Source organism: Erythranthe guttata, chromosome 14 (genome assembly GCF_056151865.1).
Source record: "Erythranthe guttata isolate IM_541 chromosome 14, IM_541, whole genome shotgun sequence".
In the NCBI taxonomy this organism is placed as follows: domain Eukaryota; kingdom Viridiplantae; phylum Streptophyta; class Magnoliopsida; order Lamiales; family Phrymaceae; genus Erythranthe; species Erythranthe guttata.
Genome location: NC_142546.1, coordinates 17,542,907 through 17,614,995, shown reverse-complemented (window position 1 = coordinate 17,614,995; position 72,089 = coordinate 17,542,907). Strand labels below are relative to the sequence as shown.

General features: G+C 35.0%; 5 protein-coding genes across 6 annotated transcripts; 2 read left to right on the top strand and 3 right to left on the bottom strand.

Annotated features, from left to right (window-relative positions):
• Nucleotides 1-3,349: 3,349 nt before the first annotated feature.
• AXR4 (alpha/beta-Hydrolases superfamily protein) lies at nucleotides 3,350-6,105 on the bottom strand. Of its 2 annotated transcripts, none has more exons than XR_016029495.1 (2): nucleotides 4,247-6,012; nucleotides 3,350-3,891 (listed from the first exon to the last, which is right to left on the bottom strand). XR_016029495.1 is itself a non-coding variant. In XM_012985001.2 (2 exons), the coding sequence occupies exons 1-2, from the start codon at nucleotides 5,889-5,891 to the stop codon at nucleotides 3,430-3,432; spliced, it is 1,488 nt and encodes a 495-aa protein (XP_012840455.2). In that variant the 5' UTR covers nucleotides 5,892-6,105; the 3' UTR covers nucleotides 3,350-3,429. The 2 variants fall into 2 exon arrangements, 1 of the variants encoding a protein (XP_012840455.2); XM_012985001.2 differs by having other exon boundaries at nucleotides 3,350-3,684; nucleotides 4,659-6,105.
• Nucleotides 6,106-12,029: 5,924 nt separating this feature from the next.
• On the top strand, nucleotides 12,030-21,114 carry LOC105960791 (Metallopeptidase M24 family protein). Its single transcript, XM_012985000.2, has 13 exons — nucleotides 12,030-12,564; nucleotides 13,129-13,254; nucleotides 13,367-13,486; nucleotides 15,285-15,560; nucleotides 16,838-17,010; nucleotides 17,347-17,601; nucleotides 17,906-18,057; nucleotides 18,947-19,137; nucleotides 19,262-19,370; nucleotides 19,479-19,633; nucleotides 20,029-20,121; nucleotides 20,332-20,412; nucleotides 20,752-21,114. The coding sequence occupies exons 1-13, from the start codon at nucleotides 12,241-12,243 to the stop codon at nucleotides 20,821-20,823; spliced, it is 2,127 nt and encodes a 708-aa protein (XP_012840454.2). The 5' UTR covers nucleotides 12,030-12,240; the 3' UTR covers nucleotides 20,824-21,114.
• A 14,792-nt stretch (nucleotides 21,115-35,906) lies between these two features.
• On the bottom strand, nucleotides 35,907-46,359 carry LOC105960790 (long chain acyl-CoA synthetase 6, peroxisomal). Its single transcript, XM_088812903.1, has 23 exons — nucleotides 45,789-46,359; nucleotides 42,638-42,698; nucleotides 42,472-42,549; nucleotides 42,187-42,258; nucleotides 42,013-42,094; nucleotides 41,610-41,715; nucleotides 41,454-41,530; nucleotides 41,307-41,351; nucleotides 41,121-41,207; nucleotides 40,183-40,272; nucleotides 40,004-40,083; nucleotides 39,832-39,925; nucleotides 39,108-39,196; nucleotides 38,927-39,015; nucleotides 38,208-38,337; nucleotides 38,009-38,127; nucleotides 37,749-37,872; nucleotides 37,584-37,670; nucleotides 37,240-37,343; nucleotides 37,080-37,165; nucleotides 36,807-36,893; nucleotides 36,618-36,704; nucleotides 35,907-36,310 (listed from the first exon to the last, which is right to left on the bottom strand). Exons 1-23 carry the CDS (start codon nucleotides 45,901-45,903, stop codon nucleotides 36,212-36,214), a joined length of 2,088 nt encoding a protein of 695 aa, XP_088669029.1. The 5' UTR covers nucleotides 45,904-46,359; the 3' UTR covers nucleotides 35,907-36,211.
• A 4,007-nt stretch (nucleotides 46,360-50,366) lies between these two features.
• Nucleotides 50,367-55,989, bottom strand: LOC148765331 (uncharacterized). The gene is made up of 2 exons (XM_088814203.1): nucleotides 53,162-55,989; nucleotides 50,367-52,588 (listed from the first exon to the last, which is right to left on the bottom strand). Exons 1-2 carry the CDS (start codon nucleotides 54,488-54,490, stop codon nucleotides 51,686-51,688), a joined length of 2,232 nt encoding a protein of 743 aa, XP_088670329.1. The 5' UTR covers nucleotides 54,491-55,989; the 3' UTR covers nucleotides 50,367-51,685.
• A 14,296-nt stretch (nucleotides 55,990-70,285) lies between these two features.
• On the top strand, nucleotides 70,286-71,851 carry LOC105961898 (PKS-NRPS hybrid synthetase cheA-like). Its single transcript, XM_088812756.1, has 3 exons — nucleotides 70,286-70,318; nucleotides 70,579-70,734; nucleotides 70,826-71,851. The coding sequence occupies exons 1-3, from the start codon at nucleotides 70,286-70,288 to the stop codon at nucleotides 71,849-71,851; spliced, it is 1,215 nt and encodes a 404-aa protein (XP_088668882.1).
• The last annotated feature ends 238 nt before the right edge of the window (nucleotides 71,852-72,089 follow it).

Genomic DNA, 72,089 nt, shown 5'->3' with positions numbered 1-72,089 from the left:
TGGCCACGTTTTAATGAAGGACCCATCGAAAACAAGTAGATAAATTTTGAGTAATCAAGCTGGCCAGGCTATATAGATTCCCATAATATATCTAAGTGTTTCTAGGGTTGTAATCGTGCTAACTTGAGCTTGCGATTTTATAGTGAATTTCGGGCGAGTTGTCTCCTCATGGGAGTTGTCTAGCAGCGAAGTTATAGGAGCATTGGACACGCGGCTGGGGAGCATGCGGATTCAGGTCGCTCTGAGCGAGTTGTCTCGTTGTTGGAGTTGTCTCACATCGAGTCTCATTACCGAGCGAGGTGCTTCCTCGTGGGAGTTGTCTTGCAACGGGTTCGTAGTGCCGAGCGATTTGGCTCCTCGTGGGAGTTGTCTTGCTGCGGGTTGGTAGTATCGAGCGAGTTGTCTCCTCGTGGGAGTTGTCTCGCTGCGGGTTGGTAGTACCAAGCGAGTTGTCTCCTCGTGGGAGTTGTCTCGCTGTGGGTTATAGGACCGAGCGAGTTGTCTCCTCGTGAGAGTTTTCTCGCTGCGGGTTGTAGTACCGAGCGAGTGGTCTCCTCGTGAGAGTTGTTACGCAACGGGTTGTAGGACGGAGCGAGTGGTCTCCTCGTGGGAGTTATCTCGCTGTGGTTTTGATACCCGAGGGAGTTGGCTCCTCGTGGGAGTTGTCCCGCAACGGGTTATAGGACGGAGTGAGTGGTCTCCTCGTGGGAAAAATCAAAATTAGTATTTTAATACTTTCAAAGAAATTATAATGTTTGTGAAAATGAATATTAATTGTGATCCAATCCATCCGCTTATATCCTAGTCCCGAACGAGACGAAATGACTTAAGAACATATTTCCCCCGAACCTATTTAACGTGTTGGTGGTGTTTTTTTTTTTTTTTTTTTCCTAAACTATATATTTATTTCATACCATATAAATTAAAATTAGATTCGAATAAGTTAAAAATAAGGGATTGTTTTAGAGACCCCTCTTATTTCAAAAATATATATAACTAACTACCATGTTGTTTACACCATAGTGCAAACCCCCTTCATTTGGATAATAATTTAACAGACCCCCCTAGCCCACCCAGAAATACCCAAAATACACTTTTAAATCAGTTTTAAACCCTAGCGCAACCCATATCGATGTTTATCTCCCTCTCTCAATTTCCAGATCCAAATCCCGCCCCCCAAGGTCTCTAACCGGCGATTTTGCTTCTCGGAGTCCTAACTCTCTCTTCAGTGGCTGGAATTCGATGGTTCAACTATCGTTGGATTCCTCTCGTCGAGCTCTTTTTTTTTTTGTGGTATTTCATTCAGTTCAGAGAGTTAGATATGTTTCTGCATTTTTTTTTAGTCAGCGTATTTCGACGACGGTGTACTTACAAGAGGTGTAATTTGTTTTTCGTGAGTCGGAATTTGAGGGGCTACTCACCGTTGGATACCTCTCATCGGGATCTATATTTTGATGTCAGTTTCATTCATTTTTATATTTTCAGATTTGTTTCTATATTTTTATATTTTATTTTATTTTTATATGTTCATTTTTATATTTTCATATGTATTTCTCTCGATCTCTTAGTGTTTGTTGTGTTTTTGAGGATGTTTCTTTATTTTTTGTTCATTTGCACTAAAATATTTTTTTTGTTTTGATTTTGCAATTGCAGCTTAATGAAGGCCATTGATCATTTTCTTGAAGGTGTCAAAATTTTTGTTTGAAGTTACATCTGCTTTGTTCAACAGACTGTATATTACTGTACATGATTATACATTACGATAGTAACATGTGCATATATTTGTGTATTTTTTATTTGTATTTTATTGGTTTTGAGGTGATTTAAAATATAAATATTGAAATTTATAAATTTTTGTTGTTGGGGTTTATGAATTTCTTTTGTATAAGCCAGTATTCGTATGTGTATATAACTGATCGACTAAAATATGGGCTAAAAAAAAAGAACATAACTACGCATAACTATAGTTACTACAATTACTTGTAATTATTTTTTCAGTACAGTAAACATATTGATTTGTGTATATAATTATTATCATTATTGTTTTAATAAACCTGTTTGTTATATATATATATATATATATATATATATATATATATATATATATATATATATATATATATATATAACAAACAGGTTTATTAAAAATAATAATAATAATAATAATAATAATAATAATAGAAAATAAATAAATCAGCGAAAACGATAAATGCATGACCAGAAATGCTGAATGCAGTTTGGCCGAAAATTGCACATAAAGGTAGTATAGTACTTTCGCTTCTCCAGGGGTATATGAAAGGATGATTTGGCCCGCATGGGTGTAGTTCAACTGGTTCCGGAGGTGGTAAGTTTGTGCAAGGTCCTATGATCGAATCCTGGCAGCCGCAGTGTGGAAATTTCAACTCCAATGAGGGTTGGTTCCTTGTGGGCTCCAGGTCCGGGTCCGCTACCTTAACGGGCCGTTGAGTTACCATGATTTACATTCCTCCATCAATCATTGTCGGGCCAATGGATGGGGGCCCTGGGGCGAGGGATTTCGCCTTTTGGTGCAAGGATGATTTGGGCTTGGATTTATCCCTAGTTTATTTGGTGGTTGAGGTATGTAAAATAACTAGGGGTGTGCACGGGTCGGTACGGCTCGGTTTTTCCAATAAACCAAACACGTACCGATAATATCGGTTTTTCATATTTTAAAAACCGAATATGTCGGTTTTTTTCGGTTCGGTGTTAATCGGTTTTTCGGTTTTCGGTTAACGGTATCGGTATAATTCGGTTTATTTTCGGTTTCAATTTCGTCTATTTGTTCGAATCGGTTCGGCATAAAACCGATATTTTTGGACTTTCATTATATTTATTAGAGAAAATTAACAAATAACAACCGAAAATTAACTAATAAAAAACATGTCACAATCCAAAATTAATTACTAGAAAAACATGTCACATGGAGGCGCTCGAAAGATAGAGGCACATTAGTGTAAGTATTTATACTATATATTAAAAAAGACCATTATTTTGTATAAATCGGTTCGGTTCGGGAAATCGGTTCGGTAATTTTTTTATTCTCCATACACAAACCGATATTTTCGGTTTTTTAAAAAACATTAACCGTATATGCGGTTTTAAGTCGGAACGGTATATATCGGCTCGATTTTTTCGGTTTTCAGTTCGGTTTTTCGGTTTCTCGGTTTTTTTGCTCACCCCTAAAAATAACCCCTAAAAATAAATAGGGATAATTACACTTCTAGTCATTGTACTATACATTGAAATTGATTTTAGTCACTATATTGCAATTTTGGTCCGCCGTTTGGATGTTAAAATTGACGACTCCCCAATTGTGTCAAACATTCCATTTTTGAGCAAATAATCCTTTACAACAATAAGAATCAAATAAGTCGATCGATTAAGTCATGTTTAAAAAAAAAAAAAAAATCACTGAGCCCAACCGTGGCCGAGACCGTATGCATCCATATATCCAGCATGAGCATGACCCTCATGGTGGTCGTGTCCATGGTGGTCGTGACTGTCGTGCCCGTGGTGGTGGTTGTGGGCCCCACTTGTAGCTTCATTAAACTTCATCTCTACATGTTCATGTACTATCGGTTCTTCCACCGCTTGTTTAGCGGGTTTCGGTAAAGACGAAACAAACTCGTATATGCTTTCACCTACTTCCTCCGCGTTAAGTTCCTAAATCACCGAAACAATTTCATAAATAACTACATAAGTGCTACAATTTAATATTGATCGAAGATTCCTAATAACGGGACGCAACACAAGGTTAAGGTTCATTCAGCAACTATAGCAATCAAGATCCACGCTTTTGATATATACAATAAATATACAGTTAAACCTCTATAAATTAATACAAACCTCTATAAATTAATCCAGTCGGAACTAGGGAAATTCTATTAATTTAGCGAATTATTAAATTATCGAGTTAATAATTTAACACGTTTTCACCGAGTCGGGACCGAGAGAAACTATTATTTAATCGAGGTTATTAATTTATCGAGGTTCTACAGTAGTAGTGCTTACCTAATTCTTGAACTTATCAGAAGATATATTGCTCCTATCGTCTTTCGATAGTATAAAATAAAAGCTATATTTTTCAAATAAACGTTTCCTCGTAAAAACTTGTCATTCAATTTTAGACTAATAATATGACACTACTAACATCCAACTACTAGTTATTTCAAACCAAGTTCGGTAAATTTTGGAAGCAGAAAACCCAAACAACAAAGGAACAAACTAAAAGACAGGATTTTATTTAACATATCGTAACATAAAAGAATGTCCGACGCAAATGTTGCATGACTACATCGAAATCATCCCTTTGCATCAAGGAGAATTAAATTCTCGAATTTGAGGAAAGCTGAAAGAATTTATATATAACCTCATGTTTTACATGTATGCTAAACAGTCTATAAACTCGTTGAGTTCCGGCTCCCTCGTAAGTATTTTTCCGGAAACTCAATTGCAAATCTAAATCCACGTAATTTTTAGCCGACATGTAATGAAAGTATCAAACTTTCTAGCCAATAGATAACGTACATGTACGAAGACGGACACGTTTTAGCTAATAGATGCACAAAGGAACACGAAATCAGCGAACATAGTTATTAACAAACATCAATTTTCAGAATTAATTAATCGTATCTAACCTGAGTCCATCGCCCACCGGAATGCGCGACAAGTGACGCCTGAGGAAGTGCGTCAGTAATCCGACGGCCCTCGTCGCTCCACTTATCCGACCAAACCACATGCACGGGCAGCCCCTTAACACCGTCCGAACCGCCCCATTCGGATAAATCGAAACTAGAATTCAAATTCTTCCCCATTCCAACAACCGCGCGTCTCCCATCCCTCCCCTTCAACAAAACCCTATGCGCATCCGCCTCGTATCCACTAACCGATTTCATACAACAACTCGCAACAACTCTTTCGAACGCAAACCTAAATCCCAACACGATTTCCCTCACAACGGGAATTTGTAGAACCCGAATCGGAAAAGCCGAACCATTCGGATCGCTGTCTAAAAGCACAACGCTTCGAACAAGAACGCGATTTTCAAGAATCCAATTCGCACTCAACGAAAACGCCGAATCGTGCAAGACTAAGTCGACGGGCGCTAATCCCATCGAATCCACCACTTGGGTCAACACTTTCCCCATTTCTTCACTACCCAACTCGATCGCCTTAACGACTTCTTTCGTCTTCGTCGGACGAACCTTATTTTCCTCGAAGTCGACGAACCCTTGTTCGACGAGCTGATCGAACCCCCAAAACAGGCCCTTCTCTTTGATTTCATCGTACACATCCAATAATCCTCCGAAAGGGCCGTTGTTTCCAAGATTTTCTTCGACGACGACGGTGGATTTGTCGGAGAATCCGGAACCCGGGAGATCGATTGCGACCGCGTGTACGTTTTTACTGCCTAGAGTGGTTACGACGTTCTTGAAAGCGAAGGAGCTGCAACCTACGCCGTGTACGATGAGAACGTGGCTGTCGGAGTTGGTGGGCCCTTGTTGAATTGAAAAGACTTCGACTTGGGGGTGGTTGGGGGCGGTTTGGACCTTGATTGTGCGGCCGGCGGCGTAGTGGTGGCGGAGAGTGGTGGGGAGGTTGAGGAACCATGTCCGGGGATCTTGTTCGGATAATGAGGAGAGGAGAATGAAGGAGATTGTGATGGATGAGACGATGAAGGTGAAGTAGAACCAGAATTGAAATGGGTTCGCGGTGGCGGCGGCGGCGGCGGCGGATTTGGTGGGAGCGGAGGTCGACGGTGTCTGCGGCGGCGGCGGCGGCGGTGAGGTGGGTTTATTGGGTTTGGGTTTGGGTTTTGATTTGCGGAGCTGTGGGTTTGGGGAATCGGGTCCTTCGGTTATGATTGCCATTCTTGAAGGTGGTTCGATTTAAGGGTTTGTTTGGCAAATTAGAAGTTTAACAGAGAAGATGTAGTGGGAGAGTAAAGTAAGCAGCTTCAGCCCTTTTTAGCCACGCGCGGCCGCGGCGAGTATGGATTATTGTCGGAGTTTGTTTTCAAATATTTTATAGGATATCTAAACTTAAAGTTTGTTGTAAAATTTTGAGAAATCTTCTCAACGATTTAGGTGGTGTTTGCAAATGCTTTTTTAAAGTGATTATTCGGTTTTTTTTCTTCTCATAATCTATTTTTAGGTGTTTGCAAAATCAACTTTTGTTTTTGCTTATCTTAAAATAATCTGCTTTAAACTATTTTTTTAAAAGCACCTCTAACCCTGCTTTTTCAATTTTAGTTCATTTTCCGAAATATTTGCAAACACCCCCAACTTTTAGAAATAAGCACTTAAAACTAACTTAAATCACAATCACTAACTTCTACTTTTAAATAAGCATTTGCAAACACCACCTTAGGCTTAATCCCATTTTGCACCGTTGAAATGAAGTTTTTTGTGCATTTTTTGCATTTTGCACCCTCGAAAAATAAGAATAACACTTTGCACCATCAAAACACAATAAATCATTCACAATGCATCGTTGATTGAATAATAAATCCAATTGCATTTTTTATTGGTCTTTTTTTTTCGAAATCCAAAAAACAAATTAAATTGTTATTTTCTTCAACATCCAACCTAATTTCAATCGCACAAAGTGCGAAAAAATAAAAATCACACCGGATTATTAAAAACAACTATATTTTCTTACAAAATAAAATAATATAAATTTTTATCACTAAATTATTAAATTGATGGAATCTTCTAGATTATGTGGAACGTTTTCCAGTTTTACGGCATTCGAGCTCCATATTTTGAAGCAAGATGACCGTAAGATGTGTAATGTTTCTTGGCTTGTAAGTGTCAGATTCTAGTGCATCAGAAACTGCATTTTTGCACAAAATGAGTACAAACTAGAGAATAATTCACGAAATGTAGAAGATTATGTTGAATTAGACACAATAAGGGTGGACATACAAGAAGATTTATAGTTGAGGCGATGATTGTTACCAAAAATATAAAGGGTTTTTTTTTTTCATAATTTGACATTACCTCGGTGGTGACCGTAATTTACTGGATATATTACGTTAACAACCTTCTTTAACTTTAGTAAAAAAAAAAAGAATTGACTGCAGTAATTTCAAAATATAAAATTATTAGCATCTTATAAAAATCATCATGCCATCCAAATCCTTTACAATTTATATTATGGAAAAAATATAATAAAAATATTCTATAAAATCTATTATTGATTATTGATGTAGGAATTCCAAACAATAATCATAGTCCTACCGTAAGTATGAATCTGGGATCCTAGTTCAAGAAAAAGTAAATGGAAATTGGACAATTCATAATGGCGGGAGCGTGCGGGGATCATCTGATAGTGATGATTGGAAAATGGAAAGAAGGTCTCAATGTAGGGAAAAAGATGGTACAAAAGTAATTAAAAAATATGGATGCTAAAAGGCTTTAACAATTGGCCCGAGATATCCCCATGGGATAAAGTGTGCACTTTTCTGGGATATCTTGGAAGGGGGGAGTGCGTTTAATTTGGAGAAGAAGAAACGAGAATATTGACGGAGAAGAAACGTACGTGTAATAGGCAGAAGTGGCATTTTTATAATTTATAGACTTGACCAAACGGCGTCATAGTCAAAATCGTGAAAATTAACGGACATGGTTACATTGGGACAATTGTACAAGTATGTGGGGGTGGGGGTTAAATGGATGCAATTGCGAGTATGAGAGGATAAAGTGATTTTAGATCAGAGTACGAAGGGGAAAATAAAATTTACCCTTATTATTATTAGTATTATTATTATTATTATTATTATTATTATTATTATTATAAATTGGTTCTCCCCAATTTAGAATAGGGTAAAGTACAATTTACACCCCTGAATTATAGGGGCTGTACCAGTTTGCCCCCTTGAATTACAAAACGTCTCAAATATCCCCTCTATTTAAATTTTATTTGTAAATGCTCATATGGCCCCTCTATTCAATTATATATATATATATATATATATATATATATATATATATATATATATATATATATATATATATATATATATTATATCTGTGTGTGTGTTTTAAAGCTTGTTCACTGATTTTTTTTGCTTATTTTGTCAAGTTTTTTTCCTCCATATTTTTGGGTTTCTTTCTCGTATTTCTGCTTTTCTTCTCCTTATTTAACCACTAAAAATGCTACTGTTTTTTCTTCTAAAATTTATTAAAATGTCGAGTAACAGCTCAAATACACAAAATTCTTGTACTTCGTGGTACAAGACATCTTATAATACACGAAAATTACCCCAAAAGTTATGCATTTAATTAAGGGCATAAACAAAAAATGCACAAAATTGAACAAAAGGACAATTAGCAAACATATTGATCCAAAAATTAAACACAATTAAGAAAATCATGTAAACCATAAATTCACCTCAATCGTAAATTCATAACAAAATCGACAAATACAACTAGGGGTGAACATAAACCCTCCCGAAACCCGCAATTTTTACTTACAAAATTCTGCCCAGCAGTTTGGCAAAATGAACACCCGAGTAGAACGGGTCGGGTAGCGGGTTTGACAATTGCAACCCGCAACCCACCCGACCCGCCCGCATACAACTCATACAATTATATATATAATATCAAATAATTGGAGAAATTTAGGGTTTTGCAATTTATTTGCGCCGCCTCTCCTGTTGACCGCCTCTTCTTTTCTCCTTTGTATCTATTTCATGGTTGCTTCTCTTACATGTTGATTTTCCAGCCAATATTTTTTTTTCTCAATTTAAATTACACCAACGTTATCGATCGCCATAAAGCAGTGTACGATATCGGTGGAGCGCGCTTCAAAACCATTGTCATTCTCATTTCGCAACTTTAAGTATAAAGTGATGCCAAATTCCGAGGAGAAGTTATCCGACAGTTTGTAGAGCAAAAGAAAAAGAAAAATAAAATGGACAATGGAGAGGAAAAAGGAGCAGATGAGAGACAGTGGGAGAACTATAAAAATAGAAGGGGGTTGACAATTCTTTCGTGAATGATGTCATTTTCTTTTGGAAGATTTTTTTTCTTTTGAAAGGAATTTCTTTGGAAGATAAATGAATTGGATTAAATTTTGTCAAAACTTTCTTTGGTATTGCATATTTGTTGAACCTGTCCGCCACCCGACCGCCACCCGCCAGACCCGACCGCCACCCGAACCCAGCAGTTTGTGTATAGAAATTAGCAGTTGCAGTTTGCTAATTTGTCAACCCGCGCAAGTCGGGTCGGGTTGATTTTTTATCGAAACCCGCCCAAACCCGCCCGTGTTCACCCCTAAATACAACACGTATTAATTATATAATTATTAAGTTTCTTACAACAAACCACCAAGGACAGAGAAGTAATTGCACATTTAAATTAAATGTATTAATAATTTAATGGTTGACCATAAACTCGATGGAGTATTTAAGACATTTTGTAGTTAGGGGAGCAAACTGGTACAACTTTTATAGTTCATGGGTGTAAACTGTATTTTTTCCTTTAGAATATGTTGAGCCAGACTAGTTAGGCCATCAATTCACGGTCGAACCGGCCAAATATATATATGCAGGATTGATATTTTTTTAGACAATTTTGCCCCATTATTTTTACAAATAGGACAAATTTTAGTTCTACAAATACGCGTTAGTTGAAGTTGCACTTCTCGGGAAGCTACCAGTACTTGTCGGCTGATTATTGCCTTTTGTTTTTCAAAGCTCGGCAAGAAGCAAAGGTGTTGAGTAATGGAACATCTTTTCTAATTGCATACTTCATTTTCTTCTTTAATTTATTGTTTTTAATATCAAAAAATAATTCAAAGTACTACTTAATTGTACAAAAAGAAAAAAAAATGTTTATTTTGTTTTCAACGACTAAAACCAATAAAAAATTTAATAATATTATTCTTTTCCCTCAAAAAAAAAATTAATAAATTAAGAAGCCTTTTCGTTTGCAAATCTTCTTTTATTTAATTTAGTTTGATTTGAAATAAAAAATAATAAAAAGTTTAGTTAAATATTTGTTTATAAGAAAAATTTAATTGATCATACAACATTATAATAAACACAATAATACAAATATCTACCAATTTGTTCATGCTCATATTTGACTCTCATCCTTCATAATTCTCATAGAGGTATAGTTAATTTTCTCGTGCATATGCTTTATTTGTTCCAAGTTCGATTTTTTTTCCAACACAATATAATTGGGCATGTTGCTTATACAATCAATCTATTCCCAAATGAGATCATAATCTATGATCGGAAGTTTATTTATTGTTATTTTTTATTTTTTGAGAAATTCAAATCCAGCTATAAACTGGTTAAGTAGGGGATGAGGCAGGATTCGAACCCTATACTATACCACAATTCTAATAGTAGATGTTAGGTATCAACTATCCCAACGAAGGTAGGTAATATATGACTGGAAGTTGTATAAGATAGACGAGGTATTCCTTACCTTCTAGCTCGATAGGACAAGCCTTACATACTATATTAGAAAGTATGCTGGAGCTCATGCACATCTCGAAATTATAAGGTAATTATTCACCTTTTAAAACTAAATCATTTACGTAATTGTTTACCATGTATTAAATAGTATAACACATATTCAAGGGGCATTACTGTTTCTCTAAATTTCTCTCACTGCTATTAATACATTATTGAAAGCTCTTCCTAGATTCTATATCTTTATAATATTTTGATAAAGGTGAGAAGGTTTTTGTTGGAAGTTAATTAACGGATACCCAATTCTAAAATTGTTGTTGGATGTTTTTTGTGAGACGAAAAATTGTTTGATGTTTAAATTGTGATAAAATTTAGCGTAGTGCAATTAGCATCTGGCGTTTTACATTTTAGCCTCTTCATCAACCAAAAGTACACAATTGCAGATGGCTCCAAAGTTTAAATCGTTGAAATTTATGCTACACCCGGTTATTACACTATAGATCTACACATAATTATGTGTGATTAGTAGATGATTATTTAACCTCATCTACAGTTAACAAATACCAGTTGTAGCATATCACTTCCATCACAATCGGCCCTCGTAATACACTCATCATTAATGAAAATAACCGGCTTAACTGTACACAATTTAATACGATTAATTCTCTGAATGGTGTGGTTTATTAGTATCAATTCTACAGAAAATGATAATAGGTACTTATATTACTGTAGGAAATTGTTGGTCTCCGATGATTTTTTTAAAACATGAAGAAGATGTAGTTGTGTTGCACCAACTCATGTTTAATCTCAGTCTATTTTTCTTAATGTCCATGCACATTTTTCCTCAAAATAACCATCGTCGTTTGACTCACTCGCACAATAATACCCGAACTTATAGTTTGGTAGGAAGAACACCTTTGCAACTCGAGTATTTGGGTACAATAGTTGGTTTGAATGATGTTACATGTCGTGATAATCTTAGAATGGACTTACAAACTTTCTACCGCATGTGTTACGTTTTAGAAAATGTTGGTGGTCTTAAAGAAAATAGAAATGTCTCTATACCCGAGCAAGTTGCAATGTTTCATCAAATTTTAGCCCACCACACAAAAAATGTTGTTCGGAGTCATTTCAACAGATCTGGGTACATTGTAAGCAAACATTTAACCGCGTCCTTCTGACTTTGCTAAAGTTACACAAAATGCTTTTGATTACACTAAAATCCGTTGGTGATAATTGTGAAAATGAAAACGTTACACACTTTAAGATAACCATAAATAATATATAATATCACCGTTGTCGTACGCAGCCGTAATTTGTTTAAATAACGCTGTACATTTGTTAGATGCTTAAACAATTCCATTTCACAATCCTAACAAATGTATCATCTAGTGCAATTCCGAATAAGTGGTGGTATTTTTCATTATTTAACCTAAGTTTAGGTATTTTTTGTAATTTACACAGTATATTATACATAATCACACACACGCATGCGTACATGTACTTAGGAAATAATTATTTAACCTTATTAACAAATAAATCACTGTAGCATATAACTTCCCACCAAATCGGGCGTCGTAATCTGTTTGTGGAGTAAATTACACTCTGTACCTTTCCAGCAAACCAAAACCACTCTTGCCCGTCTCTCTCTTCAAGTTGCGTGCATTGAAAACCCAAATTAACAGAAACAAATCACTTTATAGAGAGAGAGAGAGCAGAAGTGAACACGCCTTATCCTTTCTCTCTCCTCTGTTTCTCTCTCTACAAGCAGAATTCAAAATTGGAGTTCAATGGAATCAGCAGTATCTTTCAGAATGTTTTCCCTCTCCCCCTTTCATCTTCGCGCTCGCAGCAGCCGCTTCAACCTCTTGTCCATTTCTCGCCAATTTCCCCGCAATTTCAGCCATCTCCCCAATTTTCCCACCAAATTAAATCGTCACCGAATCCTCCGAATATCCGCCTCCATAACCGCCAAGCCTTCGTCGGAGCTCCGGCGGAAGCACAGTAAAAGCTCCGACCCCAACGACAACAAGCTCTTGGCCCTTCGCGAGCTTTTTTCTAGGCCCAACATCAACATCGATGCCTACATCATTCCCTCCCAGGACGCTCATCAGGTTTTTAAAATTCAATTTTGTGATAATCTTCATTGTTGCCACTTGATTTGTTCTGAATATTTTCCTGTTGCTGAATTTTGTGTGCTTAATTAGCTTCTGGAGTTGATTGTTAATGTCGATAATGAACTCGAGTTTTTTCAAGTGAGATTCATTCATTTTCCAGGCTCTTTCTGTAATGAGTTCTCAACTTTGGAATAGAGCCTTTTCATGGTTTCCATCTATGTGGAGAGATAATAAAAAAAAATGGTTGGAGAAAGAGCTGTACTGCTTATCTCATTCCCTTTTTGTTGAAGTTGCCAGCTTTGCAGTCGAATCATCTTATTGTTTCTTGTAAAAGATTCAATTTGCATCTGTTGGTGTTGATTAACATTGGGTTTTTATGCCAAAGATCTGAACATTTCGTGTGAAGATGCGCTCCTAGTCTTTAGCAAACATCTTAATCTTCTACGTAAAACGTTGAATTAGCAATTTTATGTGACTATTTTAGCAGATTTGTTTTCTCCGTTCGTGGTATATTATGGTTGCAGTCGCAAATTTTTTTAATACTATTACTCTTGATTTCAGAGCGAGTTTATTGCCGAGTGTTATACAAGGAGAGCATACATATCAGGTTTTACTGGCAGCGCAGGCACTGCTGTTGTCACAAAAGATAAAGCAGCTCTCTGGACAGATGGTCGATACTTCCTCCAGGTGTGATATATGGACGACCATTATCACTGTTTTTGACTTCTTATGAACTATGCTAGGATTTAACTTTTTTATTTTATTTTGTTAGTGATGATGTCATATTTGCTGCTAACAGGCTGAGCAGCAGTTGACTTCTGGCTGGAGTCTCATGAGGGCCGGAAATCTTGGAGTACCAACTAGAAGTGAGTGGCTAAATGGTGTCATGGCACCTGGTAGCAGAATTGGTATAGATCCTGTGAGTAAATATTCTAGTTCTCAGTTTCTCACCTTATGTTCCAAAGATGCTTATTTCGGTTCCAACTTTCTAAATTTTCAGACAGAGTAGTGGCCTTCTAAATTTGAATGAACTGTTTGAGTACATACCATTTAGTGATGTAATCTACGTAAAATGACATTTATCCATGATATCATTTACGATCGAATTAAAAAATCTACTGGTTTAGATGTGTTTGGTGTAAGTTGGGTCGCTTTTGCTAGTTTTTGGATTGCGCTAAAATTTATGGTTTGTAATTTAGAGTGTTCTTGGTGCACATTTGGTTACGTTTAGAGGGTGTTTTGGGTTTGAATCAATGCCCTCACATATATAGCGGATCGCATTCTATGGTCTGCTTAGGTTGGGGTAAGCTGGGCTCTTTTACAATTTGGGAGTTCTCATGATTAGGCTATTGAATTTCAAGGATGGGTTAAAAAACATTTCATACGAAGAAGAGCAGAATGGCGTACAGTGACTCTTTGTTTTCTTTTGTTTTAGAGCACTAAATCAGTAAATATGCACTTTCCTGTACAGTTATTGAACCGTATATGTCTGGATTAGGCCAATTTTATGGGTCACGCTGGAGTTGTAGGGTTTAGAATTCAGAGAGTTCTTGGTCCAGGTTGGATTTAGAGTGTGTTTGGTGTGGGTTCTAAGTCAATGCCCTCATTTATATAGCAGAAAGCATCATGTGCTCTGCTTTGATTGCGATAAGCTTTTTTTTTTGAGCTTCCTCGCGATTAGTCTATTAATTTTGAAAAATGGATTGAGAAACATTCATATGAAAGAAGACCAGAATGAGTTATATATCCACTCTTCTTTTTCCTTTGTTTTTAGAGCAATAAAATTTGTACTTTTCAGCACTACTATTGAACATTAGCCTGTAATAGTCATAAACTCTATATATTATGCGTATTTAGCGGTGTTGTACTAGAATTTGATTAATGTCTAATTGCAAAGGGATGTGGGAGAGTGCATTTTACCTTGTTTCCTCCTTTCTCCAAATTTAGTTGCCATACATTTTATACGAAGCCATTACCGTAAAACCCTCGAATTGGTATAACAGTTTGTTTGGCCAAATCATTTTTTGTTGTGTTGGTAATGTTTCATAATCTTAATGATGGTCAGCGAATTCTGCATTTTGGGGCAATGTATAAAATTTGGACTTTTCCTTTTCTAGTATTATAAATGAATTTTTTTTAGGAGGGCAAAAAGCCCTTTGCCTATGTCAATCGAGTCAAGTTGGCCTGGATCCTGCATGTACAGTCCACATATTTTTTTAGTTAGTCCAAATAGATTTGAAACAAAAATTTGAGTACCTACACCAAAGCTCATCAATTTGTGAGTTGAGATTGAGCCTATTAATACTCAACGGAATGGGCTTGCTTATGAGCCGCTCGAAGCCGGGCTCTTGTAGTGTGCTCATAAGAGTACACTATTCGCCTCGGGATATTTTTTACATAACAAGGCAATATTTTGTCTTTGTATTGGGGTTTACATTAGTTTTGCTAGGTCCACCCAAATACTGATCGACCTGTGCTTCCTAGAATAACTGTACGAGTATACCCCTTGCTCAAATATCTAATTATTGTTGTTTATTTTTATGCATCATTTATAATAATTTTTTTCTTTGAACCTGTTCTTGTTATGCTTCCTTTATATGTTTTCTCGACCTCTATCTGTGTGCATGTGCAATTTATGATTTCATTCTTTCTTCAGTTGCATGCATCTATCTGATCCTAGTATTCCACCTTCCTATTGGATTCTGTGAAGGGTTCAGTTCCTGTTTTCTTCCGATGCTGCAGAAGAACTGAAAGAAGCCATATCTCAAAAAAATCACGAGTTGGTGTACTTGTATGACATCAATCTTGTGGATGAGATATGGAAGGAGTCCAGACCAAAGCCTCCAAACAAACATGTTAGAGTGCATGACATGAAATATGCTGGCGTAGATGTCTCTTCCAAGCTGTCCTCGTTGAGGTCTGAACTAACTAATGCTGGTTCATCTGCGATTGTTATCTCTATGCTGGATGAGATTGCATGGCTGTTGAACTTGGTAATGTACTCATCTCTTTATTATTAATGCTCTTAGAAAAACCTGAATTCAATTGATTATGATATGAGTGAACCGCCTCCCAAACAAACTCACAAATACAAGGAAAACATCACCTAATAAGGTGCACCAAGGGAAAGCTTGCCTAAATTATTCTTACCCGATTCTGTTTGTTGTGGGAAAAGAAATTTTTGAAATATACACGAACACAGTAAGCCTAAAACAATATGAAGGTTGTTTCGTGACAGCTGTCATTGAGAAATATCGCAGGCATCCAAAATAACAGGTAGCGTTGTACCTAGTGATATGTGAAATCAATACTTGAATATTCAAATATTGTTCAGTTTAGGTAACAAAAGGTTCTTTTTGTGCCTTGTATTTTGCATTGCAAATAATTAAAGCTTTTTACATTATCTTTTATTACTCTCTTGTAGCTGAAATATTGATAGGAAACCAAAATGAAAAACAAATGTTCAATTTTTAGTTCCTACCATTTGCCTGAGGAGTCAAAATTTCTGATGGAAGATTGTTTCTCAAGTCCTTTCATCCTCTCCTTTTAAATTATTCTTACCATTATCATTTTTTAACTTATCCCAGAATATTGAGTTTTTATTTTATTTATCTTACTATTTACTAATGATTAGGGTAATCGAGAATCGCGACGAATTATTATATATATCATGCCAATAGTTGAACTTCTGAAATGGAAAAAATCCTATTGGGCCAAGAGTCAAGTTTAATTGATTTATGCCACTCCTTTAGGTCACCCTTTCTGCTCAACTCATAAGCATGTTTTACGAAAACACAATAGTAAATTTTCAAATCCGAGATCCTATTTCTATTAGACTATATTTTATTTCTTCTTTTTGTCTGGGATAAAATAAAAAACTGACTTGTTCCAATGATAATTGAATAGAAGCAGCAAATCATCTGATATGAGATGATTGCTTTTCAATTTGTAAATACTAATGCTTTTCTTACATTCAAAAGTTTAGGTTGGTTTTCGTTCCTTTCATTAGTTATCTCAGATCGTAAGCCTTCAAGCATCATTAAATGCCTTTCGGTTGATACATCAATTGGAATATTATATCTTTTAATTGTAAATGATTCAGGGATATTGAAAAGAATGCATCTCAATTGTGCTTTCACTCAATGTTAGATGCATTATGACTCTGCCTTGTCGTATGTTTTTTTGTAATACCAATAAGCCTGAAATTTTGCTGAACTTATTTCTCACTATTGTCTCCTTTTCACCGGTAAATGCGTTTTGTTTTTCACAGAGAGGTAGCGACATACCACATTCACCGGTCATGTACGCATATTTAATCGTAGAGATTGATGGAGCAAAATTATTTATAGATGAAGCCAAAATCAACTCTGATGTGATGCATTACTTGAAGAATGCTGGAATAGAGTTGAGACCATATGAATCCATTCTTTCCGAAATTGAAAGGTCAGTTTTGGAGTAGTGTTACCCTTTTGTTTGTGTCTGCTTAGTTCTACTTCACTAAATTGCTGTGTACTTTTACAAATGCACTAATAGTTTTATGAAATTAAAAGTTGCATGCTAATCTCAATGATTGAAGTGGATGGGAACATCAAAGCAGAAAATTATATGATTTGGAATTAGTTTGTACAAAACAAAGTCTTCCGAATAATGGAACAACCCTCTCCAAAAAAAGAAAAGAAAAAAACTCTATTTCTCCTGAGAGTTTAGCTAGTTATAAGGATCTTACTTGTAGACGTTCTCTGTGTAAAATGGTTATACTGAAGCATATTTCTATTGCAGTTTGGCTGAAAAAGGGGCGTGTCTTTGGTTGGATACATCATCTGTTAGTGCTGCTATTGTGAACACTTATAAATGTGCATGTGACAAGTATTTTGGCACCGCTGGAACTGTTAACAAAAAGAACACAGAAGCGCTAAATGGTACAGACGGTACATCTTGTGGACCCAGTTATGTGTATAGGAGCTCACCTATTTCTCTGGCTAAAGCTGTGAAAAATGAAGCTGAATTAGAAGGAATGCGTAATTCTCATCTAAGGTGATTACAGTTGCAAATTTTTGCTTATTTCAATTACTCATGGCACTCCACTTTTTCATGATGAATTTATTTTTTTATTATTAAAAAATTTATTGCCTTTATGGACTTTAATTTTCTCTCTCTGTCTTTGTTCGACTATCAACTGATCCACTTTCCCCAAGGAGTGAGTTAACACCTGACTTCACTTGAAGTTATGTTTATTGAGTTATAGATAGATACTATGGATTATCAGATTTTGATTAGCCCCGATGCTATTAATTTTACAGATGGTTTATAAAGATCAAGTGTGACCAATTTTCTGCAGGGATGCAGCCGCTCTAGCACAATTCTGGACATGGCTGGAGGAGGAAATCAGCAATGGTGTCATTTTGACAGAAGTAGATGTTGCGGACAAACTTCTTGAATTCCGTTCCAAGCAAAATGGCTTTGTTGATACAAGTTTTGATACAATAAGTGGTACATACTCTCCTAACTTGTTGACTTTTTAACATATCGTCTTTCAATTCTTGGGGTACTCTGGTTTGCTCAGTAACATAGCTATTCTAGAATGGAGCCTAAGTGTGTTATAACACTGGGTTTTATGGGGGAATAGATCCAAAACCAAATGTGTGATGGCCATCACCAAAGAGCTGTCATTAGCTATTGTTTGACATGCCAGCTAACTGGTATATAAGCTGGGCCTTGTGCCAAATTACGAGGCTAATTGTTGTCAATAACAAAAGCATCTCGTTTGTTAAATAGTTGGACATGAACAGTGGTCGAACTTACGTAGACCTGTTCAGTCTGGCAGTTCCTTGCTCAAATTAAAATTGTCAAAGCTGGTGTTTTGGTGTTTGCTATGGGTACTTCTACAGACAAATAGTTCAATGCTATTTTATTTGATTCTTTTTATGAATTGCTACTTCGAAATATCTGTACAAGAGAGGCATTTTCACTGTGCTTTTCTAATATAAAGAGAGATTGGTTCTAACCTACTACTTATGATAAAAGGTCACAAGTGGAGAATGCAAAAAATATTATGCATTATTAAATCCTATCAAATCATATTTTTCAATTATTCCCACTCGTGTTATTCCTGGAAAAAAATCTAAAGGGATCGGAGCAAAAATCCATACTGGACAGATGTAGAAATATAGTACTTCAGACTTGGAGATACTTTTTGTATGCCTTATTACGGAACATTTGACAGGGTTCTTTTGAATTGGATGAGTTGCATGCATTATAAGCTTCAGTAGTTTCATGCAGAATTATATATCAACTTATTTCTTTTAATTACAATGCAAAATTGGTTACTAACTTAATTTTCCTCAATCAAACTTACTATGCCCAAATGTTTTTTTTGCAGCTTCTGGTGCAAATGGTGCTATCATACATTACAAGCCAGAGCCTAACAGTTGTAGCATTGTAGATGCTGAGAAACTTTTTCTACTGGACAGTGGAGCTCAGTTTATTGATGGAACAACTGACATCACCCGAACAGTTCATTTTGGCGAACCTTCTTCTTGGCAAAAAGAATGTTTTACCAGAGTTCTTCAGGTATCGATCATTTATTGGTTATTCGTTCCACTTTATCTACATTATAAGTGTATTCTTTTTAGACGTGTATTCTCTTTGATCTGTATTAGAAAATAAACTAATAAATAATTCACACTTTCGGCAGGGTCATATTGCGCTTGATCAGGCTATTTTTCCCGAAAATTACCCTGGTTTTGTATTGGATGCCTTTGCAAGATCGTCACTGTGGAAGATTGGACTTGATTACCGTCATGGTATCTGTCACACTTTACTGTATACTTATTGCTACAATGTGTTTTGACTGTTTCTTTTGATTCAAGTAGATTTGCTAAATTATCGACTGTCTTTCATCCAAACTTTAGGTACTGGTCATGGTGTAGGAGCTGCGTTGAATGTTCACGAAGGCCCTCAAAGTATCAGCTTCCGATTTGGAAACATGACTCCGCTATTGAAAGGCATGGTTGTGAGCAACGAACCTGGATACTATGAAGACCATGCATTTGGCATTAGGATTGAAGTATGTTTTCATCTCTTTCTTGAACTATTGAATTATGAATAGATAGCAATAATATCAGAGGTATCTGATAACTCTGCTTTAACAACTGTAGATAACTTTTTTTTTTTTTTTTGAATTGGAAATCTGACTTGATAATCCAATAGATTTAAGAACATGAGAAAAAAATATGGAAATACAAACTTAAGCAACTTCGATCCTCTGATCGAAGACCAGAACTACTGGTTTTTGGCTTCTGCACGGTCGACATTGAAGTAGGATTGTTATATGTTTTAGGTTTAAACCTTTCAAGAGTTAATTTGGAACAGGGCCCAGCAAAACCGAATATATGCCAAGCAAATTTCAAATTCTTTCCTTAATATGTTTTGTTACGATTTTGTTTTCCATCGTTCTTTCAGAATCTCCTTTACGTGAAAGAAGTTAGCACACCAAATCGCTTCGGAGGACTGGATTATTTGGGATTTGAGAAGCTCACATATGTTCCTATTCAGGTATTTCGACTAGCTTATTGAAATCAAGTTCTAATAATGCATTAGAAATTTGTTGATGTACATAAATCATTATGCTTCATACTTGCTCAATGGTACAAGTACAACATGAATATATATTTTTTATGTTCAATATATTCGGCTGATACTGAATCTGATCTTAGACCGTATCAGTAGATCTTTGACCCGTAGTTCTTCCTTCACATTATGCAGACAAAATTGATCGACTTATCAATAGTTTCTGCCACGGAGATAGATTGGCTCAATGATTACCACAAACAAGTATGGGAGAAGGTAAGCAAATGTCTGAATTTTACTGCAGTTCAAAATGTCTCCTCGACGTTTGCTTGCTGGTTACATGTCAACTTAATTTATAGCTTTATTCAGCATTTGTTTTCCCTTTCCGAGTCTCATTTCATTAATATATAAACACTCTGCCGTACTATTTTCGATCAGTCTTTACGGGGTCACTGGCATCTTGTAGAATTTGTTTTTTTTTTGAACTTTTCGGTACTTCTTAGTGCACACCCAATTACGACCCATTTTCTCGCAAAAAATGTTTTTCAAGTATTCTCTAAAAAACTTAAACTTACACACGATCCATTTTTTAAAGTTGTCTCGTTTTATCTACAGGTTTCTCCATTATTGGACGGTCCGGCACAACAGTGGCTCTGGAATAATACGAGGCCACTCATAAAACACTAGTGCAACCAATTCACCGGATGTGTACAAGAAATAATTACGGTTTGCTGATGGAACGAAGATCGACCAATGGGAAGAGCTTTTTCCATATAGCCGAAACTGTATGGTAAGGTTTGTGTGAATAGATGGATCACGAGACTGGAAACTCTCTAGTAGGAATCGATAACTAGCTACGTATATAACTGTGTTATCTAAAGTTTCATTTAGTTGATCACCATGTATATTTATTGTACCCTAAAAAAATAAATAAATCATATTTATTGTCTATTGATGAAAATCTTGCATGCCATAAAATTGTGTTATGTAATTCGGCTTCTCATTGTTACTTGGAAATGCTTTGAAAACATGTTTTTGTTAGACTAGAAAGGTGCACGTTGCACGTGCAACTCGTCACGAGTGCATTTGGATTTGAGCACAGATTTTTTAAGAAAGATCATATAAAAGTGAAATGTATATAGAATCCACCACAACAACTAAAAAATAAATCAAAATTAGAGCTGAGAATATAAATTTCATTGTCAAACAAATCAATCTGAATAAGCTCGATTTATTGTTATTTAACTTCATAGAACCCTTTTCTTTAACGAAATTATGAAATTTTCTGACTCGGTTACAGTTAAATTATGCAACGAGCTAAAACTAGAAATAGAAAGTGAACTGGAATGGTACGAAAATGATATATATACTTCAACAAAACGAATTATAAGATAGATGAAGCAATCCGGGAAGCTCAAACACAGAAAAAGCTTTGAGAATTATAGCTTCAAGTACTGATCAGAAGAATAAACCCTAAAGCCAAATCAGATAAACGGCTCTAACGTCTACTTGCCTTATTTATACTTGGTTATAAATAGAAAATGCTAATCCAGCTAAAAACGTAATAACGCTTAACGAGAGAGGGGAGCTGAAAGGCGCTTTCAGCCTCTCTACCACGTGTCGTCATCTCTTATTGGATGAATTTAAATAACGATTAACTAAAAGAAGCGTGAACGCGTTTTAATGTCTTTGCATTTTAAAACATAAAATTGATAATCACAGAGTCTTCTTCCTCCCTTGCAGAGTCTTTTTCTCCCCCCTCAGCTTTCTTCTACTACTCTCCTCTTCTCCTACTTAAATCCAGGAAGCTCAATTTTGCACGTAACAATTGCCCCTCCTGAAAATGTCTCTGTCCTCAAGGACATAGAGCTGGAAAACGCTTGTGCATGTCTTCTTAGTCCTCCCACGTACAGTCTTCTTCTGTTGTATTCAACCACTTGATCAACACCTGTGTAACAACAACAACAGTCTTGTTGTTCCTTAGTACCAACCTGCGATCAACAATAGCTTCAGGTTCAAGAATAATTTGCCCGTGTGTAGTGATATATGTGGGCAAATGTTTTTGACTGATGGTGCCGATCTTCTTCAATTGAGAAACATGAAAGAGAAATTGTTGTCGTTTCAAGAATTATTATTATTATTATTGTTGTTGTTGTTGTTGTTGTTGTTGTTATTATTATTATTATTATTATTATTATTATTATTATTATTATTATTATTATTTGCACAAAAAAGCGAAATCCCTCGCCCCTAGGGCCCCCATCCCTTGGCCCGACAAAGATTGATGGAGGAATGTAAATCATGGTAACTCAACGGCCCGTTAAGGTAGCGGACCCGGACCTGGTGCCCACAAGGAACCAACCCTCATTGGAGTTGAAATTCCCACACTGCGGCTGACAGGATTCGATCCTAGGACCTTGCACCAACTTACCACCTCCGGAACCAGTTGAGCTACACCCATGCGGGCTAATTATTATTATTATTATTAGAAGAAGAAGAAGAAAGAGAAATTGGGAGGAGAGAGAGTGTAGATATTAATGAGGAGAGAGAAATGAGTTGGTGGAATAAAATATATAGGTTAGTTAGTAGGTTTTAGTAGGTTTGAAAATTGAAAAAATTATGAATAGTGTATTTCCAATAGAAATTTGAGAAGAAAAATGAGATTTTCTGGATAAAATTATCAAACAAACATGATCTCAGTTTTATGAATAATATAAAACTGGAAATTTGTTTTTGAAATAGAAACAAACATCCCCTAGAATTCTTTGGCAGTTCCTATGTATAGGAAACTTCTCCAACCTTTCGGAGAACCTTGTAAGGTCCAAAAAAACCTTGTTGAGAGCTTATGATATGCATTGGCTCTCACAGATTGCTGTCTATACGGTTGCGGTTTGATAAAAACCCAATCTCCCAAGGTAACTAACCATTGTATTCCCAAACCTAAGTCAGAACTTCTTAGGGGTAAGGTCATCACTTCTGCATTGAATTCTACACCATGCATTTTCCAACAAATGAAATTTAAGCACTTATACTTACTGATAATCTTGTTACCTCTTCTAACAATTCCATTACATACATTTGCCTTTTCTTTGTGATGATCCTTAGAGTACTTTTCATCACACAGAAAACAAAGGCCCTTGGCTTTCCTTTCATGCACTTCATTATACTCAATCTTCTTGATGGAATAATTGGGTTGGTGGGGCGTCTGTTTGGGTTGTGGTAAGGTATTGGTTGGGGTTGGGAAGGATAGTTGTTTCTAGGAGAAGGGGAATTATTAAATTGTCGGCTTATAGGTAAAGGTTGGGGTTTGTTTTAAGTGTAATTGGCTCGAATTGGGGCGAGGTTGTGGGTTCTTTTGTGGGTCAGATTAAGGGTTTGTTCTTTGGGTTTGGCTAGGCTTCTTGGATTTGAACATTCGAATCTTTGAAGACAATGAGGTAGGTCTATGCAATTTAGCAACATGTCAAATTGATTCAGTTACTCCTGTAATGAGTCAGTTTGTTTAAGATTCATCAACTCCGACATTGAATCCTCATATAATAGGGTGCCAAATCGATTGTTCAATGTTTGAATATACTCTTCCCAATTAGACAATCCTCTCGTAATTCTGGATCTTATGTATGTCTGGTGCAACTGCATTTCAATTCCTTCTAAGTGCATGGATGCAAGTGTAACAACAAGTTCTTATCTGTGATTTAGACAAACAAGAAATACGTGCACAAAGATAATTTATTGAATTAAAATTAAATATTGCGGGTTACAAACTCTAATTTAATCATATGATTCTTCTCTTAAGGACAATATATGTTGACTTTGAATTTCGAAGTCGGGTCGTTGACTTGATTTTCTCCGGATTTGATTTTGGACTTGAATAACGTTTTCCGAGGGTCTTGCGACTTGAATCTCGGATCGAACGCTGAACTTTGACGAGCTTTGACTTGAAGATCTTGGAGTTCTTGATGGATTTGGCCATTCAATATTCCTTTGATCTTCATGACGAGCTTTGACTTGAAGATCTTGGAGTTCTTGATGGATTTGGCCATTCAATATTCCTTCGATCTTCATTTGTCGAAGAATGCCCTCGATTTGATGAAGAACGCTTGAGATGATGTAGAGAGAATTTTCTCCTTCTTGACTTGTGTTTTGAATTGTGTAGAGAGGGTCCCTATTTATAGAGGTAGAATAAGAGTTCTTGATAACCTTCTTTGATGACGTGGCACGATTTGATTGACTCTCTTTAAATTGATATTTATCTCTTATAAATTGAAAGAGAAGAAATAATCCTATTGGCCAATAGTTAATTGATAATTATCTCTTATAAATTGGAAGAGAAGAAATAATCCTATTGGTCAATAATTAATTGATAATTATCTCTTATAGCTTGGAAAAGAAGAAATAATCCTATTGGCTAAAGATTAATTGATATTTCTCCATGACTTATTTTGCAAGACAAATTATAATCTTGGAATTCAATTTTAATATAAAATAAATATATTAAAATTTAGGCGTCTACAACAAGTTTCACTTTAGAACTGTTTGGAGTTTCATCCACGTTGAAGAATTGTTCGCATCGGTAGACCCAGCCGTGTAAATCTGTGCCATCAAACATGGGAAATTCTACTGGTGAGCATGTAATTGGACCTCTATTTCCCCGACCTGGATCTCTGGGTTCTGTCCCCGGCGAGTTTGAGTTTGGTGTGTTCATCAACCCATCGTTGCTCTCATTGCCTCCATAATTTTAGATGTTTCAACCTTGCTCCTTTCATTAGTGTTCACCATCGCATGTATTGTTCACTCCTAATATCCATATGATTACTTACATTCGCCATATGTGTCCCATCCGCCACTACATACCACTGTCCTCAAATAATTTAGAGCCGTCCAGGATCGATGACTCTGATACCACTTGCAACGAGCTAAAACGAGAAATAGAAAGTGAACTGGAATGGAACGAAAATGAGATATATACTTCAACAAAACGAATTACAAGATAGATGAAGCCAATCCGGGAAGCTCAAACACAGAAAAAACTTCAAGAATTATAGCTTCAAGTACTGAACAAAATCTCAACGAAGAAGACAAAGATAAACCTTGAAGCCAAATCTGATAAACGAATCTAACGTCTACTTGCCTTATTTATACTAGGTTATAAATCGAAAGTGCTAATCCAACTAAAAACGTAATAGCACTCAACGAGAGAGAGGAGCCGAAAGGCGCTTTCAGCTGAGTTCCTTTATGCCACGTGTCATCATCTTATTTGTTGAATTTAAATAACAATTAACTAAAAGAAGAGTGAACGCGTTTAATGTCTTTCCATTTTAAAACATAAAATCGATAATCGCAGAGTCTTCTTCTTCCCCTTCTCTTGCCTAAATTCGGGAAGCTCAATTTTGCACGTAACAAATTACAGTTGGTCACGGTAGTGGCTATCAATTCTGATATACCTATCGATACCACGCACCCTTGGGTATGATTGTCTCACGTATTCTCAACTTCGTCTTCTGAAATAGTGGAAGCTAAAACAAATATCGAAACTTTCTCACTTCAATATCTATTGGTTAAGGGGGTGGCTAAAACAAAGCTCATTTATTTCTCAGTTTAATACCACCCCAATAAAAATTAGATAAAAAATAAAGGATTAATTGCAAATACCACCCCTGTGTTATCTCTAATTGTCAAATACCCCCCTGTCAAAAAAAAATTCACTGAAACCCCCCTGTGTTAACAAATTCGAAGCTCACTGCACCTACTGTGCTTTTAGGAATTGACTGCGAGTAAAATTACAAAAATACCCTAGGGGTTTTTTCAGCAATTAGTAAAGTATATTTGATTTATAAATATTTTATGTATTAATTTCTTAAAACTTTGTAATTAATTTAATTTTACCAAATTTTATAACATAATTAATTTTAATTTTATAAGCATTTTTTTTTTAATTTGTGATATTAAAAGTTTTTATATGTTTTTACTTTTAATTCTTTTACATTTAAATTACATAGAGACCAAAAAAAAAAAAAAAAAGGAAAAAAGTCTTCTTCTCCCTCCCCCAACCCAACCCCACCACCCAGTTAAACACAGTATCGACATGGCTGCAGATATTTGCAAGACGAAAATTACTAAGTGCAAGACCTTACTTCATACAAGACCAAAATATAAATAAATTTACTAAGATCAAGACTGGAAATTACAAATATAACCCCAATAATAATTTAGATATTATTAATTTAAATTAAGCTAATTGTTATTGCAAGACCAAAAAAAAAATACAAAAAAAAAAAAAAATGAAAAAAAAAAGGAAAAAAGAGAGGGAACTCACTCCCCCAACAAAACACCAATATCTTCTTATTCACCCTCATTTTACACATTTTTTTCCACAAAAAAATCTTCCATATTCTCAAAACCCTTATCACATAAAACCCTCAAATCTTACTAAAACTTGAAAAGAAGGATATTATGGATACACAAGACATAAATATGGAGGATTCTAAGGTCGAAGAACACAAAGAGGCAAAAAATATTGTACTTTGTGATCGTTTTTCTCGTTTTTCGCACCTCATTTCACGTACAAAAAATTCGACATCTACAGGTCGAAATATCCGCTTAATATCGACACAGTAGTGTCGAAAATTTCAACATAATTCGACACTTCTTAACTGTCGAATTATATTGAAATTTTCGACATTCTGGTGTCGATATTAAGCGGATATTTCGACGCTGTTGTGTCGATATTAAGCGGACATTTCGACGCTGTTGTTTGATGTCGAAATTTGATGAAAAAATCGACACTTGTATGTCGAAAATTTTCCAAAAAATCGACAAGTACAAGTCGTTTTTCGTAAAACCGCAACTCCTTCAACAATAGTGCTACAATCGAACCCTAGAATCATCAACTATGTTCTAAACTGACTTGAATTCATTATTCTAACAATAAAATCATGTTTATCACATTTATTTCTCAAAAAAAAGTTAATTCAAAAAGTAATTTCCTTACTTGTTTTTTGTGACATTGTTGTGGCGGGGTTGGGGCAACAACGGACTTCAACGGCGACGGGGAGGTGGTGGACTTCAACGGCGACGGCGACGGCGACGGGGCGACGGTTGAGTGCTGCAATTCCCTTCTTCTTCCCTTCTTCCCTCCTCGTTTTTCAATTCTCAATTCAATTTCTTTTTTCTTTATTTTTTTATTATTTTTTCTTTTTTAAATTGGTCTTGCAAAAGGAAATTAATAAAATAATTTTTATTTTGTTTGTATTTTATTAAGGTTATTATAGTCTTTTTATACTGAATTTAATAAAAAAAATTAATTTGGTCTTGCCCTAAGTAATTTTCGTCTTGCAAATAGTCGCTGCCTATCGACATTTCTCAAGCCCCCGCCCTACCGCTGCCCCACTACCAGCTTACCCCTCCTTCACCACCACTTTCCTTCCAAATCCGCAACCCACGAACAATTAAAATCTTTTCAAATTTGCGAAGTCTTCTCTCCCCAGTTTCACTCTGCCGGTGGCAGCCCCGATCTCAGCAACAAAGGCGGCGACGGCGGCGGCGAGCAGGAGAAGATTTTTTTGGAACCATCTTCACCCATACACAAATCTCTATGTCGCTAAAAATTGGTGGTTCCAGACGGCGGCATTGTCGAGGAAGAGAAATTTGAAGAAGGAATGGGTGGCTGTGGTGCGAGACGCCTGCGGTGGCTGGCGGACCGAACGAGGAAGAGTACTCTTCTTTTCTTTTCTTTTTTAATTATTTTGTAATTTTAGAAATTACAATTTGGTCCTCAGAATTTAGGTTATTCATAATTTAAACCACTCAGTTTTTTTTTAATTTATTAAAGGGGTAACTATGACATTTCACCGTGAAAATAACATAAAAAATCGCACAACCCGCGAGTGAGTGACACGATTTGCCTCCAGGGGCCTCGATGCCCTGACTTTGTTAACACAGGGGGGTTTTGGTGAATTTTTTTTTGACAGGGGGTATTTGACAATTAGAGATAACACAGGGGTGGTATTTGCAATTAACTCAAAAAATAAATAATAAATAGGTAGTGACATTAACACCCTTAGTGAAATGTAATACCACACAAACATAAAAAACATCAAACTTCTTTCTTTAATACCACACACTCAAAACCCTGACACACATCTCCTTCTTCACAAACACCCTACTCCTTTTTCTTCTTATTTACAAATCCTCCAAAAAATCCCAGAATTCAAAGAAATCAAAACCTCACAAAACTTACAAAATGTTAGTTTACATGAAAGGAGAACACATTAAAGTATGTATCCATGTCTTTTTTGAACTTGAAAGTCGATTTTTTTTTGTTTAGAAACTCGTCAATAATTTTAGACACACATAGGTTGATATTTTTGTCAATTTTCGACACCAACTTGTTAAAAAATATATTAAATAAAATTAATTTCGACACCTACGTGTCAAAAACCACTGTTGCTTAATTGTTTTTTTTAGCAGCAATGATTTTTCGACACATTCATGTCTAAATTCACTCTTTTTTTTCTTAAAATATATTTTTCGACAAGTTGGTGTCGAAGATTGACAAAACATCGACCTATTTGTGTCGAAAATTGTCGACGGGTTCTAAAAAAAAACTTCAAAATTGACTTCCAAGCTCAAAAAAGACATGGATACATACTTTAATGTGTTCTCCTTTCATGTAACTTCCATTTTGTTTTCTTGTGACTCCATTTTGTAAATTGTTTGAGGTTTTGATTTTTTTTGGATTTTGAGATTTTTTGGAAGGTTTGTTGTGAAAAAGAAGGAGGACGAGTGGTTTGTGAAGATGATGAGAGGTTTTGTGTGTTTGGTATTGAAAAAAGAAATGAGATTTTTAATGTGTGTGGTATTAATTTTCATTAAGAGTATTTGTATCATTGCCTATTTATTATCAACTTATTATCTAATTTTTCTTTTAGTGGTATTAAAGTGAGAAAAAACAGGAAGTTATTTTAGTTGCCTCCATTAGTTAAATACTATATTTTGGCACATTTTTCATTTTTTTTTTCTTAGGGTTATATCAATGTTTTGAAAACTGGATCGAACTGGACCGTCTGGTTCGACTGGATTAACCACGAACCGAACTTGGACACGGTCCGATCTGACATACGAACTCGGAAATGCCAAAAACCTGGGTCGTTTCGTAAGAACCGGTAAAATTCCTAGTTGGCCCGGTGTAAACAGGAAAAATCGAGACAAAAAACCGGTTTCCCAAAACAAAGACGAAACATAACTTCTCTATTCTTGTTTGTTGGGCTTGAGTGGGGATGGGCAGTGATATAACCATGGGTCGTGGAGATGGTAGTGGAGTTAGGAAAAAAGTTACAAATAAAAAGAAAAGAATGAAACTAAAATAATGGGAACTAAAATTAAGATCCATAAATATGGCAGGCGTCGGGGAAATGGAGAAGATAGCCACTACAGACAATTTATGGGTTAGGGTTTGGGCTCTAATCTTTATATATAAAAGAAAAGTTTTTCCTTGGAACTCTAAAAACGGCTTCTTTTCCCTTCTTCACTAAACACGATCAACTGTGATTTTTTTTTTTTTCGTTTTCCACTAAATATGATCTTCAACTTTTCATGTTAACTGCCCCACTTTCTGTACGTAGTTTTTTTCAAGTATTTATCAATCTGAACCCCCATACATTTTCCTATATATACATGTTACCAAGAACATCCAAGAACACCAAGAACACTATCATTTTATAGAGATTATTATTATTATTTGTTTTGTCCTATCTTTCATCACATCAAAAATCTTTAGCGTAGGCAATTATAAGTTTTTGTCTTTGTTAACAATTCAATTATGGTATATGTTCTTCGTTTTCTTAACATTCTTCATGAAGTGTTGTAATTATTTTCACGCCTCCAATTTCTACTTTTTGTTGTGTTTGTTTTCTCAGTATATGTTTCTCCACAAAAGTTTGGCCGAATTTTATATTATTGCGGTACAAGTTTTGTAGGAATAATAACGCTTCACAATTTATTTTTGGCTATTAGGTAACTTCTCCGATCAAGCACTTATATTCTCAACAAAGCCGACCTTTGCTCCTGCATCAATTATCATGGCGTTCATTCTATTTATTTCATTAATTATGGTATTTTCCGATTTCATATTGAACTTATTTTTTGTCACGTTCTTCTGTTTTTTTACTCTTCACATATATTTCAGGCTCAATGTTCTGCCATTCGAGTTCGAGTCCATAACATACCAATTTATGGACAACATCTTTTCATAATCATTGTACTCTTTTATCGGACAACGATCGTCCTAACTTTATTCTTCTTCTGTAAATACATATTTCATTGCTTTCGTATGTAATGTCACTTTCGTTCTTAATCAGCCAACCCAGAAACCACCAAGTTGTTTTACCAGACTATTGTGAATCAATTGCATCAGAATGCTCAGAAGACTAAAAAGAAATTTGAGAGGCTCAATTCCTTTCAAGCTGCAAACTATGTATGAGGTGCAATCAACGTGCAAGATCATATGAAATAGTGCGTTGCACTCATTGTAACTACACCATCATGCACCCAAGATGTATACGAGATATGGCATCTGATGTATACACGCTTGATTTTATTAGCCGGGTTGGATCTGTAGGTTTTGTGCCATTAGATTTGCTCTTTTTATCGACTTTTAGTTGATTGAAAAACATATTTTGATAGTTTCAAGTGTATTTGCGAATAAGCTAGCATGTTCACAATTTTCTTCTTATTTTTTATCATCTTGTTGCACGTTTGGTTACATATGCCATTTTCGTTTTGTTCTTCTGTATATATTTATGACATAATTTTGTCATCAAACAATTAATTAGGAAATTATTATTACTGCTGGCGTAAATAGTCTTAATTTTGCTGCTCATTAATTATTAAATATTTGTTTAACATAATTATTTTCAAATTTATTTCTTAGATATTTGTGAAAATGCAATTAGATTTGATGTGACTCTTATTTGTATAAGCAGGGCACAATACAAGAGAATATCAATTGGTTTTAATTTTTTTGGGAAATTACAATTTATATATTATAATCGTTTTTAACAACTCTTATATGAATCCACATGGACCTAATATATTACAAAAGTAGTGTGTGGATAAAAGCATATCAATTCTCATTTTATTCATACAAAGTTCTAACAATATTTTTTTAATTTTGTAACCACTTTTTAAATTATTATAACAATTAAATTCAACATTTGTGGCATAAATAAATATAAATCTCGAGCCACAACTAAGTGCAAAATTCTGGTTCGTTAAAAAGTGAAATATTCAAACAGATTGAGATAAGTACACATAAACAATTGTCTTCTAACAATTTTGTACGTAAAATATGTGAAAATTGTTAAAGCTTATTTTTTGATGTAGTACAGTAGAGTATGAGGTAAGCTTGTTTTTTACCCGTTTCAAAATTAATTTCTTTTCCCTTTTTTTTCTGAAGGTTGGACAAAATGAGGAAGTAGCAATTTTGAAGAGTTGCTGGGCGGGTTTAGGTCGCTCGTGATTGTAAGCGGCGGCGGAGCTTGGGCAGCGCTGCTGCTGTGGCGACGAGAAGGGTTTGGGGGGGGGGGGGGGGGGTGGTTTCTCATTCTTTTTTTTTTTTTTTTTACGTTTTCATTTTTTTTTTGGCATTATTTGTTATTTGGTCTTGCATGAGCAAACAAAAGCCAATTTAATTTATGGGTATATTTGTCATTTCATCTTAATAAAATAGAATATTTTGGATTTTTTTTTAATTTGGTCTTGAACAAGTGAAATTAGTGTTGCATATAGTTGTAACCTAATTAGGGAGCTAGATTCTTCTTTACATATTTATATTTAAGTGTTCTCAAGCACCTGTAATATATGAAAAAAAAAAAAAATTTCAAATATCTTTCTGCATTCTTCATTTTTTTAGGCTAACAAATTTTTGCTTTAACCTTCTACAACTAAATTTTAGGTCTCGGGCAAACAAGAGTGTATATATATTATGCTTCATATTATTTTCCAAGGAATAAATACATTTAATTATCTTATTCCTTTTGTTCCCAAAAACAAAATTTATAATAACATTAGTTTTGTATGCTATCACTATAATTTAAATTTCACAAATAAATATTTTAATTACAAATTAATTTTTATATAATTAAATAATTATTATCATTCATTATGAATGCTACCCCGTGCAATGCACAGGGAGAATTACTAGTCACTATTTATACTAAGATCCTAATTTGTTGTATTATTGTTTATTAATTTATAACTTAAAAGAATACTAAATTTATAATATGTTGGAAATAAAGCATATAGTTTTGTTTATTTCATTTAAATTTATTGCACTGAAATTCTATCCATAGAACGCTTTTTACTAGCTTGCCATGCAATTTATTTCGTTTGTAACTTTCGAACAAAAAAAATCACAATTTTCACAACAAAATCACAACTTTCCTGTTATAGTGCACGAAATGCAGTGAATAAATTCGTGTACAAATGCACGAAATCTATGTGTTTTATCAATATAGAGCACGAAGCACAAAATTGGAGGCTTTCATGATTTCTTTCGTTCCATGTAGTAGTACACGAAATGATAACTCTCATTTCGTGAGAGTCTACACGAAATGAGAGCTTATGTTTCGTGTAATACTGCACGAAATAACTATTTTTTTTAATTAACCAACTTATTTGTTAATAGTCAAATAAATACAAGAGAGTTTAATATAATAAATTCAAATAAATATTCCTAAACTCAAGCACTAATAAAAATTGAACTAAAATTCAAATACAAATACAAATTACAGTAAAAGAACATTTTGTAAACTACCGACCAAACTTTAATTGTTCGTACACGATTAGCTGGGGTTTGAACATTTTGAGAAAGTGTCTCAGGTTTTAGCTCTATGATGTACCCATGTCGGATGGATAGGTGGTGTCTGTGGTAGAGGACTATTCACGACCAAATAAACAAGAATGAAATGATTGTTATGCAATGTCACAACAATCATACATGATAATTAACCACTGCCAAACAGAGTAAGGTAAGTTATACTCCCCACTTGGGGAAAAAATAGCACCAATGCATTGTATTTGGTAGCAATGTCCAATCTCATTTCATTCATGTCCATCTAATAAGCTTGTGACAAGAACCTGAGGGTTAGTCGCACTTGCGTATCACCTGAACGTACCCAGTACTACCAAACATCGACGTGTACGCATCAGCATGCTCGTATTACACAATAAGCAATTCCCCTCTCATTTGAGGCCATATTTTCTGATCCACGTGCACGGCTTGAGCAACGCACCGGTAGCCACAGTTGCCATCCGCCATTACATTGACGTAATCTTGAATAAAACGGAACATAAATTTGACCATGAAAGAATAGATGTCGATTCATGCATATACATGTATTGGAGGGCCAGCAAATTCTTGTGTCGGAATACGAGAACCACAACCTTTCATTATCGATTGAGGCGTTTCATCAGTGGTTCTATCAATTTTTATTTTAGGAATCTTTGTTGCAAGGGATCTTTGGGAGGTTTGGTGACCATTGAAAGCACAAGACGACTTAATTGTCTCCAAATCAATATGATACTGCCATACGGAAGGTCTCTTTGTCGAGTTATTCTTTGGTCGTCCTTTGGTCTTACAAATGATGGCTCGGACAGATGAGTCGTAGACGGATGAACGATGTCACGCAATGAGGCCACGGCATTTATCTTGCTCGTGTAATTCATCTTCGTCAAATCATAATTCAAATCATCAATCTGTCTATCCACAACCGCCTTGCGGTTAGCTTGATATTCAAGTAGCTTCGAGGTTCAACTGCCATGGTACTCCATAATGGATGCAGGTCTGAAATGACGAACTTATCATTATCATCCATTTTGTGCATAATTTGGCACACACAAGGGAGCCCACGAATATTCGAAAGATAGTGGGTGAAACTACTCGGATCTTGTATCGTCTGGGACTCCATCTTTTGATCAAATTTCTCCAATGTTAGTTGCGTGACATAACAAATCAAACCCTGAAAGCACGGTCACGCTGCATTGGCGCTACCAACACTACTTTGTTGAGTTACATTGACGCTAGGTACTGAAAGTTGTTCCCGAGGTTGAAGATCTTCTTATATAGCCAGTGCAGCTTTGCCAGGAACATTCTTCCTCGGTTTCTTTGAGAAATCCCACCATTCAAGGTATCAAATGAGCTCATAACAACGTTGTTTTGAATGGCAAGGTTCACCACAATGAGTGCAAGCATAATTACTCAATTTTCCCGAACCTTGACCATTTTTTGCTTTGCCGGAATTGAAACATTCCCCACGCCGATTTTGGATTAGCTATCATAGCTGTATTTTCAGAGATCAGTTTAGACGTCATTATCGAGTGAAGTTGTAAGAGCCCTTCATCAGATTCTTCTTGGGCAGTGTTTCGGTGATCAATGTCTTAGAAGATTGCAACCAATTCATTGTAATAAGTAGACACAGGCCTCCCATTCTGAGTTGTCGAAAAGAATTTTTGATTTAATTCGAATAATCGTGTTTGGTCAGATCCATCATAGAAGGTCTTTGACACTGCCTCCCATAATTATTTTGCTGTTCGAAGACGAATAAATCGTTGCATCAGATGAGGGCTCATTGAATCGATGAGCCAACTCTTCACTTTGTGGTTTGCGGTGACCCATGTATCATAATTCGGATCTTCAAGTGCGGGTTTTTTCGTTGCTCCGTTAAGATACCCAACTTTGTTGCGAGCTCCAATTCGCATCTCCATCAACTGTGACCATAATGGATAATTAAATTTCATTCAAAACAATACTAACAGGAAAGCCGGAGTTTTCCTGTTGGATAATAATCGGGGCTGGAGCAATTGAAGTTTTATCTTTTTCGGCCATTGTCGAAAATTCTTGCTGACGAAATCGAACTGTTCAATTTTTCGAAAAAAATGCATTATTTTTGTATTTTTTGTTTTTCCCCCAAAATCAATTGGAATAGATATTTTGAAATATATTGTACCAACTTTTATATCTTTTTAAATAAATTTACAAAAAAATGCATTTTTTTTTGAAAAAAAATGAAATGAATATTTTCGAATTTGGAACCGTATTTTTCATTTCGATTTCCGGAGTTCTGATTTTTTTTTTCCGAATATAATTGGAACGTAATCGGAATTGTATATAAAATTACTGAAAATTCCGATTTCCGATCCAATTTTAGTTCCGAATATTCCAATTGTTTGTTGAAATATATAATATAGTTTTATGATATATTTTGCAATTCCATAATATAACCTATGTTATATTTTATATGAAAAATATAAAGACCGAAGGTTCAAGTAAATTAGAACCTTAGAAAATATTGATCATAAACTTTATGTAGCATTTTTCCTTATCAGAAAATGAATATTTCAATTTGTTGTCCTATACATTATGGATTGCATTTTGTTAAACTTTCTTTTGGATTTTCTTGCATTTTTCAGCAAAATTTCAAAAAAGAAAGAACAAATTTGTGAAAATTCTCATACCCAAATTTGGAACAAGAGATTATAAACCAATGTCATTTCGGAAGCTCCGCCGATTCCAAGTCATTCCAAAATCGAAATGAGTTTTTACATTACATTTTTTTGGAACAAATATTGAAACCCATTTTTACTTCCGAAAAAAACTGATTTTTTTCCAGAAAAGTCATTTACAATCCATTCCGTCAAATTTCCACCCATACTATTGCACCAAAACAATTCGGTACGGTACAATAGCGTACCCTTACCATTAGGTATCAAGATTTTGGCATAAATTTGGGATGCCGTGGCAGAACAATGGATTGATAGGTCAATAAATAAAAGTACACCCTAGGGCTTGCGATTTAATAACTATCTCTGTAGCACTACGATATCGTACAGCCCCGATAGCTCCAGCTCCAGCCCAGACCATACAATTCAATACATGAACTAAAAACGCTTTAAAATCCATAATATACATCCATCCCATATGAAGAACATCGTCATGAAAAAGAACAATTGGCTGTCGCATTTATTCAAAATTAGGATGCACCAACTGTGCAAGTTTTTTTATTACCATAATGTTTGGTTACAACATGCTCTGTGGCGTTGGATCAGACGTGGAAAGCTCTGCGTACATACGAGATATTGCTTGGGCGAAATAAGCCTTTGCTTGAGGCCTCTTCACCTGAGAATCCACAATAATAACAAATTGTGTTTAAACATGTTTTCATCAAACTACAGTTAAACCTCTATAAATTAATACAGTCGGGACTAGGGAACTTTTTATTTAATTTAGCGAATTATTAAATTATCGAGTTAATAGTTTAACACGTTTTCATCTAGTCGGGACCGAGATAAACTATTATTTAATAAAGGTTATTAATTTATCGAGGTTCTACTGTATTATAATATTAATATCTTATTAGAGCATTGAGGTGAATATATATATATATATATATATATATATATATATATATATATATGTATATTACCTTAAATGTTGGAGTTAACAAGCCGTTCTCCAGAGTGAACGGCTCGACCACCAAGGTTACAGCTTTTGCAAATTCGAAACCTCTCAACTGAACAAACATAAACGAATCGAAGGTTAATTTTGAATGAATATATTGTAGTAATGGTCTAAATTTTGAAATAAGAAAACGGATATATGATTTTGAAGGTACCTGAGCTTCCTTTCCAATGGCATCCATCTCGGCAAGTACAGCAGCCTTTGCTCTTGGATCAGCACAAAGTTGTTCCAGGTCTTCATACTGCATCAAGAATAACATGCTTGAGAGAGTTTCATAACAAACGATGATATAAGCGTACGTACTAAAAATGCCTTTGTTACATACGTGAATTAATTACGGAAATAAATTCGTTCAGAAATTTATTTAAGATTTTCAAAATAAGGTGCAAACATGAAGCAAACGAATAAGTGGAAGAGGTCTAATTACCTTGATACCCTCGGAATTGGCCCAATCCTTTAACACATCTGGCTCCACACATACAACAGCAACTAAACAGGAGTTCAAGCTATCACCTATAAGCATAACCTTCATTAGCACAAAGATAGGTGAGAGAGATTGACAGACGAAACAAAAAGAATATTCTTACCGTACACAAAGCACTGCGCAACAAATTTACACTTCGCGTACACATTCTCAATTTTCTCTGGTGCTATGTATTCGCCCTGAGCCAACTTAAAAATGTTCTTCTTCCTGATGATAATGAAAGAGAACTATTTGAATCTCTCCACAAAATACTTGCCACTAAAAGTAAATTAAATAATACTAAAGAAGTTTAAATTTTGAAGATATCCCGAACAAATTCTTTAAGAGTCTTTAAAGTAAAGATGAATACAGAAGAATACATAAAGCCGACAAAAAGAACTTGGTTTTTGTTTCCCTTTCTTTTTCTGATGGGGGTTGGGAGAACGAGTTTAACAGATGATAAGGTACCTATCAATAATTTTCAGGCGGCCTCCAGGTATCCATATTCCAATATCTCCAGTGTGCAGCCAACCTTCATCATCTAAAACTTCTCTCCTGTATTAATCAAGATCAAGCAGAGCTTAGTATCCAAAATTAATTCTGAGAACGAAAAATTATGGCATAGGTAATTACGTCTGGATTTCATCTTTGTAGTAGCCTTGGAAGACAATGGGCCCTCTGACACAGATCTCCCCACGAGGATGAGGTTGATCCTCTGAAGTATAATTCATCTCAGGAACGTCCACAAGCTTTATTTCTAGAGGGACCAAAAATCAATGTCAGACGAGCGTTAGATTCTACATAGCAAAAACCATTATGTATACTTTATATTTTATTATCTCAACAGTTCTATTTTTGCTGATATATATAGAAATCATTTTTTAACAACTTACCGCATGCAGGATTGGGAGAACCAACATGACCAGTTAAGAAATCACCCTCCTCCATAGAGCTGATGACACAAGAAGTCTCTGTCATACCGTAACCTTCAATTACTTGACAGCCAAAACACCTGCAAGATGGTAAGAGTGAACTAATGGTTTTCCTAATGATACTAACTAATTGAATTCGTAAATATATAAATTAACTTACACCCTCAAAAACTCCATCACGTCAGGTGACAATGGTGAAGCACCTGAAGTCAGGTACCGAACTCGGCCTCCAAGTTTGTCCTTTATTTTATTGAATACCAGCCTATCCCACATTGGTGATGGTTTTCGACCTACCACATAGGAAAACAGTGACAACAGCTTAAGATTCAAAAATAAGAGCTTGAATTGTACATAGTAGATTATCAAAGCAAAGAGGGTAGTCACTGAAGGTACTAATGAAACAACTCCTAGTTGTTCAATCATATTTGATAACCAGGTCCACCATAATCACACTCAATAGAACTGTTCAATTGTTTTTACATCTCTAAGGCAGAGAGATCAATCAACATTTTTCTTTCTTGATCTGATATCAAATCACTATTCACGATGAGCACGTCAAAGAGGATCATTAACAGTAAGATCCCAAACATTTGAGTTTATCATCGCAGACCTTTTCTGTAGCCGGAATATTTAACTCTTCTCAACTACTCGAATTAGGCGGCGAGAAAGTAGAAGTATTGACGGCAAAACAAAACCCATGCTTTTATGTCTGAGTGTACTGTTCTTTAGCGACAGAATAAGTGCGCCATAATCTTGTCCAAGTATTCGATGTCACAGAAAGGGAAAATAAAACCCAACAAGTTTCAATCCTCGTTAAATTTAGATGTGATACAGAAAGCAAAATGGAAGTGTACAGCTTCCAAATTTAGTCAATCATACCAGTCATCACAGCTTGCTTCTTGGAATTGTATGCTGCATTAAATAACCTCTCCTTCAAAACACCAGAAGTTTTTACGGCATTAATTATCCTGCAAGAATACACAAAAAAAGGAAGTATTAATATCTGAGGACCTCACTGAAGAGTTTTAAACAGTAATTTGATGGACACTTATAGTCATACCCAGCATATATTCTGTTGTATAGACGAGGGACACTAGAAAATATAGTGGGTCTTAGAGCAGCTAAGTCGTCCATCAGCTTCAGGTTATCCTGCAGTATTAGTAACACAACTTCATATGTAAGGCTCTTGAACGATATAAGGAACTAGGAAGAACAAACGTCATGCTTTTCAGCATACATAAAATTATTAATCTCATGGAAAATGCAAAAAATATTTTATATTCACAGCCACCAATATCACTTCGATTCTTATTCAGTTGTTCATATTATTTGCTTACACGTTAAACCTGAATCTAATTTCCTCCTATGAATATTGATTAATGGACCCCTAATAGCTAGGGGAAGAAATTTTCATAGATTCACTCAGCAGCTAGAGTTCACCAGTCACATGCATAACCTTTGTTTTACAGCAAATATATGTGAGAAAGAAGGTTACAAATGTCTTCGCACGCAAGGCAAGAATAGCTAGGTCACATTATTCTTCAGTTTTTTCTTGGTATTGACCCTCTTAATTACCCATTCCATCTCAGCCCAACAAATCACATACATTAACAAAGACACATCAGGTACATCCTAATGCGGAATGGGAGTGTGATGTGGTTGTTGGGGTACAAGGGATTAATTTCATCTTCCAAACGAGTATATTTATTAAATTTTCTCTCTTTTCAGAATTATTGGTGAGAACAGCAGAAGCAAACATAAATTGCTATGTAGAAATCACATACCCCCTGGTAGAAGCCAATAGCAACGCCGTAAAACGCTGACGTAATTTGATTAGCTCGTTCATAGATGTGTGCCAGTGGAAGATAGGATATGTAGCTGCTCAAACAAGAAAAAAATTATTTATAAATTGGGACGGCACAAAATAACTCATCATATTCCAAGAAAAAAACTCACACATCTGAGGAATGAAATTTGACTAGAAGGGTCATGCCAGCAACACTTGCAATCAAGTTTCCATGAGTTAATACAACACCCTATTGAAAGGAGGAGAAAAGAAAAGGCAGCATTACAATTAGTTACCAAAAATTTTGTGTGTCAACTGTACCATCTAAAAACTTCAATTAAAATGCTACCTTTGGTGTGCCGGTAGTACCACTGGTATAGCATATAGTGGCTACATCTTCAGGTTTGGGAGGGAAAAATGGAAGCATGTTACTGCGACCCTGAAATAAATAATAAAATTGTAGTATTGAAACATTCGATCTTCATATGTTGGCTATAATTTGTGAGGATACAGAAAATCCAGACTACGGAAGAACAAACCAGTGTTGCTATGGACATCACATATTAGAACTAATAATGTACATTAGTATTCCATTCTCAAAGTAAGGGTAGAAAAATGAAAAAAAAAACATTCAGAGAAACAGAAATATCACTAATATGGAAACCCATTGAAGTATCCAGTAGGAGCTGTAAAGCAAATTATCAGAAATCGAGCCAATGAAAGAAGTATAACAATTTGCTCTTTCATGCAGTAAATCTGTGTTAGCGACCATTTCATTGACATAACATCCCATTCGAGAAAAACTGAACCATTTACATGTAGCTAGTTGCTGAGGAATACAGAAGTATTTCCTAGATAAGTAGATCAATTCAAGCACCAATTACCCATTTCATGCACTAAATTACCCATTTCATATTTTATATTTTAAATATGGAAGGGGTAAACCTTTTTTTTTTTTTTTGATTTGCGATTATATTTTTTGTTGTGTTAAATTTTGAACACCCTTTACTAAAATCCTGGATTCGCCACTGATAGCAGATATTATGGTTATGAGTTTTCTGACTACTTCAAGAACAGCACTGTCAGCGCTTCCTCTTAAGTATCAAGTAAAGTGAAGCACTGCCAACTGTGGAAAGTGTCACACTTCCAATCTGTTTATACAAATCAGAATTCGACAAAAAAATGTAATACATACCTTAAGGTTTATGTATCGCATTAAAATAGAAGTGCTAACACACAACATCTGTAAGAAAATGTCTCACATTGGTTGAAAGATTTAACAAGTACCTGACTAAGTAACCTTGTGTATGATAAAAGCTGAACTCCCGAAGCGGAAGGTAGAGATGGCAGATGTTCATCTACCCCTCCCACTACCTATATTATTCACGAAGCAGGGAAAATACCCGTCAACGAAACAGCAGAGCCGAATCACATTTTACAAGATAGGCTAAACAAGAAGCTACATGGACATACCACTATTACACGTACTGAAGGAATCTCTGCCAGAAAGGTCAGCAGCTGCAAGATTTAGACGAAAAGGACTAAATATCAGGATCTACCTTAAATAAGGAGGGCTTATTGAGAAACCTTAAACAAAAAGGAAATACTGAAAAGACTTACTGTGTTCAAGGTACTTGGCACACAAAAAATGGCCTCTATCTCACCATGATTTACTATATACTTAACAGCATCAGGACCTGTCAGTGAATCAGAAAACGTAAAAGTTAATGGAGTTGACCAGACGAAGAACCTTTAACTGAATGCAGACTTACACACCAAGGGTATCATATAAAGGAACTGATATGTACGAATATGCTGAGCAAGCATGATCGACGATCAGCCATTCCGGTCTATTGATAAAATAAAGTCCAACACGAGCTCCCTGTTCCAGCAAAAAATACATGTCAGTGCATAATAACTTGATATTCATGTAAGCATTTCATACAAGAAAATGATTAAATAATTTGAAAAAATAAAATCGAATATTCATTAAAGGAACTGGCTGTAGATATCTTTTTGTTAGGTTAAATAACAGGTCCAGAAACTACCCCCTTCCATATCTCTTATGGTAAGGTGCTTTAATGTAACAAATTGTTAATGAATGCAACCTGAGCCAGAAAGAGAGAGAGAGAGAGAGAGAGAGAGAGAGAGAGGAGAAGAAAAAGTAAATGCAGCTTACTGATTGTAATCCATGATGACGAAGTCCAGAACCTATTGCTGATCGAGCAGTACCTGCCTCCCCATAAGTCATCCATTTGTACCTATGCATCGCGAAAAAGAAACGGTAAGCAAAAAGAAAATTGAAGGGTTACTTACTTTTACTACAAAAGTATCTTTTTACCAATATACTTACTCTCCAACAGTGCCATCTACCCGTATACGTGTGCCCAGATATTTGTAGTCTTGGAAAGTTTCAACTGAATGTCTGAAATCACCAATTACATTATAACAGAAAGATGAATTGCCAGCTAGTTAAACACAAGTACATATTTAGGAGGATTTCATCATAACATCGAAAAGGTATTAGCCTTCTTTTTTTTTATTTTTTGGAACTTCAAGGAAGAGGATTTATAAGATACTAGTATCGGGTGAAACATGTGCATCCGAATATCACAGTAAAAAAGGTAAAAATTCTCACACAAAGTTATCATGCAGTGTGCCAATCTCTGGATAATCAGCGAATCTGGTAATGAGTTTCAAAGGAGAACGTGCGGATCTGTCATGAGATAAACATTATAAATATGTCAAATACGGATCTTCATGGAAATTAACATAGAAATATGTCTAGAAGGGTAAATTTCCACCTGTACACATTCCATTTCCCAGTGTGCAATTTCTCAGGAAGAACTGCACTATATTGCTGGCCTGCTCAAAATAAGAATTTTGTTACTGTCTCTACCTAAAACTAGTAACACAGTGGAAAGAATGCACACAACAAAAAACATATCAAAAGGAAAAAGGTAGCTAGGAATGTGGTACCAGCTCTCAGAAGAACTCAAAGTGTTACGACGAAGAACTAATCAGAAACAAAAGAATGAGCGTTAACTAGGAGTTTCCCATCTAATCCTACAAAAACAATATAAATATTACACAAAACTAAACATTTCATCCACATTCATTGCCACATGCAAAAGATGTGTACATCAAAATGATTCAACAAAGCTTGTAGGTGTTCGCTAGACCAGACATTGCCTCAGTTGTCATCCCTTGAGGCACGTGTTTCATAAAAGTCATATAAATATAATATACAGATGCTCAGTAGAAATAGATAAGATGGATTTAACAAATTAAGTTATGTAGGGGCCGGTGACTCTACCCCACTAATTCCTTTTTATTTTCAATACTATACATTTTGTACTAAAATTCTAACATATTGATTTGAGTTTTCACCCAGAAAGGTAAAATCTCTCTCTATCTACTATTGTCAGGAAAACTATTCCCCCACCCCTCTCCTGTCGTTGATTTCTAGGTCTGCCACTGCATCAGATATGCTTTAGTAGTATTCCCTAGCTACCTAAAAGGGTCAAGTATCAAGATCCAGAACAATAAAAGGACTATTGTGCTCAAGTATGTCTGTTTGCACAAGTACACAAATGTCTTGCCTTAAAAACAGGATTGAACAATAAGAACGAAGTGCTATTGGAGCAAATTCTTTTTTCTTTTTCTTTTTCTTTTTTATTTTTATTTTTATTTTTATTTGTATTCAAAATTGGAGTAAGTTCTTGATGATATAAAAGTTGGTGAACATATGCATGTTTGAACACCAAGAAATTTCTGAACAGCAAAGCTTATTATAAAGAATTCAGCTGATATATGTTACAAAGAAAATTGAAACATAAAGTGTCCATAAGATGGACTACATACTCTGCTTGGCTGATACGAAAGAAATGTTTTCAAAACCTTTGACTAAACTATCTCAGCATTGGTCAAAACCATTTGTATTCTTTACTAGAATGGGAAACCATTTCATCCGGTTCAACAGTACAACAAACATGATTTATGGATTAATAAAGTCAGAACGAGATTCAATGCAATTACATAATTCTTCATGAAACCACCAAAGGAAATACTATTTGATTTTCTTGTGAAGATTTCATTTAACTACAGCCAGAGAATATTAACCTAGGAACAAAAAAGGTAGAAGAATCGTAATAGAGGACAACAGAAAGACAAAGAAAAATAGGGAACGGATTGCTAAAGATGTTTCTTTTGCATATTTTTCCTTAACACTGAAGTTTGTAAGGATGTGATTCTTTCTAATCCTTTTCATAAAAACAAAATATACACAAAATTACGATTTCTCATAAATCGAGCATGTATCATAACTCAGGCTCATATACCTGGTCCAGAGCCTAAAGAATAAGAAAAAATATGCCAACCTCTATACAGACTCTTGTGACAATATGCTGAGGAAAAAGATATGGAAAATACGAAAAAAAGGATCTCAAATATATGCTTAACACAATCTAGGAATATTATGTCATCTGCAGCAGCATCATCGCCATGAAAGAAATTTACCTAAACTTTTGGGCCTCAAAATCCACTTAACTCATACCATCTACCTACGAGCATGCAAGTATTCTTGTTGTGCTCATTAAAATAAAAATATACAATGGAAAGGAATAGCTAACTAGGTTCAGCCTGTCAATGGAGGATAATCAGTAATGTATTTTGACCCTAAACCAATTTTCACTTCATGTATCAGTAGCTCTGTAGCAGTACCAATTCCATCTGTCCTGTTTAATTAAGCTTAGTGAATTAGCTATTTGATGTATGACCAGAGAAACATAATTGTTAACCCATAAACTTCTCACCGAAGTTAAAAAATAGTCCTACATACCAGTTCAATTCATTTAGAGCTGTAATTATCCAACTGGTCCAGAGTATACGTGTTTCAGACCACTGGTACATCAACCAGCAATGGGTTAGTATGATATAATCAGGTCTATCTAGTTTCCTACGCCAGAAATTGAGTGGATGGACGCCAAAAGAAATCCCTTTTCTTTTTTCATGTGAGTAAACATTACCAGGATTGTTCGTCAATGGCAATTTCATAACTTACAAAATATTTCCTTAACGTCCGGTGCAGAAATGGATGATGAATGCCATTAACTAACTTTTGTTTTTGTGCACTATCAACTAACTCAAAAGAAGTTTCTCATGGACACTTAGCGGCTTCAAAAAGTTCCCATACAAGAAGAATATTCTCCTCTACCGTGACTCCAAGAACCATAGGACAACTAAAAACTCACCCACCTTCAAAGGCTGCATGCCTATTTGGAAGTTCATTGCCAGATCAATGTAAAGGACTCACAACAAACATTGATTAGGCAGTCCTAGATACCTAATCTGCCTTTTTAGGGGACAACCGAAATACAGGGTACTCGGATTCCCACCTTATATTATATGCATGACATTGCATACGAAGAAATTCAAAAATAACGATTTAGCTATTTGAATACGTTTATACTCAAATTCATGTGAATAACAACTAACACCACCCAAATTGAGCAGCATCTCCTTACCCAATATGCAGATTCAGGTGATAACGAACAAACCCTCTAAAAGAGGGAAGATCAAAAAATCAACTAGCCTACCATCCCATTTATCCAAAAAAATCGGAAAACTAGTTATTTTCTGCCTAACACCTTACCTTTATGAAAAACTTCCACGACAGAAGAAAAATTTAAGTAAAACCATAAATGAATTCAACATTAAATGACCAGTTAGAGTTAGGTGTGGTCCCTATTGTCGAGAATTGGAATCAATCATCAATCATCAATCATCAATTAATCAAACCCATAAAAATTGTCAATAATTTCTGCACTTCATCGAACAACCATGAATTCAAGACGTAAACACGAAGAATCCAATCCAAAAAAAAATCAACTAATTTCTACCACACAACACACAAAAGAAGAACAAAAAAAATTAAAAAAAAAATAGTAATAATACCGTGAACAAATTCACCGGCGGTGGGATTGGCAGAAATCGGCGACGAAGATTCATCAGCGTCGGAAATCAGATGGGCGCGAATCGATCTCAGCCGCCGCTCAGCCCTTGATTCCATTCAAATCGCTTCTCTTGTTGCTTCAAAACTATGAAAATGAAGTGGATAGATATAAGTAGTGGGAATTATTGCCTCGAGATCAATTTATAGTAACACTTCCGATAAAAAGGAATTGAGCTGTAGATCAAATTAATATATATATATATATATATATATATATATATATATATATATGTGAAGAAGGATAATATATTTCATATAATAATAATATAATTAACGTGGGCACACTTTTCGAAGGTTGATGACAAAAATGAAGATAAATAGCAGAGATGGGGTGGGTGGGGGGGTGGGGGGTAGGGGGTAGGGGGTAAAGGGGCCGTTATTTTGGCTGTAAGTACAGGGTCGGGATGACGTAATCATTTTTGCTAAGATAAGACGGTCAGTTCTGCGTGCTCATCAACTTATGGCTTTGATTCACCGGTGGTGTGGCGTGCCGTGCCTAACCTTTTCATAATTATTAATTTAAAATAGAAAAACAAAATGGTCCTTATAACTGGATTCCTTCGACCATACACCCGCTGATAAACTCAGGATGGCACGTGTCTTTATTTTTTTTTTTAAATTCCTATAGATTAATTTAAGTCGGGGTGTAATAAATAATTAAATATAACACGCGTCAGTAGAAAATCCACCCGGAGTTTATCATCGAGTGTATGGTCGAAAGAAACCCTATAAATGTTATGGCAATGTTTGGTTCGGTTTTGGTTTCAATTTAGTTCTCTACCGGAAACGAATTCGTGTTTGTTTAACTTTTTCATAGAAAAAAAAACTCAAATCAACTTCTAAAGTGTAAAATTCTCGTACAAAAATGATTTGACTGTTACTGTAAAAAATGTCTTTACTAGACAATAAGCGAATGCCTGATATATGTATACGTTTCGTAATAGTAAATTCATTTTACACTGTAAATCAACACAAAATCAAAGATAAATCGATAATTTAGTTATCTTTTACTTATTTTTTTCATGAAAGATAACGTAGTTATTGATATACGAGTATGGTGAATTTCTGCAAATGAGGTTCACCTAATATAGAATAAAAAATTCACATGCATGTACTATGAGCAACTTCAATTTTAAACATAAAAGTTGAGGTATAAACTACTCATCTGATATTTGAAATATTATTTTAAAATTTATTTACTTCAACTATGGTTATTAAATTAATTATCGGTTGAAGTTTTTTGATTTATTTTTTTACGATCCCGATTTGGTTTATGCACATGAAAACGAAATATCAAACACTTTCATGACCACTTAAGTTATGATGTTTAAAAAAAAAAAAAAAAAAATCACTAAATCAATTTTTTTTTTTCTTCCCCTTTCCTTAGTATTGAGTACATCAATTAAATTGAAGGGGTGGGTAGGTAATCAAATCAAAATGTTGACTTAGTTGCGACTTTTCAACGTCAAACTTTGAAAATGTTAACAAATGACTTTTTCTTAATTTTTTTTTTTTTGGGCTACAAATTGTATGGGAGAATTACAACTTTGGTTGTCATGTTGTTCATAATGAAGGATGACTTAACTCTCACTTTGCGCCCTTGATTCTTGAAATATATCTTTTTAGACTATTTACATTTTACACCCTTGAAATGTTTTATTTAACCACTTTGCACCCTTGGAAAAATTTAATACTCCACATAATTGCGTAATCAAGGACATCATTACTAACCGATGTGGAAACAAATGTAGAAGTGGATGGCGGAGAAAACATTTGGTATTCGCCATGCAATGTTCCACGCAGTCGGACATCGTACGAACATCGCTGCCAAACGAAACACAAGTATCAATCCATTGGGATATGAATCCAACGAGCTAGTGATAAATTCGAATGAGATTTATTTGTTTTTTAAAATTTTCTAGCATGCATTATAATTTATTTAAGACTTACAAGGGATCTAGATTCGATTCTAAATTCCTTCTTCGATTTCAGAGATGTGGATCCCGATTAGGTACATCGAATAGCTCCTACGACCTGCGATCTTCTATTGTGGATTATATCTTGTTATGAGTGTGGGCTTATACTTGAAGAATTATATACTATAAATGAAAAAATATTGAGTAAATAATATTTTATCTCAAAAGGGGTAGCCGGTTTTTCTCTTAAAAATATTGTGTTACAAAAGTTATTTGGGGTTGTCTTGGGTCCGAGAGGGTTGTACTTCTCGGACCATAAAATATTTAATCTTGAGCGTACAATGTAGCTAAAGTTTAATCTTATCCATTGATTTTTTTGTACGACTCAGTACGACCTAATACGGTGCTAAGGATTTGAAAATTAATGTACGAACCCAGTAAAAACATATCGTACACCACCGTACACACATCGTTCTTTAAATAAATTACTTAATTAACCTTATACATTCAAATCAATAAATTAAAATACCCATTAGAAAATATTATAATAATCATAATTAGTTAACAAAATTAAACGTCTAAGAAATCAAAACGTCAGAATTGTTCTTCCCCAAAACCAAAATCCATGTCTCGACAACAAGCATCACCTTCTTCTCGCCAAGAAATTAAAGATTATTTCATCGTATCTAGAAAATCTTAGATACCTCTCAAAGACATTAGTCACGTGGAATTTCCTATGCGCTCTTCTAATTGTCTTGCCCCGTGTCAATTGTCATGTCATCCATGTTGGGTACCAGTACTACTATAATCCGCCACAGACCCGTCTATCCCAAACCCGTTGAAAACCAACAAAATATAATTAATTAAAATCAAGAACCGTTTTTCGACAGGATGAAGGTGAATTTTGCTAGAACCTGCAGGTTTATAATCCGCCCTCGTATACATAGCAACCAAGTCAACACAATAATATGATTTCAAGAACCTAATAGTGTAAATAATAAAGTATATAAACATGGTAAGTTAATACAATGAAGGAGCAATTAGTAGTAATACTATGTATAAATATATCTAAATGAAGTTATAGAAATATTAAAATTATGATCACAAACTTTTCTACATTAATTGGAAAATCTTTTCTAGTATAGTAACAAATAAAATATATTAAATACAATCTTAAAAAAATAAAGTATACACAATCTTAGGATTCTCAATAATCATATATGTTATAAAATTAGTATATAAATGTGCTACAAGGAGTTGTTATTATCATAAGCACATTGCAAATTTGAAGAAAAAGAAAAAAAAAACCTTCCAATCCAATGGCAAAGTTCTTGGCATGCTTTTGTATTTTAGTTCTCTCTTTTGCCCTTCTCTCAGGTATGAATTTTTATTTTAAAAAACATATCTTTATGTATAAAAATAAGAAACATTAGGGCAATTCTAAGTAAATTCTCACAAACCCTAATGACATATTTGTAATTTTTAAAAATTAAGTATTATTATTTTTCCGTCTCCTATTTTCCGAGCGTTTTTTCTAATGTCTTTCATAGCAAATCAGATTTGTAAATCTAGTACACGCGTGCGTGGATATGATTTATTTTTTAATACAATTTAATTATCATTTATTTAATTTTCTTCTTTTTTGCAATACTAACCCCGTGCATTGCAAGAGGAAAATTTATAGTCTTAATTAATTTGCTAATTTAAATGGATTTTTCTTGAAAATAAACCTCTTACTTAATCAAATCAATCTGTAACTTAGAAAAAAAAAAACAATGTCGATTCATTTCAACGAACGATTCAATTAAGAAAGTCGATACTTGATCCTAGAATTACTATTCAAAAAATTTAACTAATTGCTCTTTTATTATATTTGATTTGATTTGATTTTAGTGTTTGCAATATTAGAATTGGAATTAATAAAATAAAATAAAATAAAATAAAATGCAGGGTGTAAAGCAGAGGGGGCAAAACAGGAAAAGGTTTGCACAGATGTGATAAGTGGGCCATGTAAGGTACATGAAGGGGTTTCAACGGCGTGTACAAATAAATGCTTAGAATATTTGGGGGCCGGTCCAATGATTAGAAATTACTGCCAACCCGGTCCACCCCCCAACAAATGTGTTTGTGTTTACAGGTGTTAGTAATAAAAATCAACTCATATTTGTGAGATTGATGATATTTATTTCTCTGTCAAATGTTGGATGTAATCTCGATAAATTAATAAATTCACTTGAATAAAAAAAAATCTGATTCTGACTCAATGGAAATGTGTTAAATTGTTAGTTCTATGATTTAATTTTTCGCTAAATTAATAAAATTTTATTAGTCCTACGTATTTAATTGTACTTTTCTATTCTTCTTATTGCTACAATTGAGAATTTTGATTTTCAATCTTGGATGATGTTGGGTGCTAAATACCAACACGCAAGTGCACCGTGCACGTATGGCAAATAAGTAGTAAAGTGGACTCGTGAGAGTCGGATGTCGATCCCACAGGGAATACGCAAATTACCTAATCCTAAGTACCAAATTCTAACAATTATGATTTTTATCCAGCCTACGCAAGTTTGTCAATTTAAATCAATTAATCAATTAAACTAATTTTTGAGATAAAAGACATATTATTAGACGACATCCGTCAAATTCATAGGAAGGTTGAAGCCCTCCAAATAGTCGATACAAGGAATTTTAGCAATAGAATGAGCTAAAGAGTTGCCTGCACGCTTGATAAACATAAAATTACACGAGTTAAAGGTACTCGCAACAAAACAACATTCCTCAACTAGTGATCCAAACGACGAAAATTCAGCTTCTCCATTACGAAGGGCGTTGATTACTTGGATACAATCTCCTTCTAGAATGACGTTCTCCCATCCCTTTTCCTTAGCCCAAACAATAGCCCTTAATGCAGCGAGAGCTTCTCCTTCCACTGGGCGGAGGTTTCCATCTAGCCTTGTCACTTTCCATCCCATGCATGTACCCTCGTTGTTTCTTGCCACAACAGATGTAGTTAGAAATTTTTTACCTATTGGAAGTGCTGCATCGAAGTTCAATTTGATCACATCTAGTGGAGGGGGGATCCACTCGCTTGGGTGCAGCTGTGTAAGGTTGGCATTGGGTCGAATTTGAGCTGCCTTAAACGTTGCCAAATAATTGCAACTCCAAGTCACCAACTCGCACGATAGCAAGTACTTCTCACCTTTCATATCTAGGTTCCTATTATCCCAAGCTTTCCATGCAACCACCAATGCTAGAATGAAAGTTTCCTTGTCAAGCAGATGCTGCAAACTTTCCACCCAATGCCGAGTCGAAGAGAAAGTGAGGTCATGGGCTAGGTCGAACGGGTGACTTCTCCAAACTTCCGCCATTCCTCTGCAGTGAAGGAGCACATGTAATATCGTCTCGTCGCCGCCATTACATGCTGTACAGAGAGGAGAGGGGCAGATTTTCCTCCGAAATAATTCGGCGTTGGTCGGGAGAAAATTTCTTTTGAAACGCCATAAGAAAACACAAATTTTCGGGGGAATGGGAATCTTCCAGATTTCTTTCCAGTTCTGAATGCTCACTCCACTACTTGAACCATTATCAATTACACGATGACGACCGAGAGGTGAAGGGCATGAAATGATATGATGGTAACATGATCTGACCGTGAAGTTCCCGTGGCTAGAAAAGTGCCAAATCCATCTATCTCTCACGGAGCTTCCTCCCACCGGGATAGCCAAAATACGATCAACATCAACCGGCCAAAACGTAGTTTGAATCAGATTCACATTCCATGATTGTAAGTCAGCAGCCATAAGATCCGAAACCCGATTAGGGAAAGCCGAGTCAGGGGGGCGTCTAGTAATTACCTTGAAACTGCCCCCATCGCTTAGCCATGGGTCCGCCCAAATAGAAGTTTCGATTCCATTACCAACTCAACGTCGAATACCAAGATTAAGATAAGGGATCACACTCCAAATGCTACGCCAAGTGGCGGACGGTCGTGACCCCAATGGAGCCGACAAAAGACGTCCTTGAGGATAATATCTCGCCGAAAGAATTTGTCCCAGCAGGTGGGATGGATTAATGAGTAAGCGCCACGCCTGTTTAACGAGAAGAGCAATATTGAAACTACGAAGATTGCGAAAACCGAGGCCCCCTTTCTCCTTAGACTTGCACAACTCCTGCCACGATGTCCATGCTATTCCTCGGCTAGTCCCGTTACCCCACCAAAACCGTCGAATAGCTGCCTCAATTTCCATAAGTAATCCTTTCGGCAACATGAAACAACTCATGATATATGAGGGGATCGCCTGCAGAACCGATTTGATGAGGACCTTTTTCCCTGCTTTCGAGAGTTGTTTTTCCCCCCACCCCTTGATTCTTGACCATACACGGTCTCGCAGAAAAGAGAAGACTTCCTTTTTGGTTTTTCCCATGGAGGCCGGCATTCCGAGATATTTGTCGTGCCGCTCCACAACCTGAAATCCCAGGATGTGATATATAGAGGTTTGTAAGCTTCGCGGTGTGGACGGGCTAAAGACCATTGTAGACTTTTCATAGTTGATTTCCTGCCCGGATACCTGTGCATATTTGGACAAAATCCCCTTCAAATAAGCTGCATAAGTTACAGTAGCTTCTCCAAAGACGAGGGTATCATCTGCGAAACACAAGTTGGAGATGATCGGCGCAGTCGGGGCCACTTTAACGCCACTAAAGTCACCGCGCTCTGTAGCTTTGGAAATCATACCAATCAGGACTTCTGCACAACATATAAACAGGTACGGTGAAAGCGGGTCGCCCTGTCGAAGGCCTCGCGAAGGGAGCATGGACCCGAACTGAGAACCATTAAATAGAAAGGAAAATGAGACTGTAGAAACACACAACATAATTAACTCAATAAAATCAGAGGGAATGTCAAGGCGGGAGAGGGTCTTTCTCAAAAAGATCCATTCAATTCGATCGTATGCCTTGCTTATGTCAAGTTTGATAGCCATGTAATTCGTTTTTTTCTTGGAGTTGAGTTTAATAAAATGATTGACCTCAAAAGCTACAAGAACATTGTCGGTTATAAGTCTTTTGGGGACAAAAGCCGACTGGGTGGGTGAGATCAAATCATTAAGCACAAGTTTTAACCGATTAGCCAAGACTTTGGATCCAAATTTATAAATAACATTGCAAAGACTAATTGGTCTGTAATCAGTGATTTGTTCTGGGGTTTTTACTTTGGGGATCAAGACAATATAAGTAAAATTCATAGAAGGTGGAAGTTTGCGGTTGTTAAGGAAATCAAGAACACAAGATAATACATTAGACCCTAGAATATGCCAAAATTTAGTAAAAAAGACGACAGGTAATCCATCTGGGCCAGGAGATTTAAGGGGACCCATTTGGGAAATGGCTCGAGTTACCTCGTCCGAAGTGAATGGCAAAGACAGAAGTTGCCCTGCTGCCCCGCTGACTCTGGCCTCAATATTCTCAAGCACCTCATCTATCTCATCCTCCCTAGGATTAGTGGACTTGAAGATTTGCTCAAAATAGTCTGTGATAATCTGCTCAATGTCGGCATCTCTATCTTTCCAGCAACCCTCACTATTTTTCAACTTGGTCATCACATTAGTGCGTTTCCTGATTGTAGCTTTTGAGTGGAAAAAACGCGTATTTCTATCTCCTTCTCGGATCCATTGGATTTTACTCCGTTGCCGCCAATACATATCTTCGTCCTCATACGCTCTTTCCAACTCCGCCCTTAGCACACGGATTTCCTCTCTTATTGCCTCGGTTTGAATAAGAGCGAGACGATCATGGATTTTTTTATGAATCGCTTCGATCTGTTTCCGTGGTTGCTTGATTACCTTTCTACTCCAATTGATCAAAGCAAGTCGGCACTCGCCATTTTTTCGAAGAAGATCTTCGATAGGATCGGAACTCAAACGTTCAACCCATTGCTGGTGGATGATGTCCTCGCAATCTTCTCTACGGAGCCATGCTGCTTCAAACCGAAACGGACGCTTCTTCCTCGAGCGACGAGCTGTACTTTGTTCGTCGAGTAAAAGTTTGATTGGGATATGGTCAGAGCCTGAATAGTCCAGGTGCATAACTCTGGCATGCGGGAAGTATGTCATCCAATCATTATTCGCGCAAACCCGATCAAGTCGGCAGCGCACTGTGTGAGGGTAGAGTCTATTTTTGGACCATGTAAAAGGTGACCCCTCAAATCCCAAATCCGACAAATTGCACACGTCAAGAACCTCCCGGAATGCTGCGATGGCAGATGGCAGCCTCGTGGGACCTCCTATTTTTTCATCGTTGCTCAAAATTTCGTTGAAGTCGCCACCCAACATCCACGGCAATGTACTATGATCACGTAACCTACGAAGAATTTCCCATGAAAGGTATTTCTTGTCTTTTTCCGGATAGCCATATACACCAGTTACTCGCCATTTGCTGTTATGGTTCTTCTCATAAACCTCCGCATCGATATGGTTACTTGAGTAACTGAGGAGACTAACCTCGATTCCCTTCTGCCAAAAAAGCGAAAGGCCTCCTGATTTACCTACTTTATCTACTCCCAAGCCATGCAAGTTCCATCTTTTCTTGATTCTCTCAATGAGTTGAGGTGTTGCCCTCGTTTCCGAGAGGAACACGAGCAAGGGCCGATGATCTCGGAGAATATCTCCGAGCGTGTGAATTGTCAAGGGAGCCCCGAGCCCTTGACAATTCCAAAATATGCAACTCATTGCTCTCGGCGGGACTGCGCTGCAGTCGCCGCCGTTGAGTTCTTTTCCTCATCTTGAAGCCATAGATGTGGTCGTTTTCCTGAACTGTTTATGTCGGTAATCCCGGCCTCGTCGGCCTTCTTCTTCTTGTTCTTACTCGATATGTTAACTGTGCGACGATTCGACTTATTGGCGCTACCCGCAGCCATAAGTTGGATCGAGGTCGTGACCAGTGTAGATTCATCTCCGAAATAATCACAGTTATTTTCTTTCCCTCCCAACGGGGTCCCCGTTAGAGTAGGTGTGGAAACACGAGCAGCAAAATCAAAAATATTGGCACCTCGTTGATCGGATTGAGAGAGTACTTGTCCTGCACCGATCGTAGCCGTGTTCACTGCTTGTAAAGGTATTCTCAAATATTCCCCTTCTGTAGATTTCAGCCACGTCCCATAAGGAAGTTTGTCACCCGGGTCGATGAAGTTATCCTCGTAGCGCGCTGCGCAACGCTGCTCCCCATGACCAATAAGACCACACAAAAAGCAGAAATTGGGTAGTCTTTCATAGGTAAAAGCAATCCAATTTTTGGTACCGTCCGGATTATGAAGATTCATCCCTCGTTTCAGGCTTTTGTTGACGTCAATTCGGACTTTAACTCGCACGTACCGGTGGAACGCCATTTGTTTAGGATTGAGTATCTCAATGAATTCGCCAATCTTCTCTCCAATCAGTGTTGCCATATGAGTGGTTCGTTGATCTATAGAAAGATGATGTAAGCGGATCACTATTGTCATCATATGGATATCCATAGTGATGGGGTCGGAACCTGATACAAGATCTTGGAATAAGAGTGCGTTTTTATCCAGTAACCACGGACATCCATTTTTAGCATGAACGTAATCCAGCATGTGTTCAAAACTTGCAGCAAAACGATTCGGGCCTAAAGGTTTAATGTCACATGCCTTTACCGGCTGGAGGATGCGAAGAACATTGGATTTTATCGTGTGGGCCGATATTTCTCGTGAAGCTACGATCCGCCCTATCAACTGGTAACCCGAAGATGAAGACTGAGGCAACGAGATCGGAGGGTTAACAGTGACACCTTCCTCTTCATCTGCCGTGAGGAACAAGTTTCTTGCCATAATTTCCGACAAGCTCTCCATAATTCGAGAAGATGAGTTAGATGAGGGACCAAGATGAGGGGAGACAGCTAGTGGCGGCGAGGGAAAACCTTCAGATCTGGAAAATAGGGAGAGCAGACGAAAGATAGGTAAAATAATGAAATAAAGACACGAGAATATAGAGCCAACAAGAAAAAGAAGGAGAAAAACAAAACCCTAGATCTATAAAAAACCCTAGAATAAAAACAAGATTACGGCTATCTAAAAAGACAAAGCAATACACACGATCAAATCACTAGGTCCTAGAGAAATAGGGATGAAGAAATAAGGAACACGTTAGAATCAGATCGTTGGACTGCCTCTCATACTGAGAGAAGAAAAAGGCCTCTCACATGGAGAGAAGTGTATTATTTTCTACACCCGTCAATTTTTAGTTTGTGATTGTGACCATGAAAACGTGTGCGAGCCATTTGCTGAACCGAATTAATTAAACTAATTAAGAAAACAATAATCACGAGGAAATATCAATATAAAACGGATTTAGGATTTTATCTTCCACCTATGCGATAATTCGTCACCCAATTAAACCTCTATCATGCAAGTTACGATTCCCGATTATTAACCCAAGACACGAAATTACCCATAACCCGCTGTCGCGTGTATTATGAGTCTATTATTCATAAACGATTCACTATATGTCTATGCAAACCTAGTATGAATAAAGCATTAAAATAACAAGTCTCGTAAACGGCTACCTAAGGTATTATCTATATGTCTACGATAATACATGCAATTAACACACTCATCCGGTGAAAACTACTCGAAGGCTCTCCTATCCTTGTTCTAATTATTAAAACGATCTGTCAATCATCAATTCTAACAATAACATATAGCAACATAAATTAGCTACTTTCATGCGCTAAATAAAATCAAATAGGAGAAATAATATAATCGAAGAATTTAAACTTGCATAATATTAGAAAAATAGGTTCGAATCACCACATAGGGTTCCAACAAAATCCTAGAATAAAAACTTAGCTACTCATGTTCTTAACGAAAAGCATAATAAAAATACGAAAGTTCATAAAAATCTAAAAATAAAAGTAAAGGAAGAACTATGATGAAGATTCGTCAAGTCTTCGTCTTCGTTGCTCCGTTCTCTTGCTCCTAGATTGCGTGTGTAAAAGATAGATGATAGATTCCTAATTGTGTGCTTTTTGGCCTTTAAATATGGTGCACAAATAAAAGAGGGCGGTTTCCTTGTGTAATTAAACTTCCTTCACTGCGCCACTTCGTCAACCCGGACGGCCGTGCGAGAATTAGACTTGAAATCCGGACGGTCGTCCGGTCTTTAATTCTTCAGATTTTTTATTTTCTAACTTTTGGCCCACTTTTCCTCCGAATTTGCAGTTTTTGCCCCATAAGTTTCCAATTCTTCAATTTGTACCTAAAATACAAATAATAACCATTTTAAACACCAATTATCGTTAAAACACACCAAAAGCCCCAATTAAAAGGTGCAATTAAGTGTAAAAATATACACTTAACAGATGACATGACAATTGACATGGGGCAAGATGTGTTTGCTTATATGTGTAACCTATCCCGAATTGAGAGTTGCAGGCAAAGCGAAAATCCATACGAGGCGAAACGGAAAGAAGTTGCTAGTGTTATGATGATGAAGCATAATCAGAATAGCTTATTCTTCGCACCAACAACCTAACCGACACTCTGCCCACTTCTCTAACGGGCTGCTCCGGTCTCAAGACTCTGCTTCTGAGGAACAATCATTTCGGAAGAGAGATCTCCAATCTTGATTTTGCTAAACTCCAAAGATATGAACAGGACAACTAGGCTCCACATATTGGACCTCAGTCTGTTGTTTGAACTTGTTAATCTCTCTCGAGAAATTAGATATGTCGGAGAATCATCTGTCTAGAGAGATCCGAGAGCGCTGGCAGACAATTGACACGACCACAACTGAGGAAAAGGGTGCTGGTGAGGGTTCATCGAATAATGTTCAGTTTGGGATTTGATATTTTGTGGGATTCTACGTAGTCCGTCGATAAGTTTTGGTTTCAACTCCAAATGAGGTGTTTGTAATATGTTAAAAAATCTTAACTTAATGATGTAGAATGTATGATGTGGTTGCTATTTTTTAATGACTAGTGACTCTGATTCTGTTAAGAGGGTGTTTGGGTGATTTTGTAAACTCGTTAAAACCCATTGAAGAAAAAAAATGATGGCAAGTTTGATCCTTTGTGTTTCTTTTTCAATTTTTGAAAATTAATTAGCCTAAATACAGAGATTAGTGTAATTATTTTCAAAATTCTTAGCGTAATTATATCGATGTCAGTATATAAGCTTCACAGAACGCATTAATATTTAGAACAAACCTCAGAAGATTTCCCTAAAATCATACTTGTGATTTTATTAATTTTCAGAGAAATGATGTCATGAAGAAGTTCATTTTGGACTGGAAGAGAAAGCTCGAAGAATAAAGTTACATCGGTGATTCAGATAGCCATTATTAGTGCTTGTACTAAGTTGCAATGCTTGTCCTATACATAAATATACATTACAACCAACTCCATTATGTGAGAGAGAGAGAGTTTTTGTTATTTTGGTGTGTGTATTTCGAAATGAGACGAATAAAATTTGGACAAAAGTTTGACAAGAAAAATGTAGTCGAAGCAAGAGCTAGGTTCTTTCTCCTTAAGACAAATTTGCCCCGTGCAGTGCTCTCGGTTACGACAATTGTCTCCCAAGATACAACGACTATTTCAGTTCCAACAAAGTAGCACACCAATTATTGGAACATGGCGAACAAAACGACGTTTAGGACTTTATAAGACACGAAGAAAATGACTTGGTAATGCAACAATATGCAATGAGATGCTACGACGAGAAGTGAAATTCAATTAATGTATTGGATTCTATGTGAATAATCCATTTTTTCAAATGGTGGATTTTGGAATCTATTTATAGATTTTCAAAGGTTGTGACCACAAGTCCCTCTTAGGAAAATAATTTCATGATATCACACCTTTTCCCATTAACCACAACACACATATTCAATTTAATAGGTGTTTAAACACCTCCATCTTTTTCAATATGGCATTTCACTTTCTTTATTTTCCATTTATTATATTAAGGGATTTTATTAATTTCTCATTCATTTAATTTTGAGTAACTAAATTTAATCCACTTAAATAATCAACCAAAATTGAGTCTAACACTCAAAATTTCCAACAGTTTTGTCCATAAATTATTCGAGATTTCACATACAAAAAATCAACAGCAGCGTTGATGCTAGTTTAGATTTACGGCCGTTATAGATTTATGGTGAATATGAAAAAAATAATTAATGTTGACCATGATGATAAATTTTGTATTTTAGACCATCGATGATGATGATGTATAGAAAAAATTAACTAGTGAAGATTAGTGTTAAGAGGTTAGGAATAATTATACAAAAGTGATTTTAATTTTCTTAATTTGTAATTAACTATTAAATTATCTAATTAGGTTTTTAAGTTTAAATAAAAGGGTTTTTTTGTAATTTTACTCGTAATCCAGGGATCGTACATTTTTTTACTGGGTACGTACTAATTATACATGGCACATTATTATTGGTTGATTACGGTCCGAGAAGTACAACCTCTCGAACCCTAGACAACCCAAGTTATTTCCCTCTCTTCAACCAAATCTTTTAATTTAGGGTAAATTACAACCACCCCTGATGTATGACCAAATTACGAAAACTCCTCTCTTGTTTGGATAACTACAACCACCCCCTTAACTCCTCAAATTTAGTGAAATCTTCGAGATCATATGGAATATTATCACTTTTGTACCCATTTTATCCCATTTGAACTCTACATTTTGAAGCAAGATGATCATAATATATATGTTTTTTGGCTTGTATATATCAGATTGTGGTGCATTAGAAACTGTATTTTTACTCAAAATGAGTACAAACTAGAGCACATTCCACGAAATCTAGATGATTATGTTGAATTTGATACCATAAGAGTACACGTGTAAGAAAAAAATCATAGTTGAGGAGCGTAGATATAATTACTCAAACAATAGGATTTTTTTTGTAAATTAACCATACGTATTTGAAATTTACCCTTTAATTTATATATAGGATCCTAGAAAGAATTGTACAAGGAAATAAGTATGTAAACAACTCTTTCTTCACCATGTAACCTTATGCCGGTAATTGTAGCCCTACAAGGCTTCAATTTTCGTTTGTCGTCGCTTTCTTTTCTAACTATCTGTTAGCTGAATTTTATTTTCTCAATTACTTAGAAAATTAATTGGGCTACAATAGGGACCAAATGATATGAGTTAGAATTCCAATAATTAGTTAACTTCAAATTCTAAAAAGAATTATTTTTAATTAATTAATAATAATAATAATTTATTTTTCACTATCAAATAATTATTGCACTCTCGTCCATACTATCAAGCATTACATTTGAGATCCAGTTATTCATTAAATTTTTCCTACGCTAAGATAATTCAGTAACCACCAAATAATTTATTCATTGTTAAATAAATTAAAGATATATTTTCTTGAGTCTTTACCCACTTATTGATCAAGTTTTAGGCATCAAAAAACTTTTAAGCTACTCAAGGGTTATTTATCATTCTCATATTTTAGAGATATGGGTTTTTTCGATAAATAGTTTCCACCAAATAATTAACGTCTCTATCTAGCACATTGGTGTTTACTTGGCTCAATATAGAAATATATCTTATTGCCAGAATGCACCAAGTAAATATGTATGTTAAATATCACTAAATTAAGATAGCAAGTAATTTGCTGATAATAAAAAAAAGGGCAAATGGCAAAAAAGCCCATCACATGGGACTTACATGCATTTTGATCCACAAAAAAAACAGTCTCTCAATTAAGTCCATCCCCATGTCTTTAGTCTAAAATACCCTCAATAATATAATTCTTATCAATTCCACCCAATATGATCTAACTTCCTTAATATTACACATTGACCCCGGATTTAAACAAATATATCACATTAACCCCCAAAACTTTTTTTTTTTTCTGAAAATAATTTTTTTTCTGAAATGTTTTTTTTCCGGCCAAATTCCGGCCAGATTCCGGCGTTGACTTTTTTTTTTTTTTTTGAATTTTTTTTTCCTGAATTTTTTTTCCGGCCGGTCAACCACCGTTGACCGCCGGTCTCCGGCGTTAAAATTTTTTTTTGAATTATTTTTTCTTAGAAAAAAAATATTTTAATTAATATTACTGTTTTGACTACTAAATTACTGTCTCAGACAGTAATATTACTGTTTGGGACAGTAATATTATGAATATTATTTTTCCGAACAGTAATATTATTAATATTATTGTCTAAGACAGTTAAATTACTGTTGGAGACAGTAATTTAACATCCAAGACAGCAATATTAATTAAAATAAATTTTTTTTAAGGAAAAAAATTAAAAAAAAAAAGTCAATTAACAGTTAAATTACTGTCTCCGACAGTTAAATAACTGCTGGAGACAGTAATTTAGCAACGAATACAGTAATATTAATTAAAAATATTTTTTTTAAGAATAAAAAAGTCAATTAACATTAAATTACTGTCTCCGACAGTTAAATAACTGCTGGAGACAGTAATTTAGCAACGAATACAGTAATATTAATGTAAATATTTTTGAAGAAAAAAAAAAAAAACAGTCAATTAACAGTTAAATTACTGTCTCCGACAGTTAAATAGCTGCCGGAGACAGTAATTTAGTAGCCAAGACAGTAAAATTAATTAAAATATTTTTTTTAAGAAAAAAAAAAAAAAAAATCAACGCCAGAGACCCGGCGTCAACGACCGTTGACCGGCCGGAAAAAAATTGCAGGAAAACAAAATTCAAAATTCAAAAAAAAAAAAAAAAAAAGTCAATGCCGGAGACCGGCGGTCTCCGGCGGTCAACGCCGGAATTTGGCCGGAAAAAAAATATTTCAGAAAAAAAATTATTTTCAGAAAAAAAAAAAGTTTTGGGGGTTAATGTAATATATTTGTTAAAATCCGGGGTCAATGTGTAATATTAAGGAAGTTAGAGCATAATCGGTGGAATTGATAAGAATTAGGGTTAAAATTGGGGTCAAAATTGAAATTAGGGTTAAAATTGGTTAATTGATGAAATAGGGCTAAATTGGGGTGTAAATCATGAAATTGGAGTTGAATTGGGTTTCAATGAATTAGGGGTAATTTTGGTATATATAAAAGGATTTTCCTTATTTGCAAATAAGTTTGAATGGGGTGGATTTATTTGGAAGACAAAAAAGTTGGATGTCCCTATTTTAATTAAGTGCCATTGTCATGGGCTTTTATGTGATTACCCCTAAAAAAAATAAGATAGTTTCATATTAAACACTGATAAAATAATTATTTCAATTGTAAGATTGTGTTTTGATGTTTTGATCACTTAACATCAAGTAAACACTGATAATTAAGAACATACACTAGAGAAGAATTATAAGCATGTTTTTTCAAGTAAATTAATTCGAGTCAAACATGATAATATAAAATTTTAAATTTTAAAAAATCCTATCAAGGGTAAATTACGTCCGCCACCCTGAGGTAATGTTAAATTACGAAATAATCCAAAACTACCCTCTCAACTATGTATTATCTTACGAAAAAACCGCTATCTCAATAGGTAAATTTGACACCGTAAGGGTGGAAGTCGTGTAAGACAATAATACATAATTGAGGAGGGTGGTTGTAATTACTCAAACAAGCGGGATTTTTTTTCATAATTTGACCTTAGCTCATGGGGTGTCCGTCATTTGCCCTAATATATATTTAGCGGTGTAACTAAATCGAGTTGAGCCGAATGCGTGTTTCTTCAAACTTGTTTGAATTTTAATCGGGCTTTCAAAGTTTTGTCTAAATTTTGTTTGATAAGCAACCAAGTCGAGCCAAACACAAATCGAGCTCGAGTATATATTTTTATACATAATTTGTGATTTTTTTTCTTCTAATCGAGCACGATCTCTAGCCAACTTCAGAGATTGATATTGAACGAAAATATGTTTTCAAGCTTGATTAGTTATCTTAACAAATCAAACTCAAACGAGCTATTGATAAACCATCTTGATTTGAATAGTTTGATTTCCAGCTCTAGATACTGTGAGGGTAGGGAGGTTGTGGCCTCCAAGTTTTATATATATAGATTTTGGCGCCACATTTTTGTGTATATATGAATTTTGGCCCCTCATTTTTTCCCTCCATAGTTGTATTTAAATTTATATGTTTTTCATATTTATTATTACAATATCAACTATTATGGTTAAGTTATAGTATTTTTCATAAAATCTATAAACATTTACCTTTTATTTTTTTGTCTGAATTCCTCTCGGGAAAGTCGTCGGCGATGCCCCCCGAGCCCTCACAAATTTTAATCTGCCTACTGCAAAAATATTTCGAGAATATTAATTTGATACTTCATTTTTTATTTTGATATTTCTATAAATTTATTTGCTCCAACAATAGTTATCAAATAGTTGTTAATTAAATATACTTCAAATAGTCGTATTGTTCTCAATTTTTTATTGAGTAAATTACAAATACCCCTCTGAGGTATGGTCAATTTACAAAAAAAGAAACCCTCTTATTTGGTTAAATATATATACCCCCTCTCTACTATGATTTTTTCTTACGCCTCCACCCTTATGTTGTTAAATTTAACGTAATCATCTAGATTTCGTGGAATGTGCTCTAGTTTGAACTCGTTTTGTGTAAATATACAGTTTCTGATGCACCACAATCTGATATATACAAGCTAAAAAACACATATTATGATCATCTTGCTTCAAAATGTAGAGTTCGAATGGGATAAAACGGGTACAAAAGTGATAATATTCCATATAATGTCGAAGAATATTTCACTAAATTTGAGGAGTTGAGGGGGTGGTTGTAATTATCCAAACAAGATGAGGGGTTTTGTAATTTGACCATACATCAGGGATGGTTGTAATTTACCCTTTTTTATTTGGTTGTTATTTTGAAACAAAAACCCTATATATAATGTTGCACAAAATTCAAATGTTAGTATCTATTCTTGTCATTTTGGATCTATGTTTCGTAACATCTGAAATACATTTGTTTTGCTGCAAATTGTTTTGAGTTACATTATAATTTGAGTTTATATTATGGAAAGAATAAAATAGCATCTTGAAATTGTTGCATTATGATGAATCATTAGCATCTTAAATACTGCAATCTAGTTGACTCATGAATATATAAATACAAGGCCTTGAAATAGATAATTTCATTAGAATCAAACCTAGAAATTCCATTACATTGGAAAATAATAATTCATTATTACAACACTGCAATAACAATAACTTAAATCTAACAACCTACAGTTAAACATCTATAAATTAATATAGTCTGGACTAGTAAAATCATATTAATTTAGCGAAGTATGAAATTATCGAACTGGTAATATATTGCATTTAACCAAGATGGAATTAGAATAAATTATTATTTAAACGAAGTTATTAATTTATCGAGGTTTCACTAATATCATTTGCTAGGAAATTAACGTAAACCTAACACCATAAAGTCATCGGTACACCATACACCTATTCCCACATCTTTATATACCTTTTTTCGTTTTTTACTCCATTTTCTTTCTTTCATCACATAAGAAGATACACAATCAACTACGAAGTCACCGGTGCAATTCACGATCACTCTTTTCTTCTTCACTTCGTGGTCGTACCTATTGATTTTACGAAGCAAACCTGGAATAATTATTAGATCGGATCTTTCACACACCGGGGTGGATCAGTCCATATAATTATAGTTGTATTATGCATGATGAAAAAATAAACTATAATTTTTTTAAATTGTAAATTTTATTATTAAAAAATATTTAGATTATAATAAAATAAATTTAAAATAAACAATAAACTGTAATTATATATATGTTTTAATATTTATATTTTCTTTTTATATTATTTATGTAATATTTTATATTATTATACATTATTTAAATAAAAATAATATAAAGACAAAAAAAAGAAATAAATAAATAAATAAATAAGGCTCGTGAGCATACAAACAACTAAAAACAAGCTTGAGTTCAATCTTTTTTCGAGCCGGCTCATCAGGCTCACGAGCGGCTCAGCTCGTTTACCACCCCTAAAAACATATATCCTTGTTTTAGTTTTTAAATTTCTTCATTGTGTTTTAACTAAGTTGTTTCTTATTAATATAACTAAGTTGTTGCTTATATAACTAAGTTGTGCAAATCAGCGCGTCGCCGTTACTATTAGTTTTCCTAAGCAATTCAGGTAGACATAATCCAGCATAGCGTCAGAGAGCGTGAAAGCACGTCAGAACTTTTAGCAAAAAAGCAAAATCCACCTGTCATTATAGCCATAGAGAATATTTTTTAGGAACTTCGAGCTAATTTTCCCTTTTTTGTTATGTGAATAAGATTTCGGAAGGAAAAAAAGGAGGAACATGTGCATAGTAAAATGTATAAAATATTGATTGCATTACAAAAAAACAAAATCAAATGTGCATAATAAAGTCAAACATATAAAAAATATCAACAAAATCAAACAAATATTTAATTTACTGATAGATTTTGCAGATAATGAATCTTGTATTTGCATCTTCAAGGTCAATTTGCAATCTTGGACTAGAGTATAAACATTCCTTTAATCACTAGAATATTTCCACTTTTCGTATTCCAAAAACCCTATAAATAGGACTAAACATTCTCAAAAAAATATTATATTGCAACAAAATAAAAATAAAAATGGGCTCTTCGTATAATAATGTCTTGTTTCTATTCACATTTCTTTCATTAACATACATTTCATCGGCCGATTTAAAAAGCAATGTCTGCTGGAAGACAAAAGATCCAGCATACTGTTTCAAGTTTGTGAAGCCTCTGTACAGAAAGGGTATAACCCCAATCGATTTTACGAACGCCACTCTTCAGGCGAGCAAAACGGTGCTGTACCTTGTGTACCTGGATATCCTCGGGCGCGAAGCGCAAGCATCGAAAACAAATAGTCCGGTACTAAGCAGTCAATATAAACTATGTAAGCCAACGTACGAATATGCGGTGGACGGTTTTAATCAATGCCAACTCCTAACTGAGCTACCGAATCCTTATAAGCGGATGTCTTATTTAGCAGGACGTGTTTTGCTTACGATTCAAACTCTTGAATTGGTTTTCGGAGCAAATGGTATGCCTGCCGATTTCAAGGCCCTTCATCAGAATTCTATTAATGTTTGTGACATTGTTTTCACTTTAACACTTCATTTAGCTACACAAGGGGCACCTTAAATTTCAATTTGTTATTGGTACTGCAATATGAATTATTATTAATAAGAAATTCGGGTTTTTATTAATAAGAAATATTACTGTCTTTGATAGTAAAATGACTGTAAACACAATAATATTACAGTCTATCACATCAATATTATTTAATTTTTTTGACTTTTTTATTTTATTTAATTTGTTGACCGGTCAACGTAATAATTATTGTCTACTATTGTAATATTATTGTTGTTGACGCTAAAATTACTGTAAACACAATAATATTAATGTGGTTGACATTAATATTATTGTTGTTTAATATTATTGTGGTTGACAGTAATAGTAACAATATTGTCAACCACATCAATATTAAATTGTTTTTGGCTTTATTATGTATGCATTTGTTGAACGATCAACATATTAATATTTATTGTATTTACTATTACACAATAATAGTGACTGTTTTTGTGTGTTAATACTTAATACTACTATACTATAGAGTAATATAGAAATATTAGGCCCTGTTTGGTTGGGGGATTAGCCAAAATTAACTGAATAGTAAGGTTTAGTTTGATGTTTTGTTAGCCTATTATTTTCCGGGTCGACTCGCCAAAATAATTTTATAATGACTTATCTTGGCTAATTGGGAGATAACTAATTGAACCTTGAGAGTTCCAATAAAATTATTGTGCTATGATTACATATGTTACTTATAAAATTGTTCTTCTAGTTTTCATCTTTTAAACACATTGACATATTCAATTATTTTTTTTAAATAATTATTATAAAATAAAAATAAATAAAATTTGGAAAAATAAGAATAAATTTAATAAAGAAAAATCGAAAAAATATTAAAAAATATTTTTTTCGAAAAAAAATAATATTTAAAATAAAAAACAAAAAACGAATGTTTTTTGTTAAATCAAAAAATAATTACAAAATATTTTTTTCGAAAAATATTTTTTTTTTCAAAAAAAAAATTAATTTTTTTTGATTTTTTTTCAAAGAATAAAATAAATATCGGAAAAACTAAAGAAAAAGAAATTCGAATAATAAAAACAATTGAAAACAAAAAAATCAAAAATGAAACTTTTCGAAAAAAATAAAATAATATCTTCTTCGCAAAAAAATATCCAAAAAAATGAAGAATTTTTTTTTCGAAAAACTAAAAATACTTTTTTTCGTAAAAAAATAAAAAAATAACAAACTATAAATATTAAAAAGAAGAAAAAAAACTATGTACAATGAGAAAGGGTAATTCGGACATTTTTACGTAATTGAGTTTGATGTTAAGGAAACAAAACATTAAACACTATTAAATAATAGGGAGATAAAAAAATCAAATTTGATAAAAAACATCTTATAAAATAAGGAATTATTTTAAGGACCCCTCATACGGAAATTATATATAACTAATCACTAAGTTACACCCAAGTGCAAAACCCCCTCCTTTATGATAATAATTTGACATTCCCCTCTGAGTTCTGACCACTTTGAAATACCTAAAATGCTATTTTAAACCCTAGACAACTCACAACCGTCAACCGTTTATCTCTACATCTCTCAAATCTCATATCCAAATCCGCCCCTATGGGTCTCCAACGGACGATATTGTTTTCCGGAGTCATAACTCACCCCGGTGGTCGGAATTCGATTGTTTAACTACCCTTAAATTCCTCTAGTCGAGGTCTTTCTTTTTGTGCTAATTTCATACATTTTCAAGAGCTGGATCAGTTTCTGCAATCATTTTACAGCTAGCGCGTATTTCAACGACGGTGGATCTTGCCGAAGGTGTAATTTGTGTTCCGGCAGTCGGAATTTGACGGGCAACCCACCGTTGAATTCCTCTCGTCGAGATCTATATTTTTATGGCAATCTCGTTCATTTTTTATTGTCATATTTATTTCTATAGCTTTTTTCATTTGCAAGCGCGGAACCTTGGGTGGTTAGCAGCGGCTAGGGTTTTGGTAGGAGGCACTTGGGGTGAGGAGCATTGACGGTTTGGTCTAAATTTGTAGCATATCGCAGCTATGGCTCTCTCTCTCTCTCTCTCTCTCTCTCTCTCTCTCTCTCTCTCTCTCTCTCTCTCTCTCTCTCTCTCTCTCTCTCTCTCGATCTTCTAGTGTTTGTTGATTTTTGAGTGTTTTTCAATTCTTGTTGATTTTGCACTAAATTTTTTTTTTGTTTTGATTTTGCAATTGCAACTTAATGGAAGCTATTGATCTCTCCTTAAAGATGTCAAAAAATTTGGTTGAAATTACATATGCTTCAAGTTACAGCGTTCCACAAACTGTATACATTACTAGTTACATATAGTAACATGTAGTAACTTATGAGTATATTTGTGTGTTTTCGATTGTATTTGTTGGTTATGAGGTGAGGTGATTTATAATATAAATATTGAAATTTTGATTTTTGTTGTTGGGACTTATGAATTTCTTTTGTATAAGGCAATATTCGTGTGTGTACATAATTGGTCGACTAAAAAATCCTCACATTAAGCATGTGCATCCCACGTGCACCGGAAAAATGAGAAGATTCGCCAGAATATTCCCCTTAGGTGGTTATGTGCGTCAAAAAAATGAGTTTGGGCATGCCCGTGCAACTTTTTTTAGTTAAGGTGTCAAAGCGCAAAAACGGACAAAGTACATGTGGCAAAATGCTATTAACCCTTTTTTTTTAATTATAAATTTTATTATTAAAAAATATTTAGATTATAATAAAATAAATTCAAAATAAACAATAAACTTAATTATATATATGTTTTAATATTTATATATTCTTTTTATATTATTTCTATAATATTTTATATTATTATACATAATTTAAATAAAAAATAATATATTAAGACAAAAACAGAAATAAAAAAAAATAAAAAAAAATAAGGCTCATGAGTTCACAAACAACTAAAAACAAGCTTGAGTTAGTTTTTTTTTCGACCCGGCTCATCAAGCTCACGAGCGGCTCAGCTCGTTTACCACCCCTAGAAGCATCTATCCTTCTTTTAGTTTTTTTTTTCACTGTATTTTAACTAAGTTGTTTCTTATTAATATAACTAGGGCAAATGGGAAATAGGCCCATGACAAGGGCACTTAATTAAAAGAGGGATATCCAACTTTTTTGTTTTTCAAATAAATGCAGCTCATTCAAACTTATTTACAAATAAGAAAAATCCCTTTATATATACCAAAATTACCCTCAATTCATTGAAACCCAATTCAACTCCAATTTCATGATTTACACCCCGATTTAGCCAAATTTCATCGATTAACCAATTTTAACCATAATTTCAATGTTGACCCCAATTTTGACCCGCCACCACCGGAGACTGCTGGCTGCCGCCGTTGACTGGCGTTGACTTTTCTTTCTTTCTTTTTTTTGAATTTTTTTTTTCCATAATTTTTTTTCCGGCCGGTCAACTGTCGTTGACCGCCGGGTCTCCATTATTTTTTTATATAATTATGTTTTTTCCTTAAGAAAAATATTTTAATTACTATTACTGTCTTGGCTGCTAAATTTCTGTCTCCGGCAGTTATTTAACTGTCCGAGACAGTAATTTAACTGTTAATTGACTTTTTTTTTCTTCAAAAATATTTTAATTAATATTACTCTTTTCGTTGCTAAATTACTGTCTCCAGCAGTTATTTAACTGTCGAAGACAGTAATTTAACTATTAATTGACTTTTTTATTCTTAAAAAAATATTTTTAATTTATATTACTGTATTCGTTGCTAAATTACTGTCTCCAGCAGTTATTGAACTGTCGGATACAGTAATTTAACTGCTAATTGACTTTTTTTTCCTTAAAAAAGATTATTTCAATTAATATTATTGCCTTAGCTGTTAAATTACTCTCTCCAACAGTAATTTAACTGTCTTAGACAATAATATTAACAATATTACTGTTCAGGAAAATAATATTCATAATATTACTGTTCGAAACAGTAATATTATTGTAGGAGACAATAATTTAGTAGCCAATACAGTAATATTAATTAAAGGCTGCAGATATTTGCAAGACGAAAATTACTAAGTGCAAGACATTACTTCATGCAAGACCAAAATATAAATAAATTTACTAAGATCAAGACTGGAAATTACAAATATAACCCCAATAATAATTTAGATATTATTAATTTAAATTAAGCTAATTGCTATTGCAAGACCAAAAAAAAAACAAAAAAAAGAATAAAAAAAAAAAGGAAAAAAGAAAGGGAACTCACTCCCCCAACAAAACACCAACATCTTCTTCTTCACCCTCATTTTACACATTTTTTTCCACAAAAAAATCTTCCATATTCTCCAAAACCCTTATCACATAAAACCCTCAAATCTTACTAAAAATTGAAAAGAAGGACATTATGGATACACAAGACATAAATATGGAGGATTCTAAGGTCGAAGAACACAAAGAGGTAAGAAATATTGTACTTTGTGATCGTTTTTTCTCGTTTTTCGCACCTCTACAAAAAATTCGACATGTACAGGTCGAAATATCCGCTTAATATCGACACAGTAGTGTCGAAAATTTCAACATAATTCGACACTCCTTAACTGTCGAATTATATTGAAATTTTCGACATTATGGTGTCGATATTAAGCGCATATTTCGACGCTGGTGTGTCGAATTATCAATGTTACAATTGTGTAACCAATTTTCCGATTTTTCTTGCAGAGTTTTGTACCTAGCGCGTGTAGTGGAGCTAATGCATGTAGGGAATTAGCTTTGGATTATTCACATGAATTTACCACCTATGAGGAGTTTGCAACAAGGGACAATTTAGTCACATGGGTGCGCGAAGTTGGTATGCGACTAGGAATGATAATGTCAGTAAAGTCTTCAAACCCGGGAAAAAAATAGACGTAGAAGGCCCTACGTGGTACTTGTATGTGAGCGTGCGGGAGTGTATCGTGGCAAAAAGGTACCCGGTCAAGACGACCAAGGAAAGGGAAAAAGGCAAACAGCGTCCAAGAAATGTGAGTGTCCGTTTGAGTTGAAGGGCCAAAAAATGGGCATGGATGATGAAGAAGTTGGGTGGGTGTTGACAGTTGAATGTGGTAGTCACAACCACTCAGATTTTGAAAACTTTCAAGGCCACTCATATGCTGGAAGATTAACAAGTGAAGAGATGGCACTGGTAGAAGACTTGTCAAACGCATTGGTGAAACCAAAGGCAATCTTATCATCACTAAAGTTGAAGAATCCGACAAATGCATCTTTAATTAAGACGGTTTATAATGCTCGTCAGAAGATCCAGTTCAAAGAGAATGCTGGTAGAACTCAAAAGCAATTGTTGATGTTGAAGTTGTCCGAAAATAACTACTTCGAGTATCACAGATATTTGGAGGAGACCGGCGAGGTAATGGACTTGTTGTGGACCCACCCTACGTGCATTAAATTGGCATGTAGTTATCCGTATGTATTGGTTATGGATTGTACATACAAAACCAACATATACGGACTCCCATTCCTGGAGATTGTGGGTATTACTTCTACGCATAAAACGTTCTCTGTTGCATTTGCATACCTTCGGGCGGAAAAAATAGACAATTACGTATGGGCCTTGAAGAGCTTGGCGAAGGTCATGGAAAGTTGTCCTAGACCTAATTGTATAGTCACAGATCGAGAGTTGGCTTTGATGAAGGCTATAGAGATCGTATATCCCTCCAGTCAACAACTTTTGTGTCGATGGCACGTGAGCAAAAACATTCTTAGTAATTGTAAGAAGATGTTCAAAACAAACAATGATAAGTGGAAAAATTTTAAGTCGGAATGGGCAAGTCTTGTTGGTCAAGAGACAAAAGAGTCATTTCATAAAGAATGGGATGTTATGAAAAAAAATTTTGTTGACTACCCGGATGCTTTAACTTATGTCTCTCATTCGTGGTTGGATCCGTACAAAGAGATGATTGTCTCGGCTTGGACAAACAAACATAGGCATCTATGAACGTACACTTCTAACCGGGTAGAGGGTACACACTCACGAATGAAGAAAGAGTTGGGAAATAGTATGGGCACATTTGTAAAGATTTGGGCTCATATTGACAACCTACTGATGCATCAACATACGGAAATCAAAGCCTCGTTTGAGAAGAGCAAGAATACTTACCAACACAGTTACAAAGTAACGATATACAACGAACTTCGAGGATGTGTGTCGTTGTACGCTCTTGAGCAACTCAAAC

Excerpts from the sequence above, each read along its gene's own strand:
- AXR4 (XM_012985001.2), bottom strand. The coding sequence starts at position 5,891 with ATGGCAATCATAACCGAAGGACCCGATTCCCCAAACCCACAGCTCCGC. Across the intron at positions 3,685-4,658 it reads CCGGTGGGCGATGGACTCAG|GAACTTAACGCGGAGGAAGT; the intron begins GTTAGATACGAT and ends TCGGTGATTTAG.
- LOC105960791 (XM_012985000.2), top strand. The coding sequence starts at position 12,241 with ATGGAATCAGCAGTATCTTTCAGAATGTTTTCCCTCTCCCCCTTTCAT. Across the intron at positions 17,011-17,346 it reads ATTCTTTCCGAAATTGAAAG|TTTGGCTGAAAAAGGGGCGT; the intron begins GTCAGTTTTGGA and ends TTTCTATTGCAG. Across the intron at positions 20,122-20,331 it reads TCACATATGTTCCTATTCAG|ACAAAATTGATCGACTTATC; the intron begins GTATTTCGACTA and ends CACATTATGCAG.
- LOC105960790 (XM_088812903.1), bottom strand. The coding sequence starts at position 45,903 with ATGGAATCAAGGGCTGAGCGGCGGCTGAGATCGATTCGCGCCCATCTG. Across the intron at positions 41,531-41,609 it reads TCCTTTATATGATACCCTTG|GTCCTGATGCTGTTAAGTAT; the intron begins GTGTGTAAGTCT and ends ATTCACTGACAG. Across the intron at positions 36,894-37,079 it reads CCAATTCCGAGGGTATCAAG|TATGAAGACCTGGAACAACT; the intron begins GTAATTAGACCT and ends TTCTTGATGCAG.
- LOC148765331 (XM_088814203.1), bottom strand. The coding sequence starts at position 54,490 with ATGAGTTGCATATTTTGGAATTGTCAAGGGCTCGGGGCTCCCTTGACA. Across the intron at positions 52,589-53,161 it reads TGCCATTCACTTCGGACGAG|TTCGGGTCCATGCTCCCTTC; the intron begins GTAACTCGAGCC and ends AATGGTTCTCAG.
- LOC105961898 (XM_088812756.1), top strand. The coding sequence starts at position 70,286 with ATGGAGGATTCTAAGGTCGAAGAACACAAAGAG. Across the intron at positions 70,319-70,578 it reads AGGTCGAAGAACACAAAGAG|AGTTTTGTACCTAGCGCGTG; the intron begins GTAAGAAATATT and ends TTTTTCTTGCAG. Across the intron at positions 70,735-70,825 it reads GACTAGGAATGATAATGTCA|GTACCCGGTCAAGACGACCA; the intron begins GTAAAGTCTTCA and ends CGTGGCAAAAAG.